The sequence below is a fragment of the Hoplias malabaricus genome, chromosome 7 (genome assembly GCF_029633855.1).
Source record: "Hoplias malabaricus isolate fHopMal1 chromosome 7, fHopMal1.hap1, whole genome shotgun sequence".
NCBI classification, from domain to species: Eukaryota; Metazoa; Chordata; class Actinopteri; order Characiformes; family Erythrinidae; genus Hoplias; species Hoplias malabaricus.
Genome location: NC_089806.1, coordinates 21,551,600 through 21,603,695, shown reverse-complemented (window position 1 = coordinate 21,603,695; position 52,096 = coordinate 21,551,600). Strand labels below are relative to the sequence as shown.

At 40.0% G+C, this 52,096-nt stretch overlaps 2 protein-coding genes across 2 annotated transcripts; one reads left to right on the top strand and one right to left on the bottom strand.

Annotated features, from left to right (window-relative positions):
* Positions 1-604: 604 nt before the first annotated feature.
* On the top strand, positions 605-5,327 carry igfbp1a (insulin-like growth factor binding protein 1a). The gene is made up of 4 exons (XM_066676826.1): positions 605-2,158; positions 2,768-2,907; positions 3,261-3,389; positions 3,855-5,327. Exons 1-4 carry the CDS (start codon positions 1,795-1,797, stop codon positions 3,978-3,980), a joined length of 759 nt encoding a protein of 252 aa, XP_066532923.1. The 5' UTR covers positions 605-1,794; the 3' UTR covers positions 3,981-5,327.
* Positions 5,328-8,552: 3,225 nt separating this feature from the next.
* On the bottom strand, positions 8,553-26,919 carry igfbp3 (insulin-like growth factor binding protein 3). The gene is made up of 4 exons (XM_066676664.1): positions 26,265-26,919; positions 18,930-19,213; positions 17,965-18,084; positions 8,553-8,909 (listed from the first exon to the last, which is right to left on the bottom strand). Exons 1-4 carry the CDS (start codon positions 26,638-26,640, stop codon positions 8,784-8,786), a joined length of 906 nt encoding a protein of 301 aa, XP_066532761.1. The 5' UTR covers positions 26,641-26,919; the 3' UTR covers positions 8,553-8,783.
* Positions 26,920-52,096: the final 25,177 nt, after the last annotated feature.

The window sequence follows — 52,096 nt, the reverse complement described above, 5'->3', positions numbered from 1 at the left end:
ATCATGTACATGGTGTAAATATGTCGGTTACATTCTTACATCAACGCAGTTCTTGTCAATTATACTGTGCAGCCATTATTATTATTATTATTATTATTATTATTATTATTATTATCAGTGTAATGTATGAAAATAGCTTATATGCTTCTGTTGTTATGATTCTTTCCTTTTTGATAAAGTCCTTTGAACTGAACGGCTTGCCATACATTGTGTGCGGTTTGTTGTGAAATAACTGCCTCTGCTTTACAGTGGTGGTAACAGGAACCAATGATCTTTGTCTGCATCCCAAGTTTAAGCATCTTATTTCCTCTCCAAAACCACCAGAGATCCGACCCATGTCTTCTGGGTTTCTATATTCAATGTTGGCAATGTTAAAACAAGCTCTCCTTGGGTGCTGTTCGCCTCACCACGCCTTGAATGTATGGCTACATCTCCGACATGAATGGATTTCGAAAAAAACATGTTTTAAGCAAAATCTATAAACTGTTCTAAAACCACCAGCCACCCTGCAGTCAGGGCGTTCACACCCATGGCAGATAATAGCTTTCCGTGAGACAACAAACTCTTCATAAGTCTAGTTCCTAGCACCACCTCTTAGCAACTGTGACTTTGCAGAGCAGCGCCAAACCAGAGCAGAGCATTTCACCACCCCTTGGCATTGTTACCATCTTCATATGATCCCTCTACCCCCTGCCATCAGACATATCATGCACATATTAACCATGTGAACGCTTTTTTTAAAGAACCATTTGTTCAAGTCAATTCCATGAAGGAATAAACGGAAACTCGCTTGACATGTCCAGCGAGGCAAAGGAGCGCGTGATTTACAACCAACCAGCATCGAGAGAGAGCTTTACTTTACTCCAACAGAGAGAGAAAGTCTTCAGTGAAAGACAATAGTAGAGAAGCACTTCCTTTTTTTACTCTAAATGAGTGCTGTAAAGAGTGAGGACCCAGTGTCTCTAAGTGAATTCACACGTAAAGCGGATCAGCAGGGTTTTTACACATTTATAAGCCCGCTGTTAATTATGTTGAGCTCAAAAGCCACTCAGTTCCTCTCTACCAGTAGAAGCAGAAGACTTGGACACCTAAGCACGTTATTTATATTCACTGATGTTGACAATAGCTGGGATTCGCTTTATGAAAGCACCACATATCATTATAAGTGCATAGATACAAACAAAGATTTAGGTTTGGTTCGAGATTTCATAGGTTTTCTTTTGTTTCATACGGTGTTCACGAGTCTGATTTATAACTTATTACCATCCTCCACCACTCACACACACACAAAACCACATGTGTGTATATATATATATATTGAGGGGTTCACAGAACCACTGAAAACAGAGTCTTTTGAGAGTAACTCGTGCTGAGTGATGTGATTCTTTCCTGCGCGCCCTTAATCCTGAGCTCGTAGCCGTTGTGTCCGGCACGCGGTGTTCCGACGACGTGTTTTGCGTGTTTGTATTAAAATGAGCGCTCTGCTCTCTCTCCAATCAGCGCAGAGCGGGATCCCCCACTCCTCTTCTTTCGGAAATCATTCATCAAACATTAACGGCCGGCGGACGCGAGCGCCTATAAATACAGCGCGCGGCGGTACTCGAGGCAGTCAGAGTGGATTCACCGGTCTCGCGCGCGACACGCTCCACACTCAGCTCTTCGGAAGCCGGTTCGTTTGTTTACAGAGCTCTTTATATCTGAGCGGAGGACGCGAGGCGGCACGCGGCGCGTTTACTATTTATTTATTTATTTACAGTATATTTATTCATTGTTGTGTCCTTGTCGTTGTCTGCTATGAGCGGAATGTGGGTACAGTTGCTGTTGTGCGTGGCGGCGGCGGGCACGCTCGTGAGCGCGTCCCCGGTAGTGGTGCCGGAGCCTCTGCGCTGTGCGCCATGCTCTCGCGAGCGCTTGGACGCCTGTCCGCCAGTGCGCGCGGACTGCGCGGAGGCTCTGCGCGAGCCGGGCTGTGGCTGCTGCTTGGTGTGCGCGCTCAGCCGAGGGGACGCCTGCGGCATCTACACCGCGCCCTGCGGCTCGGGGCTGCGCTGTGTGCCGAGACTCGGAGAACCGCGCCCGCTACACGCGCTCACCAGGGGACAGGCTGTATGCATGGACGCCGAAGAGTACGAGCAAGAGCAGAGCCAGAGAACGCCGGGTACATACAAACACACACACAAACACACACACACACACACACACACACACACACACTGGTTTATTGTCGCGCGTCTTCCTCACATTTGCTTACACGCGGTGGGTGTGCTCGTGACGTAGAACGCGCGCTGTAATCCCGGCAGAGATTTCATCAGCGCGTGCTGGCAGTATACAGTGTGCTGACCTGAATCCGCTGTAGTCATCGTTCTGAACGAATGATGCAGTTTACTTTTATCAGTCACGAGATCCAATGTTATACAGCGTCAACAGCCGAGACAACCCCCGAATATAGAGTAACCTTACAAGTGGACCTCAAAGCATTTTAAACTTTGAATGGGAGTCAATGGAGCATTACTTCTACCAGTCCGTTTGGAGCATTCCCATTGGCTCCTTCATCGTTAAATTTGAACCCACTGTATTCTGTCAGCAATATACATCTACAAACCTTCAAACATGGATATACTTTTGTTTTATTTAAACTCGACAGATATGACATTTCTAGCACTCAGCTCATGCTAAGAGCTTTTTTGGCCATTTTCTTTATAATAATTATTATTATTATTATTATTTGTGTGAATTAACGTGCCATTTCTCTTGTTCCCTGGTTCAGATCCCGAGCTTGAGGCTGATCCCTCTTCTCCTGTCTTCGTGTCAAATCACGGAAAGCCGCTGGACGCACGGCTGGTGTCCGGCGCACAGGACAGCATGAAGTCCAAAGCCAACACTTTCCGCAGGAAACTCGTGGAGCAGGTGAGCGGCTATTTCAGAACCCTAATGTGGGTTAAACAAAACCAGAGACCGCTATTCTCATCTGTGCGTCACTTTCAAACCACTAGAGGGCAAGAGAAGACCTTGTACAATCGGTTAACAACGTGGACCTGAAGGATATGCTACACACTTGTTTGTGAATTTGTACAAGGGCTTAGCTGACCTTCTTTAATGGCGTTTGATGTGTCGCATGCATTATCGCATGCAAAGCCTAGCGTGGATCTACTGTCAGGACCTTGTGTTTTACAGAGTGGAAGAGAAGGTCTAGTCTGTATGTGTGCGAGAAAAACACAGTAATCATAAAATCTTTTGGTCTTATCCTTGTTTCTTCCCAGGGTCCCTGCCACGTGGAACTGCAAAGAGCACTTGAGAAGATTGCTAAATCACAACAGAAGCTAGAAGACAAGCTAACCCGGTTCTACTTGCCTAACTGTGATAAACATGGCCTCTACAAACCCAAACAGGTGAGGAATGAATAGCAGAAATGAATACGTCTTTTTTAGAAGTGAAGCTCTTCATGGAACTGGCTTTTCACTCACCAATTCACATACATACTCACTCACGTTTATTAACTGTACCACAGGGGGGTGATGTTCAGTGTTTCACATCCATGACACTATGTTGTTGTGAGTGGTTAACACTCTTCAAATCTCTATCTATACACTGAAGAAATTAATGCATATAATGGAGTTCACATACACACACACACACAATTATATTTTACAGTAGTGTGATGTAAAGAACACACTGCCCTCCACACAGCAGACCGGGTTTCAGCTCAGGGACAAACACAATGCTTTAACAATAAGTGTCCTTGTGCAACATGTATAAAGATTTAAATGCTGGAGAAAAATCTGCCATTGTGTGTGAGTGTGTGTGAATGAAGGCTTTTTTTTAAGGCTAACCCCATTTACTTTGTCTGTTTACAGTGTGAATCATCTCTGGATGGTCAGAGAGGGAAGTGCTGGTGTGTATCATCATGGAATGGGAAAAAGGTTCTAGGGTCAAGTGAACTACCTGTAGACGCTGACTGTCCCCAGGAACCCAATCACTGATCACACGCACAGGGGGATTCTCTCTTCAGATGGACATTTCCACACACACACATATGCAGAAGGTTCACATAAAGCCACTGACTTTTTTATACTTCCTATTTATTTATTGTAGCCTACATGGTGTTGTTTGATTCAGGTACACTGTTATTAATTGGTGAATACTAGTTCACTAAATCCACCAAAAAAAGGAAAGGAAAAGAATATCTCTATTTTTGAAAGGATTATGATTTATATTTACGTAAAGCATCCATGTGTATTTATTTAAACTGAATGTATTCATATAATTTCTGTTTTTGGATAAGAATATTTATTCCTTATGCCTTATTATTGTTATTATTATATTATTTTTGTAAGGTGTAAAAATGTGTATGTTCACTGTTAGTCTTATCTTTTCAACAGTCTGTTGGAAGAAGTCTAAATGAAAAAAAAGCACTGCATGACCAAACCTCTTTGTCACTGCCAACATCTTTCAACACAATCTGTTGTAAACACACACACACACACAGTCGAGACAAAACCTTGTGTCTACATAACATTTCTGGAGAAGAAAACCAAATTATAACTTTTTGTGGAAGATGGTAGAGAAAGATTTTTGTATGATTGTATTAGTTTTCCATTTCATCCTGGAGAATATATTTTGGAAAAGTATGTAAAATAATTAAGATACAAACGTTGGACATACAGTGTGCATATATATATATACACACACATACATTTTTGGAAAATGATCCTATTACTTTACTGGAGTTGGTAGGCTTTAATTTATTATTATAACAGTCCCCATAATCCTGTAATTTGTTCAGCAGTGCATGATGGGTATTGGTCTCCACAGCTTCCGAAACGGGTAACTGCCTGTTCCTACCTCTTTTTTTCTTTTTTTTTTTTGCTGTATGCATTCATATTTTGGAGAGACCTTTTGTTTATTTTGTTAATGTTGCTTTTTATCTATAACTTTAGGACCACTTGAGCTTGGGTGACTATGCCAATCACTGTGTGAATCTGTGTGAATGTGATCAATGTGAGATTGTTATATATGGAGTAAATGCTGTGGTTTCGTCCCTTGTTGTAATGGTGCAGTTTCTACACTTACCCACTACAAGGAGGTGGGATTCTGCTACTCCAAAGCAATTGACCAGTGTACATATATAAATATGCATTTTTAATAAATTGTTATTGCAATATACTGTGAAAAAAATGGAATACTAATTTCTGTCATCTTTATTGGTGCCAATGATCTGGCCCTGAAATAAATGTATGTTTCAGAACTGCGGTGAAATATAAAACAAAACATGAAATTCAACTTGAAAATATGAATAAACTGCATAATATGAAATCTCAGACAACATAAACTACAAATATGTTCTTTGCTCTCTGTTTCTTATTATATATCTTTTCAAATCATGATTATGTCCTGTCTTGTTTATATTTAAAATTGCCTGAAGGCAGCTCTGTATTTGTGTGTGTGTGTGTGTGTCCTTATCGTGGTAATCTCAAATGGTTCTGCACACTAACTTTAGCTTGGTATTTGGGAGAACTAGGCTCGGCTTTCTGAAGTGCCTTTGACCTGCTCTGTGTTTGTATTGGTCAAGGAGAGGAATGCCCCCTCTTGCCCACCCCCCCGACCAAGCCGCCTCTCTGGCACCACCCCCTGCACCATTTCCAGCTTACACAAATTTACACGTATAAAAGATTGTATCTGGATATTCAATATGAATACAATTAGAAACCTAATCTCAGTACTGTAAGTTTTGCTGTTTTGGATCACTTACCTTAACTGCATTACTGAAAGTGCTACACAACTAAACAACCCCAGTTAATGAGTTTTTGTGGCAATTCAAACAGTGAATAAAAACGTGGACAAGTTAAACTTCATCCACGTACAAACAACTGTTGTTTTTTCCCTCAAACACACGGTTCAGATGCAGAGTTTGAACTGTGTTTCCCCAAAATCTTAATGTTCACTTTAACTTGTGGAAAAGGAGTGTATATCTCCTTTAAATAAATAAAAGGGGATACTTGATTTAGGACTGAAGGTCCAAAATTTTGCAAGGCTACTATTACATATGCACTAATGATGTCATTCATTCAAACAGGCACAGGAAGTCATGTGTAAATTAAAATAGTGTTTATTTTTAGTTTTAAAAAAGACATTAAATACAAATTATATTTGAACAAACAAATATTTCCCTTCTTAAAGAAAGGCATAGCTGTGTAATATCTAGTTTAGTAAAATGAAAAGCTTTATAAAGAAAAATTCTTTTAAATGATAAAAAAGTATAATTACCCGTGAATGGAGAGATCCTTAAAAGTGACTTGCGGCAAGAAGTGGCCCTGGCATTGCACAACAGAACGTGGATGGCAAGTTTTATTCATTAGATCAACTTTCTCTTAGCATTAACATTAGCCTAGCTGCAGCTTTAAAGGTTAGCTTAGCATCAGCTCAACTTCAACATTCACTTTGTTTTAGCTTAATCTTTATAAAGGATTTTGATATTGGAAATATTTAGCTTAGATCTAACTTCAGCTAAGCCAAAGTATAACTTTGGATCTTCTTTTAGAAGATATGCCAAGAGAAAGACCTAAAAAAACCTCAACCAAGGACAGAACCATTTCTTAACTAATCGCTGAGACTTTTGCACACTACACCATTGACAAAAAACCTTAAAAAAGACTTTTAGTGATTATATTCCCGACAAAATATGCTGAGTTCTATCTATTCACCGTTGTGCAATCAACGAGTCACTTCATTCTCAAAAAACAATGAAAACATTTGGATCAGCTTATATCTCTTACTTAGATAAATAACTTTGATCTTTTAAAGTTATGTTCACATGCCTCTTTAGAAACAGCTGGCCAGAAATAAAATATATATTCGTGTTCAAAAATGAAAATAAACTCACACCCAAATAAAAGGAAAGAGCCAACAGCTAAGTGTAATTTTATGCTCCTCCCCCAAAATCAAGTCGTGAACGAACAAAAAAGGGCTAAGCACCAATATGTCTTACGTCTTTTTTTTGTTTTATATAGGTTTTTAGTGTTTGGGTTTTTTGGGTGGGGGTCTTTCAGGGGAGGGGGAGGGGGGCTTCAAGCTTTTGGCCAAATCTGTGCTACAAAGCTACTGGGTGGGTTACCTCTCCAGCACCCTCCATATTTCAAGTCTTTTCTCAGGAGGTCAGACAAAAACAGAACGAGCCCAGACATCCTTCCTATAACATAATAATCACAAGCTTTCAAATAGGGTTGCCATATAGAGCTGTAGCTTTGTTTTGGTTGAAATCGCTGGACAATATTTAAAGAGGCAGAGCACTAGCCCTTAATGTTATTTGTCACATTTCTGCATTTAAGGCATTGCTTTCAAGAAACAACTGAAAAGAATAGAAAGGGAAAAAACCTGCCAGTGATTATTGTCAAGCTTTGGAGTGCACCAGACATGCAGCGACAATGCAAGTTATTACTGCATTCCCGTTACATTCAAATTCACAAAAAGACGATGCAAATATATGACAAAAATACCTGTGTTTCTAATATAAAAGATGGTATATTCAAGCATTGGGAGTGATACCATTAAGTGCTGTGTCATGTACATATATTAGTGAAGATATACATGTCAAAAGACGTGGTGTATGTTATGTCCATATGGAGTCCATTTGGAAGCATGCTGCAAGCTACATATTTGTTATCTTACATACTCTTCTCCTTCCAGCTGAACAGGAAAACAGGCATCAGAAAGACATGGAGTTAATCTCCCAAAATGCTCAACATGGGCTTAAGTCGGCACATGAACTCAGAGGCATGTATAGTGAAGAGAAAGTGACATAGTGAAACAAACTGTATAGAAATGATTTTCAAGGCCATAACGTGTGGTTTGAAATGTCATGATACTGTGTCAAATGCGAGATCTTTGTAATTCAGGGTTTCACAAATCCTGTACTGGGGGACACGTGCCTGGAGGTTTGATGGATTCCTTACTCAGACACTGCTAACAGATGAGGTGAATCAGGTGTGTTTAAACAGGGAAATCACCAAACTGTGCTGGACATCAGCCCTCCAGGACTGGAATTATACACACCTGTTCTAAAGTGAAAGTTTTATTTATTTGTGAGATATGGCCATTGTAAGGGAGAGTTGTTCAGCAAAGGGCCAAAGTGCGTCAAGTGCTTGTGCTTCGGATGGAGCCAATGGCAGGGCCCAGACCTACTGAGCGTGCCTGTGTTTTTTTTTTCGTAGCTTTTTTTTTTTTTTTTAATTTTTATTAATTTTTTTATAATTATTATTACTTTTGGAAATGATCCTACACCAGAAGGGGTGGAGATAGGAATCCTTAAGGGGGCTACTAGAGAGACAGTGATAGTCATGGCAGTGATTAAAACAAGGCTCTTCGTTTCACTAGAATAGAGAGGGGGCCAACCTCTTATTTTGATACAAAAAACAAACTGTGTTAATGAATGGCAACATGTTTGTCTTCCATAGCGTCTCTTCGGTGCCCTCTTGGGGAATAATCCAAACAGGCAAAAAAAAAAAAAAAACAGAATAGTGCAGTTAGTCTCCCCTCCCCTTCCCCAGGCCCCCTCTCTCTTCACTCCCCTGATGTGTAAAAAAACAAAAAACAAACCAAAAAACAAAAATGACCTGGTCTGATGAGTCCCTGCTCCAGCGCATAGGTGGGGTGCTCAGCATTAGGGCAGAACCTTTAAAAATCTCCCCTCCTGTCTCCATTTTCATTCTGAATTCATATCATTTAGAGGGTATCTTCCTTTCTTTTTCTTCTTTTCCTCAACCCCTCTATCTCTCCATCCACACTTCTCATTTCTGTTCCAGGTTGTAGCATTGGACTTGGCCTTGGTCTTTTGCTTCATAGCCTGGAAGAGGCTGACCATACTTGTCCACGCACCAACAGTAGCCTCTTCTGCGGCCTTTGGATGGACGACACTGCAGAGGAATGAAGAAGAGGGAGAGGTGGGGTTGGAAGAATGTACTCTTTTTTTAGGGACATGTAGTGTGTGCAACCATTTAAAAACATCAGAGCCCCCAAACAGAGGATAAGACAAACACTTCTCCCAACATATCTCACCCAGGTGACAGAGAGTAACACCAACATTAGAATTCAAAGTGAGAGAGAGAGAAGGCAAGCCATTAAAAAGTTCTAAAAATCAAACATAAAGATGAATAGGAAGAAAGTGCAGAAATGAGAACCAGTGATTATTTAAGTGAATTTCTTTCTCTAAAGAAATGGTTTAGAACGACCGGGAATGTTTACATGTTCTTTATTGAAACTATCTCCCTCTCTCTTTCGTTCTGTTCCCTCTCGTCTTTGGCAGTGAGTCAGAAGCGTGTGCAAATCAAACATCACGTCCAGGGGAAGAATGCATTGCTGCTATTGCCTCGGTGGGTATGTTTTTGTACATAGGACAGAGTGTGTGTGAGACAGAAAGAAGAAAATCTTTTTGTCTAAGAAGATTAACAATGCTACAAAAATTTAGTTTAATGTGATTCAGTTTAATGTGTCACTATACATTCCTTGGCGTTGAAAATAAGGCACAAATATTTAGTTCCAAGCTACCCACACTATTCACTAGATAAAGTTAAGCTTTGGAAAAGCACTCTATGGATAGAACTATTTTGCATAATAACAACACTTGTAGCGAAACACTTTGAAGACTGAGACAAATTAAGTTATGGAAGCTTTTGATTACAATAGCAAGTCACCATACACTCAAAAAGCTGGTACAAGAACATGAGCAACTGATAATGGACCAAAAAGTAATGCCTAAGTTTAATAATAGTTAAATACACAGTATAACCATTGTAAATATCAACAAGCTACAGTGTATACTGTCATCAAGGGAAGCTGAGGTATAAGTTTAAGCTTCAGTAAAGAAACTGGAATTACATGCCGTGCAGTTGACAGTGTGCCTGAACGTCTCTATGACAGAAATTACGTGAAGAAATTTTTCCTAGGATGAGTGAGGCACAGGCAGGCACATTTTCCACATCACTTCCCATTTCTATACAAGTAGAAGGTCCTCAAAGAAGAGAATTGGCAGCCAAGGAACCTCTCGGCAGAGCAAAGCAAACAACATCCTGTAAACTGGCTTTGAAGTATGGGGAAACTGACAGGAAAGCATGCAATGATGGGAATAGTAGTATTCTCTAAGATGCCAAAGCAACAAGAAGTTAGAACAGACAGAGCTGGTGAACTTCCGGAGCTGGTACAAAAATAAAATTCTCATCTGAGCTTTCCTGGCAATGGTGAGAATGTCTCATTTCCAGGTATTAAAGATGGATGGTATTCCAAGCTTAGAAAAAATAACAGTGGAGCTGCTCTGTAGTTTAAGGATACTTGTGCAATTATTGGTGGACTTCACAAGTTTTAGGGCATGATGGAGGATTATTTCAGCCACAACCTCTAAGCAATTGTTCTGGAGACAAAAGGTCTACAGAGGCATTCTTGACGCACCTGAGCTAGGACAGTACCAAATATTTCCATAATCATCTCTGGAGCCAGTGGTCTGTAGTTATTAAGTTGTTTATTTTAACATGGAAACAATGTTAGATACTTTTTTGTTTACCGTTTGTTGTTAATGTGTGAAAGGGTTCAAAATGTCTGTGGACATAAGAGGCCTCTGGTGATTTAAAAAGCCAGGACAGGACTTCTGTTTCAGATCAGCTTGGAAAGTCTTATGTTCTCATATGGGTTGTACAAATAGTGGATATCTGTGTGATTTGCATCAACAGTAGAGTGTGGAGGGGCTTTGAAATCACTTGAACCTAAGCTGTGGCAAGGGACGAGAGACGGATACTGATCAAAGCAGTAAAGGTACTTTAGCTGGGGAATGGGAAGCAGGTAATCCTTTGGGTAGAGATATACTTGCTGTTAACTACGCTTCCTTGTACGCATCACAGCTGCCTCGTGTAACCTGCATCCGTTTTCTGTGTCGGTTGTGCACGTCCTCAGAAAATAAACACTATGTGCATGCAAGGTGCAGTACACACGTAAACTATAAGGGCAGTGCAGGTGATCAGTAGCATGGTGGAAAGTTTTGAAGAAGGCCATGTCATAGACAAGTCTGCAAAAAGCATAGCACAAGTATGTGAACAGTTATGTTCAAAACACAGAATATTGTCTACGTGAATGCATGACCAAACAGCAAGTATATCTCTATGCAGGGAGCCATAGTCATAAACATGTTTTTTTTCTGAGTGCCCTGTTGAACTTTCTCTTTTCAGAGCAATATTTGTCTTTATTCCTAGACTTGTTAACTTGGTTCTTGATCATATAAAATGGTCACAGTCTATTTGATGTTGGCTACCTCAAACCAACAGTTCATTGCCATAGATTTAGGTCTTCCTGTCCTACTTCTCTCATGAAACTCAGAAGTTAATCACTACTCTTCAACTCTAGCAGTAACTATGACAATTAACTACATTTACAGTGGAGATACAGGTGTTTTTCCTCAAACATTTTGCAGAAGCTACTGTTAGTCACTTTGCCCTCTACGAGCTGTGACACAGCTATACCTAGTTGAGCATCAACCCCTTTTCTTCAGCAGCTTCATCTCCTTAGACCACAAGCAGGTTGCTATACACCCAGTTCTATTTGTGGATCTATCTGTGCCATTTATCTGTGGCTACAGTTAGATATAGCCAGTACTTTCCCTCCCTTAGTAAGGAAGCTATTCGCCCATCCTACTGGCTCTATTTGTGGCAGTGATGTCTAACTTCATCCTGGACGGCTACAACTTGATTTCCCCCATGTCCTGAGCCTTAACTTGGAAGCAAATCACTGCCCGTCTTCTCTGACCATAGTTGCATTATTTAACTATGACTCATTAAGTTATCACTGCACTTCTTGAGAAACTTGCTGAACCGCAGAGCAGAATTGGTTTCTTCAGTGCTTGTCTAACCAGATTTCACAAAGGCTATAAGGGCTTACTGAGCATTTTTGATGCTCATATAGGGGATTGCATTGATATCATCACAGTGACTGTAAATTCTTTAATTCATTTTTATTAATCTGTTGCCATTGTTCCTATGTTTTGCCATTCTAGGTTGAGCTCAACTATTTGAAGTTGTGCCTTTTGGCCTTATAACTGCCCCCAGGCTATTTGCTAGATACATACAGGAATAAAATTCTTCCATATTAGAATGGGTATTTATATGCCTCACAAAGGGTCAAGTCATGAAACAGCTGCCTGGTTTTCTTAGAGTCTGTGCCAAATGTGATGGTCAAATCTGACCATTGTTTTAGACACTTATCAAGACTATAGCACCGGAATTTGATAATGAGATCAGAGAAAATAATTCTACTTTTCCAAACAAAATGTCAGGTCCTTGCACCAGGATGTTCTAGGGTTAGCCTTTCTGTGTGTCTTCTCTACACTTCCACTTATCCTGGGAATGAAAGACAGGATTCAGAGTTGCATCTGTTTTACTGACCCATACTTAACCTATGCAACTGTCCCCATAACCCACTCACTACTCTGAATCCTTTGAATACCAGACAGACATGATAGTAGACAGCAAAACAATCTCACTGTATTTTACTTATGCTTCCATGATGTACTGCCAGACCAGGGTTCACACTGGAACAGGGTACTTTCCACACATGAAGGACCTATTCTCAGCTCACAGGGCAAGCTCAGTTTTATTTTTGCAGAGTCATTTTCTTTGTTGGCTTTCATCCTCTGTGTTTCACATACGCCCTATGCTGGTCGGGAGGAATGAAATGGAACACAAGCTCTAACGTGTAACTCTGGCTCTATGAGATCCGGAAGACTATCAGAGGTTGCCATTCAGGAATGTTGGAGAAGACTGTTACAGAATGTTTTCAATGTGATTAGGGTACTTATATTACTGGCCATGTCACAAGTCATATCATTGCAGAAACGTTGAGGAGCCAGGCATTTGGTTTAAATGAGCAGTCAAGCTTATTTATCATGACATGCACCTCATCTTATTATTTATTCATTATATTATTATTTTTAACAACATAAAAAATCATATGGTTTTATTGCTTAAAAGGACAAAAGGCCTGCATCATGAAAGTATATCATACACCCAATCATGCCTCCCCATTGTAATAAATAAATGCATAGACATGAAGGCAGTTAAACACAATGAAGAACATTAGCTACATGACTTCTTTCTGTATTATCCAGCTGTCAGACATTCAGACAGCCTTCTCTCATGTACCTGCTCTACAGCACTTGTAGCTTTCAAAAATCCCTCCTACTATCAAGAGAGAAACTTAAACCAGGAAAACTGAATCCGGGGACAACGAAACTCCACTGAAGCTTGGGTTAATGAATATGGAGGCTTAATTTTGATGATGTTTGGCTTTTGTGTTAATGAAAAAGGGTGAAAGGTGTAAGGGTAAATTTGGCTCTGCTAAAATATTTGCCCTACACCATTAAAGAGCTGCCAGGCTATTTTAAGAACCTGGCAACCACTCAAACAGTCATCTGGAGCTTATTACACACACACATACACAAACACACACACACACACACAAAACGTAGCTGATTGCATACATTTATAAAGATGTATTCCCTCAGGCATTTGGTTCAAGGAAGACACAAGAAGAAAAAAAAACTTTTCAATGAAAGAGCGAGAATCACTTGCTAGAAACACACACACAAACACAGAGAGAAAGTAAGAGAATGAAAGAGCAAGAGAAGGATCAAACAAACTTTTATAGCAAGAGAACCAAATTAAAATACCTCAAGCAGAACAAGAGCAGTCTGGGAAAGAATACAGCGAGCTCATTCTGGCCTCCTCAGGGTCATCCTCTAGCCTCCTTTAATCTGTCCTGTATTTTCTGTATTTTCTCAACTCCTCTCTTTCCCTCATCTCATTACATTACACATTTTAATACTTCCCATTTCCACCTTATTTGATCAAAACAGGTGTTTCACAATAAATAGATTAATGCAATTTTGATTGAATTCTAAAACAGAACAGGGTGAGAAGCAGGGTAAGAAAAACACGTCTTTGACGTATCTATCCAGCGCATGTGTCAGTCAGTGGAGGGCTTAACGTATATGGATTCCCCTTTCACCCACTATGAATTAGAATTGGAATTAGAGAAAAAAAAAAGTGTCTACATACATACTTATATGCTTGAAAAGCTATAAAATATTATACAATTCACGTCATAAAAAACATGAATTAGGATGATAAAACGAAGGAATCAATATGAAATTAAAAAAGAAATATAAAATATATGCTCCACCACAGCCCTCAGAGACTGCTACGAACTCTATCATAATTTGCCAGTGGTTCACACTTGTACTATGTTATGTCAGAACATGTACTATCTGGGAATGAGGGGCAGTAACAAAGGAGCATTAGTGTGCAGACAGAGTGAACAGATAGACTGCTTGATTTCAAGACCTCCAGTGTCACACTTGGTAAGTTGCTTGTAATGATTATGCCATCATCTGCTAATGGCAGAGTTGGGTAGTGTAGCCAGTTGGGAGAACTGAATCAAGTAAACATGAATATACCTTCCCAAGAGACACCTTGAGTGTATGTACCAATGTAACACCTCCAAAATATACTTGCTAAGTAACACATAGAGGTGCTGTGAAGTATCGTAATACATCACATGTCTATCAGAAACTGCTACTCTGAAACTGTTGAATACTCTTCTTTACTGTACTATAATATACTTCATGTACCTCACTATCAGCTATATCAGCTCTTATCTCTATTCTATACCACATGGATGAAAACTGCTGTCCTATCAATTACCGTAATCTATTCAACCATATCCTTTTACTCTACCATACCAAATTTACTCTATTAAATGTGGACCTACAGTACAAGTATACTTACACTAGTTTAGACTACTCTACTTGTTCTCTAACCCAATCTGCTAACTTCACATTACTTGACCTACATTAACTCTACTCCACTTTAGTGTAGTTCACTTACTCTTACACTCTGCTTCTCTAGTCTACTTACTCAGTAGAATTTCTTCCCTTCCCCAATTTACTCTACTGTAATCTAGTTTAACCCTCTCCACTCCCCTCAACTGTAGTTTACTTTTCTCTTCTCTTCTCGACCCTAGTTTAATCTAGAATATTCTGTTGTACCACACTGTACTGTATTCTTCAACTTTATCACTCACTTAGTGTAAGTTTCTTCTCTGCTACACACAGATAATTATTGTTGGTGTGCATGAGTATATTTTAGGGAGGATGCATTAGTCCAAATATATGCGTAAATGCATTCTTGTGCTACCGTAGGAGTATATGGTGTATGAGGGTGTATGTGTATGTGTGTGTGTGTGTGTGTAAGGAAGCAACAGAGAGATATATTTAGGCAGTTGAGCAGACCCCTGTCAGGGTGGCGATGGCTGGAGGGTGTAAAGCTGTGTGCTTGGTTAGTTTGTGTATGTTTGACTGTATGACTGTTTGTATGTGTGTGTGTGTGTGTGTGTGTGTGTTTGTGTGTGTGTGTGACAAAGCAAGCCTCAGTCATCGCTGGTCCATAATGATGCCCTTATGGGCAGCAGGAAGGCGGAAGGGCATTAAAACCAGCCACAGGGTAAACACAGACTCATAAACACACACACACACACAAAATATTTTATATATATATATATATATATATACTAGTGGCATATTCATTTTATAAACCAATGTAAACACAGTCTGTATAGTGACGATAGTTCAGAAGGTAGATTAGAAAGTAGATATGCAATAAATCTCTATTCTCATTAACATTATTTCTCTTTCTCTAGCATTTTCATGTTTTACAATGAAATAAAGAATTGAGATGGAATTGAGAGTGTATAAGATTATGGCTGGGTTTTCTGCATTATTTCTGTTGATGGCTTAACTTTTACTGACCTATTATTATTATTATTATTATTATTATTATTATTATTGTGTTTTATTTATTTATTTATTTTAATTAATTATTGTACCGCTTAAGTGACAGGAGGGTGAGCTGATGGAATTAATAAAGTTGAGTTTTAAACTCATACTGTCTCTCTTTTGCACACACACACACATACACACACACATATACAGGGGGTCCTCGACTTACGACGTTGATCCGTTCCTACGTCGCGTCGTAAACCTATTTTCGGTGTAAGTCGGAACATACGTACATACAAGCCTGTCTCATCCACGTTGAACACTTGTTCAGCACAGTAACCCCCCTGCCTAATTATCCCGAGCCGCGCAACCGTGTATTCTTCCGCCGCGAACACCAAAAACGAAGTTCGCGTTACGACGTTTACGACGCAAAACCACTTAAGTCGAAACAAGGCTTTATACAGTATACAATGAGAGATGTGTCGTAACCACAAAACATCGTAACTAGGGACTGGCGTAACCCGAGGACCTCCTGTATATATATATATATACCTTATGTATCTTACTATCGGTTCTTCTGTTAAAAAGTGGTTGAAACTGGAATATGTAAGTGTTCTATTGTTTGAGCCATGATTAGAATTAATTCCTAAAGAACTCTGTAGAGTCCCCTATTTTTAGTTTATATAGTTATTCATTTATCATTCAGCAATAGAAAGCTTCCCGGCACTGGGCTGTGCAGCAGGTGAACTATATTCCCTGGGGAGACAGAACTATGGGAAAAGGTGGTGAAGTAGTAACTAAGTAGCGATGGAACACTAGCATGATGGAAATTGAGCAGCAGTGGACCAGCAGTACTGTGGGAGCGGAGCAGTGGAGATAGCAGGTCAGGGGGACAGAGTGTGCCTCCAACCCACTAAGAGGATTCCAGCCTGGGAGAAGAGATGAGCTTGGCCTGGGGAGTAGGGGAAGTGCCCGTGGGAGAGGGTGGGCTCCACTTGCACACTAAGCCAATTCATATAATCAGAGCTAAAATTAGCCAGAAGTGAATGACTGTACCCAACATGAACACGCTCCAACACACACGCACATACACTCACATTACATGTCTTATTCTGGGGCGCAAAGCAGCCTGAGGCACCCAGGATCTGTGTGTTCATATGAGAGAGTCTGTGTGTATGAGAGAGTCTGTGTGTATGCTTGTATGGCCGGTTGAATGTTTATTGAGACTGAAAGGTTTATGAGGAGAAAAGCCAGTCTCCCCAGACTACGCTTTTTTTCTGGGCTCTTTTCATGGCTCTGCACTCACTCTTTGCATTCTCTCTCTCTCTCTCTCTCTCTCTCTCTCTCTCTCTCTCTCTCTCTCTCTCCATTAATTAACTTGTCAGTGTTATTTTCCCTTTCCTTGTATTACCCATAATGAGCATAAAATATTTTTTTATAACAAAAACTTGTATGAATATCATTGTATCATTATTCAATATATTTTACATTTCTTTATAAACTGTAGCTCACACTGATTGAGATGAGCAATGAGTTGCTTGCATTTCACGAATAGCAAGGGATTGTGTGTGTGTCTGTGTGTTTATGCGTATGGTAATGCAGTAAGACGTGGAAACAGTCTAAACCCAAAGACCTAATAAATGAAGTGTCAAGTATCAAGCAACTTGCAAGTATCATGCAAGAGTGTGAATGAACTTCACAGTGCAGGGATAATCTTATCCATATCAGCTCAGTGCACTAGACTGATTCTCCTCTTTTTCTCTCCCTACTGTGTACGATTCACAGGATGCACTGTAGAGCCAGTGTAACACAATGAAATTTCAGTGATCAGCGGCTGACTCCTAGTGACTAAGCCTCAGTTCAGTGGGTTCTGAAATTTTGCCCCTATCAGCGATGGCAGGAGCTTCCCATTCAAGCCACTGAATAATCCTGTTTTCCCCAAATCCACCCAAACTCATTAAACATGCACAGACATCAGCTCTGACTCATCCTCTTAATGGAAGCAGAGGAAGGCGGGTCACTGACTCACACTTTACCAAAACCCCCTCATTTCCCCCCTCTTATTCAGAAGAACCCATGCAGGTTGTTTGATACAGGTCACACAAAAACACATAGCCGTGTGTGTGGTACTGACTATGGGTTGCCATGGCAGCACTCACCTGTTTCTTCTTGTAGAAGCCCTTCCTGTCACAGTTTGGAATGCGGAAACCTCTGGGGTTTAACGCGTTGGAAATCTTAAGACTCATCAAAACACTCTCCATCTCTCTGCGACACGGACCCTTTAAACACACAAACACACACATGAAAATATAAACACAATCAGTCCAAGATTTACTACAAGGAACACAGAATCTCAGTAATGATACACACTTCAGACTGGTTCCTGTTTTTTTTTTCTTTTTCTTTCAATAACAGACACAGCCAAGATTCCTGAGAAGCACACAGAGTTCCTGATGACTAATTCAAATAAATCACATATAAAGTTTAAAGAATATATGCTTTTCTTGCCTACCTGACAATTATCTTCCATTTGACCCTCTTGCACCTTCCAAATATCCATTTTAAAATACATCATTTTCTCTAGAATTTTTAGAAAAGGATGTGTAATGTACGCTTTTATTACTTATTTAGTTGCTGTTAAAGAAATTAATTTCAGACTTTAGCCATTTTCCCAATTTATTTATACCAGTTGCACTGTCGCTGACCCTGCTTTAAATGGCATGTGGCACAGCTGGTGTCCTCAAAGTAATTCACTCTTCAAAAATGTAATTGATGGGATCTATAGTAAAGGCAATGCTATATATAGAAACATGACACCTCAAAGAACCATTGGAATTTGCTTATACTTTGCCAGGTTAACTCCAAGGCCATGGCCCAGTGTGAGGACCAAATGCATTCTAGATTTTACTATAATTTAATTCAGCCTATTTTATTACATGTAGTTAATGTATAATATGGAAAGGACATAATTTCATGCTTAAATGCTTCTTCTTTCAGATAAACCTAGTTGAGTTTATATAAACTGGCAGAGGCACATCAGCCAGAAAAACCATACCAACACACATCTTGCTGCTTTATTCCTGACCCTCTCTGACTTGCTGCCAGGAGCTGAAACAGTACTTACATACTCCGTCTCTCGCTTGGACTCCAGGCTGAAGTTGTGGAAATCAGTGTGGACGCTGCTGGCCACTGACTCCACTTTGTAACTCTGGCTGTTCTTGGACTGTTCCTTCTGGATCATACCCAGCTTACTGTGCAGCAGAGAGCCTTTAGGGTCCAGCACAGTTCTCTGGCTGCCCAAATCGAAGCCTGAATCTGTTGCTGTGTGCAGCACAGTCTCAATGCCCTCTGTGACTGTTGCCACGGTGGAGTTGGAGAGACGCTCCACTTCTGGAATCCCTGGGCCATCTGAAACATGTAGAAGGGCAGAAGTCAAGGTCAGAAATGTGTACTTAAACTCAAACCAAAATAAGTTCCATGTGTCATCAATATCTGTCTCATTACAATATTTAAGAGGATATCAAGGAGAAGTTTACAACTTTAACAAAAGTAAAAGTCCTCAGTGATTTGGTGAAGCAAGAAGTCAAGGAATTTTAGTGAAGAAAGAGTAAAAGGAAAGAAAAGTAAATAAGGAAAAGTAAGAAAGTAAGGAAATACATTTTTTTTTAAAAAATGGCAGGAAGTTGGCACAAACTCGGAACGGGCAGGTTGGCTGTATTTATAGTCCTGTGGCTTGGCACTATTAAAGATGAGGGAAAGACCATCTGACCGGAAACCTAGGCAACAAAAACGGATACATCCAGATTTAATGCCGGGAAATCACACTGGTCATTCCTCATAAATGCTCTTGTGCACCAAGCACTTCTATAATAGAATCTAACAAACCTGCATGTGTTCTAGTGGATAATGACAGAAACACATGTATTAACCCTAAAATCTTCAAAACATTAATTGGGTCTCCAGCTGGTGATTATGTGTACCCATTAAAACTCTGCAGATCAATAAAACCAATTAAGAAGCTACGTCATTTTTACTCTATGCTTATTCTAGAATGTAACATTTGGAATGGGGTGGTTTTACGTAAAATCTTTGTGAATTCAAAGCTGAAGGTGTTCCTTCTTAGATTCAACGTAACTGTGGACCAATGAGTGGCTCACCGCTCTCCACAGGGATTCGCTCACAGCTCTAAGCGGGGGTGGGTCAGAAGTGATTGACACTTCTGTAAACCAGTAGCAGGGACCCAGAGGAAGACAAAGAAAGGCGATGTGCCAAGATCACTGGGCTTAGGTAGGGGGAGAGAGCGACTGGGAACAGTAGGCACACAGTAAAAGAGCACCTATGGCTGAAGGAACGCTATGGAAAGCCCATAAATATAGTCAGTAGTCGGTGGCTTCAAAATGAATGTATTAAACGTGAACGCATGGCCAAACAGCGAGTATATAACTAGCCTTAGACTCTACATGATTCATTCATTCATTGCCTACATGAACTTACATGATTACATTCTTGCTCTTAATTTACTGACTTTTACTGTCTTTTCACTCTGTAAAGCACTTTGAATTGCCCTTGTGTATGAAAGGTGCTCTATTAATAAACTTGCCTTGTCTTGCCTTGCCTAAAACTAGTCCAAAAGGGGAAAAAGACACAGACAACTCTGAGAAAATCATGATGACCCATAATGATGGCAGCAGAAACTAAAAAGTTCTGCTGAGAACAACACATATGATAGAGCTGCTAAGATGCCAAATCACAGTGTAGAACTTAAGTTAAAGCAGATTTAAATGAGTGTGTGTGTGTGTGTGTGGGTGTGTATGTGTGGGAGCATGGGTATGCGCTTGAGTGTGGCTACGCCAGGCGTGTAGCCAGTAGTAGCACAGCACACCACAGATAAACTGTGCCTTCATTAACAATGACATAAGATCAAAAAACGACATCAACAAGAGCATCAACAGCAACATAAACAGCCCTGTGCATGTCTAACAAAATAACTGACCTCAAGAACAACTTGTAATCAGAGAGGACAACGGTGAAATCATGGCATTAGCTTGCATTCCCTGCTTGACCCACTGTAATTTCACTACAAAACAGAACAGAGTCACATCCCGGGTACAGGAGGAAAATAAAGCACCATCTAATTCAGGAACCGGCAAACATCAATATTTATCCACAATATAAACTTTTACAACTTTTTATGGACTTTCCCAGCAAGAACTCTGCCTTTTTAAAAACAGTTTAACATACAATGTGCGCACACAAACACACACACACAGACGTACATGCAAGTGTGAAACACACATCTGCACAGACACAGACAGACAAGGTATTGAGGGACAAGTTTTTGAACACATGTAAATCCACTTTGTAGTGCAATAACAGTGGCTACACCGGATGACTTGATCCTTTAAGGGCAAGACTGAGGACAAAGTAAATCTGCTTCAGACAAATCATACAAAATAAACAACAATAACCTATACATTGTAGCATTCGTTATATGCTAAAGATTTGTAGGCCCTCTCATGCAAAATTTCTTTTGAAATGACGGCTTTTATTAGGAGGAATATCTCTCTCTGCTGCAGTATCAGCTTCTATTCTTTTAGGAATGCTAGATGGTGGGATGCTGCAGTGAGAATTTGGCTGCATTGGTCTGCCAAAAATTCCTAATAAAGTTCAGGTACCGATGTTTGATGATTAGTTCTAGACCACAAATACCGTTTTTACACCACTCAAAATGACACTTACTGTAAGTGTAAAGGCCTTTAGGCTGCTCCAGATCATCCCATTAAATGGGTCTACAAACTTTTGGACACGTACTGCAAAAGGTATACTGTTTATAGTGAGTCATGAACACATACAAGTCTTAAACTCTTTTTATATATAAAGCCCCTATCAAAAATCTGTTTATCGTGCCTTGAGATTTGTTCTGTGATGGATTTTATCACTCAGTTTAAGTGTAAGTTTCTAAAACTATTTTGCAGTGTTCAGTGGGATGTAAGGCCTCACCAGGCTCCAAGCTGCCACCCTGAGCAGTCAGGCATCATCAAAAGCATGATAAATCATGTGTGCCAGGGATGTCAGGTGGGAGCAGTGAGCGCCATAGCGACGTAGCTCTGCTCACTGGTTGGCCAAGGCGTGTAATTACCATAAAGTGTGGTATGATGGGAAAGGAGCGCTGGAGAGACTAAAATTAAAGGCCAGAAGAAGGAGAGAATATGAGGTAAGGCTGTACAGTAAAATGCTTGGCGCCCCCAAACTGCTTTTTAAAAGTGACTCTGTAGCCTAACAATAGCTGTTGTGTGTGTTACATTGTCATGGTTGATTGCTTCAACACACAACTGTGGCCCTGTTGGATGGCTACAGAGGGGCAGAAGCACACTTCTGTGCATGCTGATGTATAGTGGACCTATGTCAAAAACTGTGCTGTATTCACTAGAGAACTCCCTTGTATTGCAAGCTGAATTCAAGGGACCATTGAAGCCATTCTTACAGCCTGACAGGTCAACTGATGTAGTGTACCTTACTGGACACAGATTACAAGAAATCAGTGCTTAATTTGAATTGGAACAGAACAGTTCTGAATCCAGTTTCTTTTCAAGTGGCTTTGGAATCTGGTTCAACTTATATACATTCATTTAATAAATTATTATTCAATTTAATAATATATTCTGCAGCTATAGGGGGAGCCCAGGAGCAAAAAAGTTAATGAAGTGTCAGGATACACAGAGCATCGCAGCTTGCTGCATATGGGATGTGCAATGGTAGACCAGTCAGAGTGATCATGCTGAGCAATGTCTACTGCTAAAAGTGTCTAAATTTAGCATGTGAGCATCAGAAAGGGACCATAGAGTAATTCTATGGGTTCTAATTCTAATGAGTCACATTTATTTTCTTTTACATCATGTGGACTGCTGGGTGTGTGGGGGTCATTTACCTGGAGAAGTGATGGTACCTGCACTATGGGCAGAAAGACAGTGGAGACAATATGATGCTCTGGGCAGTGTTTTGCTGTGACACCTTGCATTCTTGCATTTGTGTGGAAGACACTTTAACATTTACCACCTACCTAAAAAATGGTAAACATTGTAAGTAAGGCGGATCAACAATATCACTTCATTTGAATGGTATTCCCTAATGGCAGTGGCAGCTGGATTGTACAGTCTGCCATACTGCCAAATGTCCTCAGGAAATCTTTGAGGAACATTGGCCTCCAAATTCCCCAGATCTTAATCCGATCAAGCAGCTGCAGGATGTACTGGAAAAAACAAGTTAGATCCATAGAGGCCCCTTCCTGCAACTTACAGGATTTAAAGAGTTCTTCGGCTAGATACCACAGGAAACCTACAGAGAAATTTTCGGAGTCCATGCCTAGGCAGGTCAAAGATTTTGCTTGCTCAAGGTGGATCTATGTGAAATTAGACATGTTGCTTTTAATGTTATGATTGTTATGTGTATGTCTGATGTATTAAAGTTGCTGTACATGATTCTGGAGAGCAACTGTTGACATTTGAGCACAACAGCAAAACAAAACTAGTGTTGCACCGATACCAATACCATATCTGTATCGGCACCGGTACTAGTTCTTAAACACAGTATCGATATCGGCTACAGAGAGCACCGATACCAAAGGTGTTTTGGAAATGGCCCACTATTCACTATTCCTACATGTAGTACACAGGGCACTTTTCGGGACACGCCCAATGAAGCAGATACTGACGCACATGCGCGCCGCTAGATACAGCTCAGATTTAAAGTTGTGGCAGATTATAAACAGACTGGGTATTTCATATTCTGCTTATTATACACATGACAAATATACTCTTACCTGAGTTTTTTGTTTTTTCACAAAAAATACTTAAATCCTACAAGACACTACAAGCCTTACACTTTGTATTAACATACATTTTTAGTGATAGAATCACTTCCACTTTTGAATAGACCACATGAAAAGCCAGAAGTAATAATATGATGTGATCAGACCACTCAAACCACTTTTAGAGGTGGTTAGAGACTGACCTTGACCACATTTAATGTAATTGTGAATGGAATGCATCTTCTGTGTCTGTATACAGTTACACAAATGGAAATACCTTCAATGACTTGCATAATGGGCAAAAGAATGGAAGGTATTCTGTGAAACCAGCCACAACTCCTGACCTCTCTCTCGTGTCGAAAATATTCTCTGGACAGTAGTCTGCTAAATTACAGGAGCTGCCCACTAAAAACTTTTCCTGCACTTAAGCAGACATTTTGTTGTAGATGGTTTCTGTCCGTATTTGAAAGTTTACAACAGCTCTTGAGAAAGCATACACTAGGGTTTAAGGAAGTAAGCCATGTTTACAGTAAGTTTAAGGAAGTACTTTGGAAATGATGTGTGCATTGGTGTGTTTTATATGTTGGAAAGTAAGTCAGATCTGATTTGGTCCTGCTGGAGACACATTAAAGTGTAAACAGGATTCAGTCTAGAAACACACAAGCTTCACGCAGGTTATTCCTGAAATACAGTAAATTTAGACCAGTTCTTAAGAAGACAAAGCCTACCTCAAATTCTGAATATTTTGGCAAGCCAGAAGCAAACAGAAAACAAAGATAGACCCATTTGAACTTCATATATTACTTATCTTCCCACATTTATCCACTATAGGCATCCCTCCTACGTCCCAATAAAGTCCACGTAGGCCTACCAACCCACCCAGAGCGCATGCTCATCTTGAATCTAGCTAGTTTATGTCTAGCCCATGTGGGCCCCACTACAGTAGTTAGGTAGTGTCCTTGATTGTCCAGTGTACATAGCCACTGATTTAGTGAATCACTGAGAGCACAGCAAAAAAAACGCACATGCTCCTTGCCAGGCCGTATCCTTGAGCAGCTCCGTTCAGGTAAACAACGAGGAGCATCATTCACACACACACACACACACACACACACACACACACACACACACACACACACACACACACACAAACACACAGCAAAAAACACTGATCTCTGCTCTTCTCCATGCACCAAAAATACTCACATGTGGCATTCTTAATGATCGGGTTGGCTAGGCCAAACTTTAGCGCGTGCTCTGTGTACATACACACAGACAGACAGGCACACACACAGACATACATACACACACACACACACACACACACACACACACACACACACACACAAATTCTCTCTCACTTTCCCATACACACACACCGCATGCATAAAATGGCATAGAGGGGCTGCTGTGGTGCTTGAGCCCCATGCAGAAGCGAACAACGACGGCAGTGTGGACTGAGTGTGTGTGTTTGTGTGTGTACTGGAGGAGTGTATGAGGATGAGGAGGGGGTTTTAAGCATTCGTCTAAATGTTGCACATGCCGGCAGAAAAGACAAGCTAACAAAGAGCATACAGTCCTACGCAAATGACCAGTATTTTGGTGAGAACTCTTCAGTTAACACATCCTCTACAAACTTGAACACAACATTGTTTTAAACTTACTGCACATTTTAACATTCATTCATCCACTCCACATGCGGACAATTTCCCATTTCCCAACCATCTACCAACATGTGTTTTTTGGACACAATTACCTGAGGGAAGGATCGAACCTTGGACCTCAGTATCCCAGGACCCTAGGAACCTGAAGCATTTAGGCAACAATACTACCTGTAGCATCACCTTGACACCCTCATTTAACACTGCAAAACATATATAGCCTAGGTAGGCCTAGCATACAACATGTGTCATGATGTTTGCCGGGGCTGCTTTTTATTACATTTTATTCCGTCTCCAGTGTTAAATTTTAGTACATACAAAGTTATCTGCAGAAAATGTGTAAGACTATTTATGCTTAGAAGATGAACACATGTAATTTGACAAGATCACTGAATCACACGAGAACACATGCACATTGAATGCCCTCAAACCTTTTTCCAAGGACTGGGTCCACCACTCAGCAACTAGACTGAATAAAAGTACACTATGTCTTTGCATGAAGTCTATGAGATATGCACTAGTGTAACTTCAATTCAAAATCACAGCTACAGCCATTTTAGAAGTTTAAGGATTCCGGCAACGGAGGTGTTAATTCCGCTAATAACGCGGGAATGTAAGCCCCACGTCTGCAGGCCTGCACTGGACAGTGAAGTGTCTTCACCTGAGCACTACGCAGATCTGTGTACGTAGATTCAACTCTACAGGAGCTATTCTTTGACTAGGGGTGTTCAGACTTCTGCAGGATTGGGTCAACATGACCACTGTGGTCATCCTAAGATAGGGGTCTGGCAAGTGAAGTGTTAACTGCTATAAAACGCCCGCACGAGACACTAGGTAAACATCCCGAGCACGATATTCAGAAAAAAACAACACTGAAGAAAACTATGAAATGATTTCTCTCTCTCTCTCTCTCTCTCTCTCTCTCTCTCTCTCTCACACACACACACACACACACACACACACACACACACACAAACTTCTGTTCACTCACCGCTTGCGCGCGCCGGGAGGTTTCCTCCTCCGCGCGCCGGGACGCACACTCCGCGGCCTTGCAGCAGCGCGTGCAGAGGCGCGCTCTCACCGGTTCGCTGTCGGCACATGAGCCCCGAGCCGCAGCGTCCCGTGTACACGCCGCACGCCTGTCCTTCCGCGAGGGCGCACGTCATGCAGCAGCCGCAACCGGGCTCGCGCACGCGCTCCGCGCACTCCCGCGGCAGAGGCTTGCACTGCACAAGCGCGCCCTCGTCGCACGGCTCGCAGTGTACCACGGGGCCCGCGCCCGCGCCCGCGCCCGCGCCCGCGACGGCCAGGGTGAGCGCAAGCGCAAGCAGCGCCGCCAGGCAGAGCGCGCGCTGCGCTGCCCGCATCGAGAACGAGGAGGAGGAGAAAAAAAAAGGCGCGCGGTCACAGATGGTATTGGTTTAAGGGTAAACTTTGCTCTCGTGAGGGAAAGTAGACCCGCGCGCTCGGTTGGAAACGGGCGACGACAAACACAAAAACAAAAACAAAGCAGAGGGTTAGAACGCGGAGCAACGGCAGAGGACAGAGCACCGGGGTTGGGTGTGTGTGTGTGTGTGTGTAAGGGAGGGAGGAGAGGGTTTCTGTCACGTCGTTGTGTCTCGGTTGCACACCCCGTGCGAGCGGCTGCGATTCTCCATCTGTAACTGCGTTCACCCACACGAGCGCTTTTATACGGGAGCAGGAAAAGCACGCGCACCCGAAGTCACACCCCCGCCGGTGAATTATGAAGCCCGGATCCACGCTCTTAAGGGTCCGCGCGCACATCCTTTTCATACTCAGTCTCGAGGAGTGCACTGACTAACGCTGCAGTGAGAGCAGCCTCTGCCCGAGCTCCAGGCGAACATTTCTATAAAGACAGCGACGGTACATACAGGATGCACACAAAACACTTAGCCATGTGGTGTATATCAAAACAGGCATTTCACTAAAATATGCATTTATATGAAAAAAGAACCCTAAGATCGAGTAATGAATTTTTAAACCTTTTAAAAGGTTCTTCAAACTCACATCTCTTAAACAAACACGGTTCTTTACAGAACCAAATGTAGTTCTTTTAAGGCATCACTCAAATAACTCTTTATAGCACCTTCATTTTTAAGAGTGTATGTCACATAGCAAGGGTTCAAAGGAATGTATGCAAACCACTTATTTTGGCAGTGGTGTGTTACACGTATGGCATATAATTATTTGGAACCAAACAGGGAGCATGGAGAAAATTTTCAGGTTTACATTAGATGTTCGTGGGTGGGTGCAATGGCATCATGCATAAGATCCTCGTTATGCCAGTGGTTCAGCTGCTGTGAAAAAGCTGTACAGCATTAGTAATTGCACTTAAGTTGCAGGTTACAGACAAAACTCCATCCATACACTCATATGGTCCAAAAGCAGTCTTTACCCCCTAAATGATGACTATAGATTGAACAGCCTGTCCAAAGGTCGTGTATAGATTATAAAGCATGCAAAACTGCTCCAAAAATGGATAAACAGGCAAAAACCTTGAAAAGTTCAGGTACTGTCATATCAACATTACAATGTCTATGTGGACAATGTTTGCACGTTTGGTATCAGAAATCACTAATTACAAGGAATACATTTGCATACATTTGTACATGTAGAGTATGTTATATGATGCCAAGGAATGTGTTTTCACTAAATTATCTGCACATCATGCCCCACTGCAGTTAAAACTGTATTACAGTATATGTGTATTATATACATTATACAGGAACCTCTTTTTCCATAGCTGTGTCTGAAACCACATACTACGCTAAACAGTAATCCAGAATAGTCCTCAGGGAAGATGAGTATGTCTGAAACCATAGTATTCATTAAACAGAGAATGAAAATTACAGATTCTGTGCTATATTCAGTCCAAATCTGAAGTGTGCGAATAATTCACAGTTCCAAAACTGCAGTGGTACAGAATGGACTGTGACTTTAACAGTAAGTTATTATTATACAATACTGTGCAGAAGTCAGATATCACTCTTCATTATTTAAACCGAAAAGTAATACATGCAGAGAAAATGGGATCCTAAAAACTGCACAAGTCCTGACAGAGCAGCAAAACTTCACCATCAGATCAAAGTACTTCCATATATCTCTTTATATATTTAGGGACAGAGAAGAAAAACAAGCTTCGTTTTTGACCCAGGTTTGATAAAGTCCACCAGTGCTTTTGAAGAAGCTGAAGATGACAATGAAGATATTTGGGAAAAATAAATAATAAATATATATAAATAAATAAATATATATATACATATACATATATAAACTCACACATTCACTCACACCTAGGGACACATTTAAGTCACCAATCCACCTAACAACATGTTTTTGGACCATGGGAGGAAAGCAGAGCACCTGGAGGAAACCTACGCGGACAGGGGGAGAACACACCAAACCTGGAGCGGGACTTGAGTTTGTGTGAACTTTCCCCCAATGCTAAAAATGAATGAATTGTCTTTTATGCTTAACAACCATACACTGCGTGTAATCAATAACCTTGCATGAAGTCATTAAATAGCCATCTTAAGTGTTGTAATCTAATATATATATATATATATATATATATATATATATATATATATATATATATATATATATATATATATATATTAGATCACAACTCTCTCTCTCACTCTCTTCCTCTCTTTTTTCACTGCTGGGTGGTATATGATGATTAGAGTGTAGTTTGATGTTGGATTGTGCTGGCTCAGCACTGCACTGAGCTCTGTAATAACACTGAGCTTGTGTAGAGGCTCCAGCTTCTGGAACGCACAGAGAGAGAGAGAGAGAGAGAGAGAGAGAGAGAGAGAGAGAGAGAGAGAGAGAGAGAGAGAGAGAGAGAGAGAGAGTGAGAAAGAGACAGAGGGGAAGAGACGAGGGGGGGTATGCAGAAGCCCTGTGTTGAGACTGAAAGCAAACAAAAATCCCCCTTCATGCCCACTCACCCCACCACCTCCGCTGCTAAGATTAGTGTTCTTATTACTCTGCACATTTCTCCCTCCATCTCCCACTCTATTGCTTTTTTCACCTCCTTCAGGAATTCCTCTTGGTGGAGGATCTTGAGCATGCCCTGTCCCAGTCTTCAGAGGCATTCTGGGAATGGAATGCAGAGCTGTTCCCTGTCTCTGAGTGGAAGGGGATTCTTATTTATTTATTTATTCATTTTGAGGGATGAGGGTTGCCAAGTGCATCGTCCTAGTATGAGAGTAGATGGAGGCGGAAAAAAGGAACTAGAACAAGAGCTGTGTTCCGTTCAGGATGCACACTCTTTTGGCAGGCCTTGACAACTCAAATTCAAGGTCAACAAAATAAATCTATCTATTGTCTCAGTAGAAGTAACTTTTGCATGTGTGTGTGTGTGTGTGTGTGTGTGGAGACATCTCTGCATTACTTTTTAAGATGCTTTAATTTTAGGTTTAGGTTAAGGGTTAGGGATGGGGTAAGAGTAAGTAATTAGGGTAAGTTTCCACAAAATGAATAGAAGTCTAGAATAGAAGTAATGTCCACACATTCAAAGAAATTCAATTCAAACAAACTTATTTTAAATGAGATTCTTATTACAGTAAATACATACACTTCTTACTTTGTAATGTGTTCTTCTAATGCTTCTGAAATATACAATAAAAAACAGTATTAAGGATATTTGTAACAGCTTCAGCTCTTGTACACGTTCCTACTAATAGATGATGGAATATTGCTATGAAGATTTGAATGCATGCTGCCATGAGAGTATTAGTGAGGTCAGGTACTGATATAGAATCATTAATTCTGAATATCAAACCAAATCTCTTCAATTCATGCAGAAACCCTGGATGGTGCTCCATCAATCCAGAGAATTCAGTTACACTGCTCCACATCCAAATGCTGGGAGGTGGGGGATTCATACTCTTCTAGCCAATGTTTGCTATTGGTTATGGTGACCTGGCTGTGTGTGTTCAACTGAATACTTGTGTCAGCACATAAAAGTAGCTGAATTCACTAATTTGAAGAGGTGTCTGCATATGTTTGGAAATATTGTATATATACAGGATAACACATATGACAGATATGTCCTGAGATTGTATAAAAACAAGCATAAATGTGTGTGTGTGTGTGTATGCCTGTTTATTGCTGTTATGTCTGGGAGTGAGTACATGAGATCGAACGACTATTTCTGTGGATATTATTGCAGCTGAGTGAATGTTTATTGAAAATAAAGTGCTCAAATGGAGAAAAGTCAAGTGCCAGGCCTCCAGACTCTGCCTGGATCTTCCTCCCATTCCACAATATTCTGTCCCCTGTACATCAGCAATTTTCTAGCTCTCTGATTAAAGAATAAGAACTTCTTCATTCATTTATGGCTCAAGTGAAATCAGTAACAATTATTGGGGCAAACCATATGATTTACACTCATATAAAAAAACACATTTAAACACAGGCATACCGAGTGGACTGATAAGAATTGCTTCATAGAAAAGGTTTTGGAAAATCTGGAACGTTCATTCAGACATCTGGGTTATTAATTTAAAGGTTTGTGAAAGATACATTGTGAAATACTGACTACATGGCTTGATGCCTGATCAGTGCTGTAAAGCCTAAAATAAGGTACTCACCAAAGGCTTCATATATATATATATATATATATATATATATATATATATATATATATATATATATATATATATATAAACTCACACGAAAAAAGTAATACAAGACAAGTGCATTACTGGTAGAATATCTGTGCAGTTTAATGGCTCTCAGGTATTGCTAGGGTAATCCAAGCAATGGCTAAGCTCTTTTTATAAGGTCACTAAAGTTTTTGCTAAGTGGTTCCTATGGTGTATCAGGTTACTAAAATGTCCAAGGTGGTTGCTAATGTAATAAGTTGATAAGGTGTATCTTGGTGGTTGCTATGGTATCCCAAGTGGGTATTTAGCTATTTCAGATGGTGCTAAAGTGTATCAGGTGGTTGTTCAAGTGTTGATTAGTGGGTAGTGGGTGCCCTGGTGTTGCTAAGTGTTACTTGGTGTTTGCTATGGCATGGAAACATTTGCTAGGGTGTTTGTTAATGTATTGCAGCATGCTTTGTATTAGAGAATACTCTAGAGTTAGAATGGTATAGATATCTCAAGAACTGCAATATATATATATATATATATATATAAAACACTGCTGTCTTTGAGACTATAAGACTTCACATAAGACTACTCTGTATGGAGTGCTACTCCCACATGCAAGGCCTGCATCAGATTTTCTGTTTCTTGACCTCATACGCCATGTCCTGGTAACTCTTGGTGCATGTGTGCTATCACAGACAGTAAATAATTAATTGGAAAAATAGTATCCTGCCGGTCGAGTGTTAGATCATACAGTGGTCAGACGGACAGTCGCCTAACAGAGAACTTCAAACAGCTGCTGGGAAGTGAGGGAGACAATGAAAGGGAATGAAAGAAAGAGGGCAAGGAGAAGAGCACTGGAGGAATTTTTAGCAAACTATTTTATGGAGAACAGCACATTGCCAATAGCACCTTTGTCTTCTTCACATGCACACCTTTCTCTCTCTCTCTCACACACACACACACACACACACACTAAAGTCACATTAAAACTATGAGATCACATGTTCATGTCTGAACTATTGGTTCTTGAAGCTGTCCTTCTCACATGCTGCCTCAACAAGGCCTTAAACATACATAATGTACATTAACCTTGTAAAGAAATAGAGTCATTACAGTCATTATAAGACTGTCATTTATTCAGTGACATGATGAATTGTATTTATTTTTGGATCCTGTATTAACAAATTGATATTTGCAATTTCCTCCTTTGTCTGAAAAATGTTATCCAAAAAAAAAAGATATATGCAAAGAAATAAGTCAAACAGATGCAGAAAAACCTAGTTGTATATGCATCTAGACCTACGTTATGATTCAATGAAAAGAGTATCCTTCCCCAATCACACATCATCACCAACCAGTCACATGCTTCTGCTGAGATTCAGACAATACTCTGTGAACTTCAAACTGCTGCTAACACAATGTCACCGGACAACTGAATGTGTTTGGAAAAGAACGCTAACTGCCCAGATCTGTTATGTTAGCAAACAGACATCCATGCCAGCTAGTGTGAATGACTGGGGAAGGGTTTGGGCTAATTGTCTTTTCTTGGACCCCAGGCCACATACAGCAGTGGTATGTTTGGAAATTAATCTTGCAACTTTAAGGTCCGAGTGACATTATAAGAGAGTTCATTATTGGAGCACAGAGGACAGGAATTTCATTCAGTCATAAAAACACAAATACCTCCATCACCCCTCCAGTACTGTGAAGTCTAGGGCAAGTGGTTGAGGTTAAGAACATGGCACATGGTATCCAAACACTTTACTAACATAATAATATTAAAAATAATTCATACTTAATTGTAACATGCCTTGGTTATTGTCTGTAATTTGTTATTGTCAGTGATTCTAAGACATGCTGATTAGAGTTGCACTGCGTGACTGCAATGTGACTGACACTTGTTTTGTTATGGAGTGGAAAAAAGAATGATCTTATCTGTGTACTTGATGTATCCACTAATATTCAGCAGCCTCTAAAACATCATGTTTCAAAGGTATAATTGCTCTGTTTACAAAAAGCCTTGTTTGCAAACCGTGCTCTAAATGCCTTGCATACTGCTTCGTAAAAGGAAAAGACCCCTGGAGACATGTTAAAAAAACTGACTTCAAGTATGAATGTTTATATACAACAAAGCTGATATAAACAACACGGTTTTAAAAATCACAGTGCGGCCTTAAAATATGTAAACAAAGCCCTCAGATGGTTTAAATTGTCATGGTCACACTTTTAAAGACACAGCTCAGATAGATCGCACTCGGGTGTACAGTATCTTATGCCATCCCAGCCAGGGTAAATGTCACCCTTGTTTACGAAGTAGAGATACGGTCCACAGGCAAAATTATCCCAAACATGAACATTTCTAATAGTTCAAGTTGTTAAATCTCCTAAGTCTTCTATGGTGAACAGGAAACAGCTCTTAATATATATATACATATATATATTAAAATGAATGGTTATTTTAAAATCACAATAATTAAATGGAAGCTTAAAATGAGTTCTGTTTATTTACAGTAGTTACACTGCAGTTCACTATTACAGTGCATTGCTGCAATTCAAATATACAAGTTATTACTGTTTTGTTGTGTTTTGTTTTGTTTTTTTGCAGAAGTTGATGGTACTTATTTTAGAGTAAGATATTGTTTATAAACAGCACCACTGCACCTTACTGGAATTCGTATTTTCAGAGTAATCTAATTACAGAATCTAGGAAACTACTGCTGACTAAATTTTGAGAAAGAGAGAGAGAGAGAGAGAGAGAGAGAGAGAGAGAAAGAGAGAGAGATGTTATTTAAATCTATCAGTTCGCACACTTTATTATGTATAAGCAGTGTTGTGCCAGTTCACATTTAAAATGAATTAGTTCCAAGTTCAGTTCTCACTAATTTAAGTGAGCTAGTTCACGTTCATAGTTCAAAATTTAAAAAAAAAATGAAGTTCATAGTTCCAAAAATGAATTAGTTCACGTTAATGTTTTCCCCTCCAAAAATAGGCTACTATTCTTATTCAATAGAACCCCTTTCTACCCATCCATCACCATCATTATTGCTACTAAAAAAAATAAATATATTATCATATACCATGCTCACTAAAATTGGTGTATATCAATGCTGAGAATATGTTTTAACTTTTAAATATTGTATTATATTATGCTGACAATGAAAAAGTATACTGTATAACATTTTATTTAGACATCATTAAATTATGCAGCAGTTTAATACCACAACATGGGATATATTATAATAAAAGTAGAAATCTGTACTTCCATTACTGTGACTTCAATAATTAACATGTATTCCACAAGCCTGCTTCGATGCTTCAGTTCAATGTGTCCTTTTAAATTTGATGGAGATTTTGCTAATGTCCAGATTTGTTTTCCCCTTCTGAGTCAACACGTAAGTGCTCAAAAAATGGATTCAAATGCTCAAGAAAATACTACTAGCCATGCTAAGATAAGAGTGTGAAATTGTGTGTGTGAGGAACTTCTATCGCAGAAGGAAGTTTAGTTATGCAAACGTGCAAAAAGTTTAGTTATTCTGAGGGCAGAAAGAAAAATGATTGTTTCAGAGAGATAACCAATCAAATTGTAATGGAGGTGGGACAAAATTGGTGGGGCCAAAATAAAAACACTCTCCCACAGTGTTAGACTGTGGTTGTGCAGCTGAAAAATTGGAGCAAACTTGCACAAAAGGTAAGAATTTTTCCTTTTATTTGTTTTATTTGGTTATCTTAGATTATCTTGTTAAGCAAACTTCAGCTAAGTGAGTACTAGGTGCTGTAGATGCTTTTCCTCATAGTTAACAGTACTTCAACTGATGTCAGCTAGCAGTTTGATTTATGTACCTTTGGTAACATTTCACAGTCAAATATAACTACTAGCTTGATTTGTTGGAGAACCAAAAAGTGAAGCTTGCACTTGAGAGCTTAGTTAGCTGTAGCAAGATTAGCTAACTGTAATGACAGTGAACTAACACATAATGTTGACTGGTAACTATCTTAGCTACTTATTTATATGCAATCCCATTTGTATATATTTGCAGCTTAATGCTGCTCTTAATGGAGAAATGTACTGTGTAGTGTAACAGTGCTGCTCTAATGGCAGGGGAAATGTACTGTATTTTGTGGTAGAGCTCCGAGGGCAGAAGGAATGTAGCTACTGCATAGTGAGGTACTGCTTTGAGGGGAAGGAGGAATGTATCTACTGTATAGTGAGGTAGTGCTCTAAGGGCAGAAGGAGTTTAGCTACTGTATAATGAGGTACTGTTCTAAGGGCTGAAGGAGTGTAGCTACTGTATAGTGAGGTACTGCTCTAAGGGCTGAAGGAGTGTAGCTACTGTATAGTGAGGTACTGCTCTGAGGGCAGGAGGAATGTAGCTACTGCATAGTGTAATACTGCTCTAATGGCAGGAAGAATGTAGCTACTGTATATTCTTCCATCATGACCAGTGTTTGTAAATTAAAATATGTTTAACTGTGAATGTAACTATGCTGAAATTTACTACCCTGTGCTCACAGTTTCAGTCAGAGTGGTGATTAAAATTAAATGCTATTCTCATTTGCCTTTGCCTGTGCCAGAATAGGAATGTGCATTGATACCATATATATATATATATATATATATATATATATATATATATATATATATATATATATATATATATATATATATATATATATATATATATATATATATATATATATATTAAACAGATGATAGCTAGATGTTAAACAGAACATTTTCTACAACTGGTAGTACAACAATCCTACTAATTAGGATAAACAACAAATTACAATTACTTGTGTCATGTCTTTATCAGCAACATTAAACGTAGACTTTACATGACTTACCAAACAACAGAAAATATTTTATTACATACTGACAATATTTGCAATAAGGGGTGGCACGGTGGCGCAGCAGGTAGTGTCGCAGTCACACAGCTCCAGGGACCTGGAGGTTGTGGGTTCGATTCCCGCTCCGTGTGACTGTCTGTGAGGAGTTGGTGTGTTCTCCGGGTGCTCCGGTTTCCTCCGGGTGCTCCGGTTTCCTCCCACAGTCCAAAAACACACATTGGTAGGTGGATTGGTGACTCCAATGTGTCCATAGGTGTGAGTGTGTGTCTGTGTTGCCCTGTGAAGGACTGGCGCCCCCTCCAGGGTGTATTTCCCTGCCTTGCGCCCAATGATTCCAGGTAGGCTCTGAACCCACCACGACCCTGAATTGGATAAGCGGTTACAGATAATGAATGAATGAATATTTGCAATAACTGATTTGACCACACAAATTGAATAGATAAAATTTGTTTATAAATAAACAATAGATACATTCCTCCTGCCATCAGTTTAGTACTACATTATACAGTATCTACATTCTACCTGCCCTCAGAACACTACTACACTATACAGTAGCTACATTCCTTCTGCCCTCCAAACAGTACCTCACTCTAATGTAGTTACATTCACCTTGCCTTTAGAGCAGCAATACAATATGCAGTAGCTATATACCTTCTGCCCTTAGAGCAGTACTACACTATAGCTACATTCTTTCTGCTTTTAATGCAGTACCTCACTGTGTAGTAGCTACATCCCTCTCCCTTAGAACAGTAATACAATATACAGGAGCTACATTCCTCCTGCCCTCAGAGCAGTCCAAAATTACAACTACATTCCTCCTGCCCTTAGAGTAGGACCTCATTACACAGTGGCTACATTCCCCCTCCCCTTAGAGCAGTAATACAATATAGAGCAGCTACATTCCTCCTGCTCTTAGAGCAGTATTACCCTATACAGTACATTTGTTTTCCCATTAGAACAATAATACAGTACATTTCACTTGCCCATAGAGTTACAGTAATGTTACAAAATACATTTCTTCTTTAAGAGCTGCATTAACCAGTAAAATGTTCATTATAAGAATGGTTATGTAAGCATTATATGGCACTATAAACACAGCACTCCTGCCCCAAGAACAAAATTACTCTCTATGCAACCTTCTAATAAACAGCTCTCCCGCCCCCAAAGCAGCACCCCTCAACAAAATCCACACTGTGTAGTAAGATATGGACTAATGAGTAAGTTAGCTAACTGCTATGGAGCACAAAATTCAGTTAAGCTTAAATAACTCAGGATAATAAGGATTCCTAGCATGGGGTTGCATGTAAACATATATTTCACTGTCATTATAATTAGCTAATCTTGCTACTAAGCTCTCAAATACAAGATTTACTTCTTTGCTCTCCAACAAATCAAGCTAGAAAAGTTATATTTTGTCTCTGAAATGTTACCAAAGAGACATAATTCAAACTGCTAATTGACATCAGTTGAACTATTGTAGATTATGGGGAAAAGCAGTTAGTTTGCACTCACGTAGTTGAAGTTTTCTTTTTAAAAAATAGATAAAATAAAATGAATATAAAAATAAAAAAATGCTTACCTTTTGTGAAAATTTTTTCCAATTTAGTCAGCTGCACAATCACAATCTTCTACTGTGGGAGAGTTTTTTTTTGTCCCACCTGTTTTGCCCCACCTCCATTACAATTTGATTGGCTATTTCTCTGAACTAATCAATTTTTCTTTCTGCACTTAGAATAAGTTTATGTAACTAAAACTCCCATCTGCCCTCAACTCACTTAACTGAAACACACAACATCATCATTATAATGACTGAACATGCATTGAAATGTGCCTTTGGGGTTAGATTTGGGGTAGATTGCTGTACATGCACTCACAAATTGTTTATGGGAATGCATAACATGAAATCAGAGGCTCTGGAGCATCTATACATAGAGACACTGTGCTCATCCTGCCTTTAGAGCAGTTAAACTGTGTTCCCTGGTGTTATCCAATATCTCCCAAAGACAAAAGTCAGTACTTGACCTCAGTAAAACTATTATAATTTCACAGCAATGTTCCAACATTTAGTTTAAGCATTCCTATAAGAGTACAAGCAGTTACTGCTGTAAGAAAGGGACAAACTTCCAATTTACAATCTTTATTACAGTAAGTGCTGGATTAACATTAATATGGATGCCATATAGCATAAATATGGTATGTATTGCTCATAAATGTATCCTGTAACAACAGAATCCTTGTCATTATACACTTAAATGTAGGGCAAAACAACAACAATAAGATAGGTTAAGATATACTTTATTGTCCCCGAGGGAAAAGAATTCTTGGACTTCACATTCACTTTAGTATTGCACAAACCTCTAGTTTTTAAAGTTTAAAAGCTTTATTGAAGCTGGCACAAGTGAGATTTTATATTAAGCCTACACCTTGGCGTGTTAAACCTTCTACCTGAGGGTACGAGCTGGTACTTTAGCTAGTCACAATTTTTTTGCTCCTCTGAGAACGAAAACTCTTCATGTATGGACTGAAGTGACCTATCTTCTTTTTTCCCTATAATTTTCATAGCCATCTTAATAATGTAATATGCAATTATTTGTCATTGTACAACATAAAATGAAATGTGTCTTCTGCATTTAACCCATCTGTGGCAGTGAACACACAGACAGACTAACAGACTAGCAGCTGTGAACAAACACCCAGAGCGGGAGTCAGCCATCCCCAGCGCCCAGGTTCAGTGCCTTGCTCAAGGACACTTCATTGGGCTTCAAACCCCAATGGGCTTGTGGATTTAACTGGCAACCTTCCAATACTAAGCCTGGTCCTCTAACCATTAGCCATGGTTGCCCACAGAACTGAGCTGAGATTTTAACTGTACTGAAAGATTACCATACTATGCCTGTATCCCATAGCAAATCAGGCTCTCTAAAACCAGCTGGTAAAACAGACACATTAACTCATGACTAATCCCATACAGTCTGAGCCTTTGTAAGAAATATAGCCTCTGCTGTAATCTACAATCTGCATTAATTGCTGATATCTATTTGTTTATGGATGAATAATTTCTAACTTGTTTCGCCTCCTCTTTCAGATCCCCTGCTCTGTTTTCATACTGCAGCAGAATAGTACCAACTGCATGTGACTACCATTGGTGGGATCGGATTCCAGTGTGCCATAATCTCTCAGTGTTTCTGGCACAAAAGCAGTGTAGAGAGAGCATGGAGTAGCAGGAGGGCAGGAGAAGGAATGCTCTTGCACATTCAGGAGGATAAAAGAAACAGGAAGTGGTGCAAGTGAGACAGAAATTCTCCAAACAGGTGGTTTGTCACCGTTGAGTGTTTATTTTCAGGAGTTATCTGTTTGGGTTTGTGCATCTGGATGGGATTAAATCCTTGGAAATGCGAATGGAAAAAGTACAGAGGGATCTTTTTGCTTTTTTTAGCCCTTGTGATTTAGGCAAAGCACAATTAGCAAATTAGTTCTTTTTAAAGACAGAGGCACTCTTGGACATGGCACGGCTGGAAGACATTAAAAATGGAAAGAGTGAGTGCACGGTGATAAAGCAACAGGTTAAAGGATGAGCTCAGTACTAGGCCTCAAAGGTGCATGCTCTTGGATACTTGAAACAGATGGAGGCACCCTTAGACTACAATGGCAATTGAGCTCAATGCTTCATCACTCTCTTAACACATTCATACACACACGCATCAAATATTTATTTCACTTTCCAGAACACACTGATCTGCTCCCTGTGTGTGTGTGTGTGTGTGTGTGTGTGTGTGTGTGTGTGTGTGTGTGTGTTTGTGTGTGTGTGTGTTTGTGTGTGTGTGTGTGTGTGTGTGTGTGTGTGTGTGTGTGTGTGTGTGTGTTCTATTGTGTTATATTGCTGCATCATTGTGCAGGCAGTACACATAGAATGCAGTCAGTAATGCTTCCATTTGAGCCTCTTTTACTTTTTTTAAGTGATAGACTCCTTCGAAATAAGAGAACTGTAGTTTGCTGTGAGTGATGATGGAAAACACAGTCCTCAGGTGCCACTCCCATGGCACAAACTGAGAAAGTAGAATCTGGTCACTGATGCAAGTCACTTGTCTAAGGGGTGCAGCAAAGCATGCAATCACACCAAAGCCATTTGCACTTCACCGTTAATTACATAGGTTGGCCCTCCACTTAAAGAATGTTTCATTCACTCACACCTGATGTAACAGTATTTTGTCTGTAGTTCTTTCACATATTAGAATCATGTAAATTCAAAGCTCTACTTTGCATTTGACTGGTTATACACTATATATCAACTGACCTCTATATCACGAGGACACACTGGCAGGACCAAAAGTTTGGTTCTGTGGTATCATTCTTTCTTTCGGTGCATAAGGTCTTGGGTTCAAATCCCAGATGAGCCCCCATTTTAAGATGTAAAAGCCCTTCATCTTAATGGGTAAAAATTAGAATTATATAAAATAATCATTTAGATTTAAATATTATATGTTTTTGAAATGGTAGCTATATTAATTAAATAAAAATATATATAACTTGCCAATTTTAATAAGCCTTTTATGGAATTGAATTGTTTTCATTGATAAAATTTTGTGTTGGTCCCATTAAAATCTATTTAAAAAGCCAGAAGATGTGAGATATAGTCTTTCCATAAATAGTTTGGAAAGCATAAACATTGGTTTAAGCTTACACTATGGTGTTACCTGTTTTGGTCAAGGGGCAGTGCATTCTGTAAGTTTTCCTCCTGCAGTGGCCACCTCACAGGGAGTGCTGAGCTTAGCTGGAGCTGTGTAGGGGGTAAGGCACATTTGTAATGTATATTTTTAAAATGTTAGGTAATGTCTCACTTGCACTCATTTACTCAGCCTGGTCAGTGGAGGGCCTGATGTCACCAAGTAAACATTCAGCAAATTATGTATTTTAGTACACACTTCTATAATGTCAAAGCATTAGACTGTCACAGACTACACTATATGCCCAAATATTTTAAGAATACATGAACCCAGCTAAGATGCAATCATTATAAACATAGACCAATGCCAACTGTCAGCTATAGGGATACAATCTTTTTTTTTTTTTTTTTTTTTGTAGTTTGTTTGTTTATTTGTCATCCAGAAATATTTATCCAAAACCAGTACCTGACTTCATTGGGGCTTTTGTGGCTGGATGCAATCAAATCTTCTAAATCCATGAGAAAAGAAGCTGTAAATGCAAAGGATAATTAATACCGTCATTTTCAGAATGAATCCAATCCCCTTTTGGCCATACATCTGTACCTCCAAATTAGTATAACCTGTCAGATTAGGAAGGATATCTTCTATTATCAGTATGTCATATTGTTCATTTTATCCCCATACTCTCATTTCAATTTGGCTACCACCCATGTGTGTAGACAGCAATATAACAATAAAAGCCCACTAGATTGTGGCATCATAAAAAAGGTTCAGCAACGTAATATTAAAACACTGGTTCATGTCATGAACTTTGCTTGCATGATGAACATTTTTTGCATATGGTTTAGTTACATGGGCGGCACGGTGGCGCAGCAGTTAGTGTCGCAGTCACACAGCTCCAGGGGCCTGGAGGTTGTGGGTTCGATTCCCGCTCCGGGTGACTGTCTGTGAGGAGTTGGTGTGTTCTCCCCGTGTCCGCGTGGGTTTCCTCCGGGTGCTCCGGTTTCCTCCCACAGTCCAAAAACACACGTTGCAGGTGGATTGGTGACTTGAAAATGTCCGTAGGTGTGAGTGTGTGAGTGAATGTGTGTGTGTCTGTGTTGCCCTGTGAAGGACTGGCGTCCCCTCCAGGGTGTTTTTACCGCCTTGCGCCCAATGATTCCAGGTAGGCTCTGGACCCCCCGTGACCCTAAATTGGATAAGCGGTTACAGATAATGGATGGATGGTTTAGTTACATATATTTTTTAATTTGAGGAATTCTGTAAATATAAGCAATATCACACGGATAGTTCTTATTTGTCTTTTTGCTCATTTATGCTTTAGTTCCAAGCAGCACGGTGGTGCAGCAGGTAGTGTTGCAGTCACACAGCTCCAGGGACCTTGAGGTTGGGGGTTCGAGTCCTGCTCCGACTGTCTGTGAGGAGTTTGGTGTGTTCTCATTGTGTCTGTGTGGATTTCCTCTCATGGTCCAAAAACACACATTGGTAGGTGGATTGGCGACTCAGAAGTGTCCGTAGGTGTGAATGTGTGTTGCCCTGTGAAGGACTGGTGCCTCCTCCAGGATGTGTTGCATTGGGAACCATTTTGGTCCCATCTATATCAAATGATATTTGCAGGATGAAAATTGTTAGTTAAGTACCATCCTTATGATGCATCAAAAGCTATTTGAGTGCCAGTACTTAAGGGCTCGCTTGTGGAGAACATTTAGGCAGCCAACTATGAGTGAGTTCCAAAACAGTGACAATTTCTCTGAGAGTATGTCATTTACATCGAAAATCTGACAGATTGTCAGATGCTGAAAAAAAAATCATAATAATTAAGCATAACTTGTAGTCACTGACAAAATATCCATGTAAAGAACCTCATTTTAAATTACAAAGGACTATTCTATACCTCACTGTTGCTAAATAATCTGTTCTGAAGCATGAACCTGAAAAACATGTACCTGAGAATCTCTAAAATGATAACTGTGTAGGTGAAGGAAAATCACTCAACACTTGTAGTTTAATATAATGAGTTTTAAATAATAATCAGACCATTTCTACCATTCCATTCATGGTGAAATTATAATACAATACAAAGAGAGGCAGAACCATACAAGAATATGAAAAATTGAGAAGCAAGATATTGAGTGACAGTGATGAATTAAAAGTATAATGGTAACAAAGGGTGTGTTTGCATTTCAGTGTACGTTCACTCTAATGCAGTGCTGCTCATCCAGTGTTGAGAGTACCATTGTTTTTATGCATATAATAAAGGTTACCCACACCCATAAAAGAAGTCAATACCTATTTATTCTCTATGCTTTTCAGGAACATATTAGAACAATGCCTGCTTTCAATAAATCAGTGGCATGAGTTCATCCTTGAGGGCTGAGGCGAATATGTGTATGTGTGTGCATGTGTGTTAGTTTGCATGGTTTTCCAGGATAACATCTGGTGCAGAATTCCATGAAACACTGGAATGAGGTTTTGACCATTTTCAAGCCAGCAGGGAGCACATATTTTAACCTTTTATCTTAGAGAGAGAGAGAGAGAGAGAGAGAGAGAGAGAGAGAGAGAGAGAGAAAGACAGAGAGAAATTAAAAAAGTTCTGGTGAATATTCCAGAAGGGCTGAACAGGAAAGCAGACCGACAGACAGATCATATGCAGATGACCGTACCTTATGCTTTTGTGGAACAGTCTACTACTGAACATTTGAAATATTCTCTAATTTTCTTTTAAATGTGTTACATGCACAAGCATCTTGAAGTGTTTTGGGCTATGGGTCTCTGTCACAGCTGTGTGTCCTGTATATAAATGCTAAATACAATCACAGTGTTGTGGTTAGTGTAGCCCAGTGGCTAAGACTGCTGCCTTTTTATCCAGGAGTTGAGGGACTGTTTCCCAGATTGATCAAGCACCATAGCCTACAACAAAGTCCTTGGACAAGAATCTTAAAATTACATTTTCCTATCTCTGTAATGAGATTAAACTGGAAGTCACTCTGGATGAAAGCGACTAGCCAGTCCTGTTTAATATAGGCATCACTGTATTAGAGGTTTTCTGGATCTCTGAGAAGTAACTTTAGAACATGTGATGTGTCCAGGGTTTTCCTGCCTTACAACCAAATATTCCAGGTAGGCTCTAAATCCACTGTGACCACGACCACGATGATACAGTTACAGAAGATAAATGAATTAAAATCCTCAAAAACTTAACAATTTTATTTCAAGAGGTTTTGAACATTTTTATTAGTCTACTCATTCATTGTCTGTAACCGCTTATCTAGTTCAGGGTCACAGTGGGTCCGGAGCCTACCCGAAATCATTGGGCACAAGGCAGGAACACACACTGGAAGGGGTAGCAGTCCTTCACAGGGCGATACATACACTTTTGTGCAGTCAGTCCACCTACCAACATGTGTTTTTGGGCAGTGGGAGGAAACCCACACAGACAGTCACCCGGAGCAGGAATTGAACCCCACAACCTCCAGGTCCCTGGAGCTGTGTGACTGCGACACTACCTGCTGCACCACCGTGCCGCCCTATTTAAAGTAATACAGTGAATTACATTTTAGTTAAGCCCACTTTTCATTTGAATCAATCAGAAACATTCCTGCATGAGTCACTCATCTGGATTAAACTGGTGGTTGAAGAAATACTTATGGTTGGCTATTGAGTGTTTTTTCATTTTGGCTCATAACTGTTGCAATTTCTATTATGTGAACCAATTATTCCAGTGCCATTGCTACAATATTATATGTGATATGTAGCACAATTAATTATGTTTAGTTAAGCTAAACAACAAATTACCACTTTTTTGGTAGTTTGTTTCATTCATTGATTCATTTTCTGTCACAAAATATCACTGGGCTCAAGGAACACCCAGGTCAGTGTGCCAGTCCATCACAGGACATCACACACACACTCACCTTTAAACCCATCACACAAACATTCACATCTTAACCCAAATTCCCAGGGCCCTGGAGCAGAAGTAACCGTTGAACCATGGTTCTGCCTCATGCTTTGTTTGGTTCCTGTTATTTAACTGGCAATATATTATTTGTTTAGAAGCTGGAAATGGCATTTTGGCTTATTAAGAATAATGCTGATAATGTTGCTACATATTGCTAGCTTTTAAAAAAACGTTTATAAATGTATCTTAAAAGAAAACTAAATTAGCCATACAAAGACATGATCATTACATTCAGTAAAAAAATGTTGACAAATGACACATATTATAAATAAAGGCAGTTCTCAACCACTTAAAAAAATGTCTGTAACTGCTTATCCAATTCAGGGTCGCGGTGGGTCTGGAGCCCACCAGGAATCACTGGGCGCAGGACAGGAACAAACACATACAATCAACTTTGAGTTGCCAATTCACCTACCAATGTGTGTTTTTGCACATGGGAGGAAACCCGAGCACCCAGAGGAAACCCACCTGGACACGGGGAGAACACACTAAACTCTTCACAGACAGTCACCCAGAGCGGGAATCAAACCCACGACCTCCGGGTCCATGGAGCTGTGTGACTGCGACGCTACCTGCTGCGCCACCGTGAAATATTTCTTAATATATATTTCTTAGGGGATATAATATTTCTTAATGTACAAGGATTGTTATGCAAATTTCAAAGTTTGAAATGTACATAAATTAAATGAACTATTTTTCTTAGTCTTCCTGTCCTCACAGAAAGAATTGCATGGTGAAGGCAGACTCTGTAACTGTGGGTTACTGTGATTTGTTTGGGGCCTGCACTGCATATGAAGTCCCAGGCCGGACCACAGACCCAGCAGGAGGCCCGTCTGTGCCCAGCTATAACTCATTCTAATCAGGGAAAGGCTCTCTGCAGGCTCCCTGCCTCCAACCACAACATGAACCCAGGCATATTTTATTCCGTCTCAGAGAATGAGTGCAAACTCACACAAATACACATACATACTGAGGGATGACCTTGTACAATCATTAACCAGTAAGCACTAAACAATATCATTGGAGAGACAAGAGTCTTGCTTCATATACACAATATATTAGGTTGGAAGACTTCGACCTACCATTATGTATTCCACTCTGTATCTATTATATGTGTAACATGTGTAGTGAGGTTATCTAGATAACGTATGGCCATTGCGGACACAATAGTTCAGATGATTATATAATCTGCAAAGATAAGCATTATAAAGGGAGATGCTCCAGCCTGATATCACTTTGCCCAGTGTCAAGTGTCAGCTAGAGGGGTATAAAGCCTCCCGATTTGTGCTGTGGAGTACTGAAAGTCCAGTGTTGTGAGTTGGTAACAGCAGAAACCAAAGATCAAGGTTGAAAAGACTGACACAGCATAAAGCTGCATTACAGGACGGGATCAGAAAGCCTCGTTGACAGTGATGTTGACAGTAACCTAATGCTGCAATTCCGAAGTGATTACTAAAAATAAATTAATTTTGCTAGGCCATCTAGCACATCTGCTTGCTGGCCGGATGTGCTTGTAAACACATCAGCAAGCTGTTTGATGCCAGGATGCAGGAACAAAGGGGCTGAGGAAAATAAACCTTGTGCTTTGCTTTGCAGGGGAAGGTTTTTGGTCTCTTTCATTTATCCCAAGCTACCAAGGACCCAAGAAACATTTAGAGAATGCCCCCCAAGACACATGCCACAAAAAAAGAAAAAAAAAACACATTCAAACCCTACTGCTCTCTATGATCCAAACACAATGACACACTCTGCATGAGACAATTTACAGGTGCCCAGTGTGGCATACAAGAAACACTGCCTCCACTCCACACTGATCACATCCAGATGTGAAAGAGCACACACACTTACACACTCTTACATATGAGTGGTGTCACACTTGAAGCATGCTATATGACTGTTTGTTTAAAGAAGTGGTGCTAAAACAGACTGGTGAACAAACCCATTCTCCTAAGGTCGGGTTTATATGTGTATATGTATGAGACAGAATGTCTGTGTCTGCTTGTCTGTGCAGAATGACAGATGGGCTTTCTGTTCAGTGTGTCTGTGTGTGTGCTAGGTTTTACTCATGTTGTGGGGACTATCTTATAGGGACAAATTTAAAATGAAGTTTTAAGTGTAGTGTAAATTTAAGTTTCCATGAAATTATTGTAATTTTATATAATGTCCTTGTGTACTTGTGTGTGTGTTTGAGAGAGAGAGAGAGTGAGAGAGGTGTGGGGGGTTGGGGGAGGCTGGGAAGGAAAATGAATGCAATATTACACATACTACAAGCAGGTGTTTCTTGGGCATATGCAGTCCAGCACACTTCATTCCACACTTCACACTCCCCTCCTCCACTCATGACCATGTCCAAGCCTGAGAGTCTGAGTAAGCTCACACACTGCTGTGGTTGGTAATGCATAGTGGCTAACACCTCTGCATTGCACCCAGCAGAGTAGGATTCTATTCCCATTGTTGGCATTAACACCGATCTATTTCAGAGTCTTTAAGTAAGGCTTCTAATAGTGCATTAGCCACTTCATTATAACTGAAAAAAATTACATTGTTCTAGATAAAGGTCTCTGTGAAATGCCATGATTGTAAAGATTTAAAAAAATGTGCTTTCAGTTTTATGTGTTCACTTTCAGTTTTGATGTTTACACTTCACAGAGCATATGAATATATAAAATCCATTAGATCAAAATTGATTAACAATCTGGCACATTTGAAACAATTTTTCCCTCTAGTGCATGGTGTGGTCTAGGGGCTGTGTACTGAAAAAAAAAATAATAGTGGAAGGACTGAGGCCCTGGGTTGACTCTGTCTGGTACTACACGCATATGGAGGCAGTTTCAAACTGCCATGAAATACCTCCCAAGGACTGCCTGGAAAGATGAGTAGTGTAATCTGCTCTGCACAGAAATGAAAGTTTTCCATTGCTTTGGAAACATCAAGGACAAACCTTGTTTCTGATTTAATCACACAGGCAGAGGACTGGCAATCAGCTGCCTGGTCAAAATCTAGAAGAATGTGTACATTATGTTAGCAAACATACAGTGCAGGACAACAGTCTGAAGGCAGCATGTATAAATAAATTTGAAAGTTTGATATTTTCCATGGAATAACAGACACTAACAAATGTAGTATATAAGCTAAGTACCTATGCTAAGCTGTGGCAACAGTAGGCTGTATATCTCACTTAATACATCACAAAGGCTATTCCAGTGAAGCATCCTTCAAATACAGCTGAGAGATTAGACGTGTGTATTCATGTTGTGTACACATGCTCACCTAAAAAGTCTTCTGAACAAGGGTACTAACCTTCCCTGCACTGATCATTTCTACTCCTCCAGGAAGACTGTACACTAGGTGCTGAGATATTTGTATAAAGATTTGACAACAATTAATTGGATGGAGCTCCATCACGCCAGAGAATACAGTTCAACTGCTTACATCTCAGTCTCTGGGGGCCTTACACTCCTCCTCTAGTGAGCGCTTGGCATCAGGCATGGTGACTTTAAGGTCATCTGCAGCATCTCCAGAGCATCCCATTTCACATGCTGCATGAATTTGTAATTAATATGTTTGTAATGAAAAACAGGTCAGAGATCAACAAAGAATATGAAGATTTGTTTCTGCGCAATTCACTGGAGTAAGAGTACGTAAGGGAATGTTTTGGTAAACACTTATGTGGTTATACTAGATGTCAAAAACATGTTTTATTGAGTTGGTTTTTGGCAAATTGTCCTTACATCTAAATTTAAACCTCCATACTTACATGTAGTGCATACATCAATCATTGGAAGAACCTCATGACCTTGGTATTCCAGCCCAGAATACTTGGTCCAACAAATATCCTCATTTTAACTATTTAAAGTCCAAATTGGTCTAAACGCACACTGCAACAGTATTTTTGTGAAAGCTTATTCACATGTGCATTGCAAGAGTGTTGTTTATTTGATCGTGGTATATTTTCATGTGAAAATAATAATAATAATAATAATAATAATAATAATAATAATGCCAAAAGTGGATCCAGTTCCTTATCAACTGCAGTCTTCTCTAGCCACTCAAAACATGCGAGTAGTGATTTTCACAGCCCATTAATCTGGAAGTGATGATCCTAAGCAATTAGCATAAATGAACAGCAGAAGTGAAGTAAATAGCTATATCCTGTGTCATCTCTGGTATGTGTGTACTGCATGCATGCGTGACACTCTTGATTTAGGTGGGTTATATTATCGCTATTGGCGTGCCACTTATGAAATTCTTCACAGATCATTTTTTAGTTGTTGTCTTTTTTTCTTGCTGACCTCAGGAGAAAAAAAAAAAAAAGAAATGCCTTGGACTGCTCACTCAGCCACTCATCGCCCGACTGCGCAGTGACAGGGGCTTTCCCACAGAGAGTCATAAAAACCCATTTCTTTTTATTAGTCCCAATTTTTCATTAAAATAAATTCCTCTCTACAGAGGAAAAGAGAGAGGCGTGGTAAATAGCTCACGCTTAATGAAATCGCTTGATTCATAGTATGTTATTTGTCATAAGAAAAAATAACCCAGAGGTGGGAGGATGCACTCAAATCCAGAAACTGCAGGATGAAACAGAAATGAGACATGGTCTTGATGACAGACCCCTCAACCCCCATTCCAAGTCCCATCCACTCTGCTATGTAAACTTCTAATTATTTCCAATGAAGAACTGAATGTCCTTGGGGAGGACCTAGGCCTGTCTGTTGCTCCACAGAGTTTGAGGCACATTGGCATATAATCGAAGCTGATATAATTAAAAGACATTATAACAAGCCATTTCCATCAAAGCAGGTGTGAAGAAATCTGGTCAAGAGCAGCAGGTGGTGAAGGTCATACGGTTCATTGATGTCCATCACATGCACTTACTGACCCCATTGTTTTTCCAGTTTTATTTTTCTTTGTCATCTTTTTTCCCCCCTTGTCCTCCAAAGCTGGGAGACTCCAGGGCTCCATGCAAACAGAGTGCTCAACTCACGTAGCACTCACCAAGTGATTCAAGGTTTACTCACACATCCACCCACACACATACACACAACACACATACAGAACATTAAATGAAGTTGAAACAAGGTTATGCAGACCCCATAGTAATTTCAGTCATTTCCCAATCTATGGAGTCTGAAGAATTGTCATTAGCATTGTGGTCTTTAAAAATATATTAGTCTTTGAGCTACACATTTTTTTCTCCTCCAGTTATGAAGATAAACGAGATTAGCTTTATAATCAGTGGAAGATTTTGAGTTTGATCGCCAGTGATTTTTCCACTTTCTCTAGGTTGATGGGATGGCCTTCCTTTTTCTGCCATCATGCAGCACAATGCTAGCCAACATGAGTGTCTCTTAGCTAATTTGATGCAACTGGGCCGTTATTGATCTCCAAGCATGTTACATTATCTGCTGGTATTGTGCTAGTGACCGTATGAAAAGAAGAGGTGGCTGGCTTCATGTCTCTGAAACCCCCTTTTACACATGCACAGTAACCCAGAACATTTCCGGACTTTTCCTAGAGGAATTGTATGTGTGAACACAGATGTCTGAAACATTTGTCCCAAACATTACCCAGACATTATCCTGCCAGCTCCCTAGTAAAAAGTCCATGTAATATCTGAACAAGCGCATTTGTTAATAAAGCCAATAACATTCCAGAGAGTCGTAGTGAATCTCCTGTGCACGCTGCACAGGTACTGCCCCATGCCTAAAGCACAAGGAGCTGTGATTCTGGACAACTTTGGAAAATTTTCAGACCTGATTATGTCTGACTTTTTCCAGCATTTCTATGTGAAAACAGCTTGAGTCTTCACCCTAGTCTTCACCGTCCCAGCTTGGTCCTATAGTTATAACTATAGCGAGTGGAACTGATAATGATACATTTGTGAGAACATGAGTAACACATTTAAAGAATGACAAGAGAAATGTCCAAATGTATATATCCAGTCAAAATTACAGAAAAAAGCCTGAAATCTAATAATGTTCGTTTTTTTTTTCTTTGCCTATTGGTTCATCTAAGGTTGCACCTGCAGAGGACTGTTGCAACAAACTGAGTCACCTTGAGCCTTGTATTATGAGGCCCTTGAAAGCACCTGGCATACAGAGACCCAGAGACCCAGTGGCCTATATAGTATTTTTCCCTAGATAACAATTGGATTTGTAGAAGTAATCCAATAATCCTTGGTAGTGTCAGCTCAGAGGTCTAAGGCCACTTCCCTTTTGCCAATAGCACTGGAAATCACACTGACAACTGGACTTTTTCAGATTATGTCAACAAAATGATATAGCAAACACGTGCATTTTGACAACAGCAGTGTAATTTTTTATCATTATTCTGAACTAGACCCTAACACCCTAGCTTTTTTAAATTCCACCTATTATCTAGAAGTTCCCCAATCACAGAGTACTAGGGCACTAAAGAGTGCAGGCTAGCTTTTCAATGTTTGCAATTGCTTTGTTCTTATTTTGGTTTGTGTGGCAGTGTAAGTCATTCAATGCAGTGACAGAACTGCCAACTTTGGTGTTTTTCTCTGTCAGTATAAGTATATGACTATACCATACTTTGGTGGTGCTGTGGCCTTTGTGGGCCTCAAGGGACTGTTTGGGGTGCAGAACTGCAGAGTATGCAATGCAAAGAACTTTTTTGTGTGAATCCTTTATTGCTGGTGTGTGTTGCCCTTGTGGTGTAGCTTAGCTGTGCAAAGTGTCTAGTGTAGTTTTTGCATTGTTGTATGGACCAGGATGTTGGCTTTGCTGAGATGTTTAATGCCCACAGTCCTCAAACCGCTTTTCCATATTTGTGACACATCTTTCAGTTTGGTGTGCTTGGGGATAGAGTGGGTGGGGGTTTCTCTCTCTTTCTAAAGATTGTGTTCCTTAACCCAGTAAAGAGCATTAAAGAACTAAAGAGCGTTTACAGTGTATTTCTTCAGTCTTGTAACTGCCCTAATTTAAGTTAATATATATATGTAAAAATGTATAGTCTTTCGTGACTCTCTCTGCCATTAAAGAATTTTAAAATATTTCACACTGAAAGTTTATCCTCAGTTTTAAGATTGCCAGTGCAAACTGGAATGCATTATCAGTGATGTTTCCTGGTGTCCTCAAGTGTTTTGGGATTTTCAACATCAGACACCCAGAAGTGATTAGTTCCAGGCTTGTATCCCAGTAGAAACTGGACCACAGACTTGCCCTCTTAATCCAAAGCCACCTCGGGGATTTTTTAGCAGTATCAAATGCAGCCTCCAAGGTCTTGCTTTTTGCTGTCCCAACTACACCAAGCTAAGACAAGACTCTTACCAACCTGCAAATCCTTGGCAGCCTACTTGTGATAGTTCACAATAGATGTTCCAGCCCTGCACCCGACATTGCTTCACTTGCTTCAGGTACTAGGCCTTCTTCTTCTGTTTGCCTCCTCCATACACTCTTCCCAGGGTACCCATGTTTGCCAGTGTCTAAAAAAATGACCATGTCAGGTCGGATCAGATATACTCTGGGCTGCATGTCAGCAGCTAAAGCAAAAAAGCTTGTTGTCTTTCTTTTGTGTTGTGTGGGCTTCTTCCCTACTTTAACAAACAGAAAGGCTTTTTTTGGCAGGTACTATTTGTTGGTAGTACTAATGACTGAGGCTACTATCTCAGCAACTGCTTTGAGGACCATCGCTGAGTGCTCTTGGGCAACTGCTGAGGATGTCATCTAGTGATGCTTTCCCAGTGCTGAAGGGCCAGGAT

Excerpts from the sequence above, each read along its gene's own strand:
- igfbp3 (XM_066676664.1), bottom strand. The coding sequence starts at position 26,640 with ATGCGGGCAGCGCAGCGCGCGCTCTGCCTGGCGGCGCTGCTTGCGCTT. Across the intron at positions 18,085-18,929 it reads CCAAGCGAGAGACGGAGTAT|GGTCCGTGTCGCAGAGAGAT; the intron begins GTAAGTACTGTT and ends GTGTGTTTAAAG. Across the intron at positions 8,910-17,964 it reads GCTTCTACAAGAAGAAACAG|TGTCGTCCATCCAAAGGCCG; the intron begins GTGAGTGCTGCC and ends ATTCCTCTGCAG.
- igfbp1a (XM_066676826.1), top strand. The coding sequence starts at position 1,795 with ATGAGCGGAATGTGGGTACAGTTGCTGTTGTGCGTGGCGGCGGCGGGC. Across the intron at positions 2,159-2,767 it reads GCAGAGCCAGAGAACGCCGG|ATCCCGAGCTTGAGGCTGAT; the intron begins GTACATACAAAC and ends TCCCTGGTTCAG. Across the intron at positions 2,908-3,260 it reads GCAGGAAACTCGTGGAGCAG|GGTCCCTGCCACGTGGAACT; the intron begins GTGAGCGGCTAT and ends GTTTCTTCCCAG.